General features: G+C 35.3%; 4 protein-coding genes across 28 annotated transcripts; 3 read left to right on the top strand and 1 right to left on the bottom strand.

Moving 5' to 3' along the window:
* The first annotated feature begins 2,043 nt into the window (after positions 1-2,043).
* LOC125497405 (probable plastidic glucose transporter 3) lies at positions 2,044-9,789 on the top strand. Of its 22 annotated transcripts, XM_057395230.1 has the most exons (10): positions 2,052-2,477; positions 2,610-2,664; positions 2,832-2,954; positions 3,015-3,038; positions 4,183-4,233; positions 4,694-4,790; positions 4,877-4,989; positions 5,099-5,192; positions 6,962-7,035; positions 7,841-8,708. In XM_057395230.1, exons 2-10 carry the CDS (start codon positions 2,624-2,626, stop codon positions 7,971-7,973), a joined length of 750 nt encoding a protein of 249 aa, XP_057251213.1. In that variant the 5' UTR covers positions 2,052-2,477; positions 2,610-2,623; the 3' UTR covers positions 7,974-8,708. The 22 variants fall into 22 exon arrangements, 21 of the variants coding, with proteins under 21 accessions (XP_048500135.1, XP_057251214.1, XP_057251221.1 ...); XM_048644175.2 differs by having other exon boundaries at positions 2,051-2,477; positions 2,618-2,664; positions 2,832-3,038; XM_048644174.2 differs by having other exon boundaries at positions 2,051-2,477; positions 2,832-3,038.
* Positions 9,790-18,612: 8,823 nt separating this feature from the next.
* On the top strand, positions 18,613-26,894 carry LOC104894183 (ABC transporter C family member 3). 4 transcript variants are annotated; one of them, XR_008969624.1, is made up of 12 exons: positions 18,624-18,840; positions 20,714-22,548; positions 22,681-22,767; positions 22,847-23,497; positions 23,584-23,748; positions 24,080-24,371; positions 24,461-24,981; positions 25,080-25,143; positions 25,237-25,476; positions 25,568-25,741; positions 26,004-26,048; positions 26,709-26,894. XR_008969624.1 is itself a non-coding variant. In XM_048644170.2 (10 exons), the coding sequence occupies exons 1-10, from the start codon at positions 18,822-18,824 to the stop codon at positions 25,681-25,683; spliced, it is 3,990 nt and encodes a 1,329-aa protein (XP_048500127.1). In that variant the 5' UTR covers positions 18,624-18,821; the 3' UTR covers positions 25,684-25,891. The 4 variants fall into 4 exon arrangements, 2 of the variants coding, with proteins under 2 accessions (XP_057251211.1, XP_048500127.1); XM_048644170.2 differs by lacking the exons at positions 26,004-26,048; positions 26,709-26,894 and having other exon boundaries at positions 25,568-25,891; XM_057395228.1 differs by lacking the exons at positions 25,080-25,143; positions 25,568-25,741; positions 26,004-26,048; positions 26,709-26,894 and having other exon boundaries at positions 18,620-18,840; positions 25,237-25,430.
* Positions 26,895-36,209: 9,315 nt separating this feature from the next.
* On the top strand, positions 36,210-38,437 carry LOC104894182 (protein EDS1L). Its single transcript, XM_010680358.4, has 3 exons — positions 36,210-36,530; positions 36,631-37,419; positions 37,510-38,437. The coding sequence occupies exons 1-3, from the start codon at positions 36,210-36,212 to the stop codon at positions 38,224-38,226; spliced, it is 1,827 nt and encodes a 608-aa protein (XP_010678660.2). The 3' UTR covers positions 38,227-38,437.
* Positions 38,438-43,476: 5,039 nt separating this feature from the next.
* Positions 43,477-45,320, bottom strand: LOC104894181 (uncharacterized). The gene is made up of 3 exons (XM_010680357.4): positions 45,047-45,320; positions 44,854-44,920; positions 43,477-44,732 (listed from the first exon to the last, which is right to left on the bottom strand). The coding sequence occupies exons 1-3, from the start codon at positions 45,113-45,115 to the stop codon at positions 43,765-43,767; spliced, it is 1,104 nt and encodes a 367-aa protein (XP_010678659.1). The 5' UTR covers positions 45,116-45,320; the 3' UTR covers positions 43,477-43,764.
* Between the last annotated feature and the right edge of the window lie 15,628 nt (positions 45,321-60,948).

The following is a 60,948-nucleotide window of genomic DNA, read 5'->3' as shown; positions in this document are numbered from 1 at the left end:
GTCCCTCATCAGCTAGACACAGTTATATCTCTCTAATCAGGTTCTCTTTCCCTAATCGAAAGTATGCAGGTCTAATGTGGATCATATATCTATTTATATCTATTCCCAACTGTTTGTATAATTGTGTAAGAAAATGTGAATAAGATTTGAAACTGTTGGTAAGATCTTCGGAATGGTAATAAGAAACATTTTCTTTATTTAGAAAGACTCGGGTTTTATGTTCCTATTTCTTTTGTGATAAGTGGAGCTTGTGTACCGGCCTTGCTGATTGAGTATATTGTGGAATGTTTTGTTATGGTTGGGGGACAGAGTCCCCTAATTTGCAGGAATAGGAAGAAAAGGTGTGAAGGACTACTTACTTGGGTATGCATGTGATTCAAGTAGTTAAAAAATGGAGCATGGAAGCTGGACTTTTGAGTTATTTTGTTACTTACAAATAGTTTGCTTATTTTGGGTTATATAATTTCTTAAATTGGATTTAGTTATCTCTCATATTAGGATGTAATAGTTGGTAGTTATTTTCATTTGCTAATTATCAAGTAGGTTAATTATGATATCATTTGGCTACCCCCTTGTTATTAGGAGGTAGTTTCAGTAACACCACTCTGGTTAGATGTTTAACTCATGATCGACTAAGGGTTTATGAGCGGAATCATGAATGGGTTAAGCAACTAATCGAGTGGGCTGTTACAACAGGGGTTCAAAGATGATTCTGAAAGAGGTTAAACGGGTGACATTGTATGTGTTACAAGGGTCTACGTTATCTGAGTCTGGGGTTGCTACATTGGCTGTTTGTGATAGTGTTAAGAAACAGGTGGAGCACAGAGGCACTCTAGGTTGGAGTGGTAGTTCACGTCAGGGAGAAATCTGTCAACACTTACAATCTGAATCTGAAATTCCGTGTTCTTTGTCATCAAATGGTCAGTCAAACTTGGCTCCTGGTCAGCATGAAATCTTTGGGAACTCTCCCCAAAGGGACGATTGTGAAGACATGGTGGGTTTTGCACTGTATGTCGGAGAGGTGAATATTTTTGGGCCGTCCAAGGAAGGTGTTATTTGTGCTAGGAAAGAGTATAAGGAACACATCTGTTCGAATCTGATTCCACAGGGTAAGTTCCAAGGTTGCTTGGACTTACAAGCTGATCGTGATTGTTAATTGCCCTCTTGGGGCAATTCTGGGGTCCTTAGGGACTAATCTGGTCTGGTTGTCTTTTGGGACAAATCTGATGTTGGGAGATTTTGGGCGTTGTGATCAATGCATCTGGTTTTCTGGTTTAGTGTGAGAGGATTCAAGTCAAGGTGGAGATTTGTAAGAATAGTGACTTGAATGGTGCCTTGAAGTGAAGAAGGAATGACATAAGGCTGACTTTGAATGCACATATCTCTCAATCTACAAAAGATTTTGAGGTGATTTAAAGTGGAGGTGATAGCTTGTTCCAAGATCTTTCCAACGATAGGTCATATGCCCAATTCCGCTGAGAAACGAGAAAGTTATGTCGGTTTTACGAAGAACTGACAAAGCTGTTTTCGGCCTCGCCCGGTCGGGCGGATCTCGCCCGGTCGGGCGGATCTCGCCCGGTCGGGCGCGTAAGCTGTTCTGGGAAAGCTGGGGACCGCCCGGGCCTCCCGGGCGGGTCGGCGGATAACGCGGAAACGCGTTTTTGAGCGCTAAGTATAAATAGGTTATTTGTACCTAGGTTTTAAACGGCGAATTAGTCTCTTTTCTCTCTGTAATCTGGTTTTCCTCACATAATAAAATATTCTCCCTCTCTCTGCCGTGGATGTAGCCAAATTGGTGAACCACGTAAATCTGGTGTCTGTTTTTATCGCTTTTTGCATTCATAATTTGTTTCTCTCTCACGTCCGTTATAACAGCTCCTCTTTAGTAGTATGTCATTAAAATTCACGCTTTTAAAATGAGGTATTAAATATCATGGTAAAAGATCATAAAAGGAAGGATTTTTAATGGTAATTATTTATCCTAACTTCAATTCGTCACTTACTTGAGCACTTCTTACACCCTTAAAAAGTTGGAAGTTCAACACTATTCAAATGAATAGTGTTCTGAGTCTCAAAACCTTAAAATTCACTATTCATAAGGCTTGTGAAATCTCAACCCTCCATCTCTCCTCCCATCTGAACCACACGTTTCCTTTCTTTCCCTCCTCTTCTCCACGTCTCTCAATCTCTCTCCTACCATCCATCCCCTTTCCTCTTCGAAATTGAAACCCTAGACCTGCACTTCCGCTTCCACCAATGGCGATTCCTCTTCTTCGCCATCTTCTTTGGTCGCTTTGATCCCTCTCAGGCAAAGACGATGAAGAATACGGCGACATCTCCGGCTATAAAACCCGGCGATAGCTTAGGGTTTGACTACCTTCCTATCAATCCATCATCCATCAACTCTCGAAAATGATGGAACCATCATTTTCTTACAATTGTTCGCGCCCAAATGAAAATCACGTCGTCCACACCAGGTTAGATACTTAGATTTATTTCATATAATTGGGTTTTTGGCATCTCAAATCATATGTTCTTTTTGTATTTTTCAGATCCTTTTTTTTCCTCTTAACTTTGCTTTTTCTAATTTGTGTGTTGCTTTGGGTTAGCCGTTTAGGGTAATATGAATCTCATCGCACCGCTCTCTCTCCTCGTAGGATTTGTGTATGTTGGTTTCATCGATTCTTCTATGGTTTTGAATTGCTTTGTTGTTTGATTTTTAATTTAGAGTTAGGTCTGATTTAGTATTTTTTCTATTTTGCAATTGGTCAAGAAATTCCCTTTTCTCTGCTTTAATATTCAACATCAAGAAATTTTTATCTTTTTTCCAGTTCATACGGTCTTCTTTTTTTTAATAAGGAAAACTGTGATGAGGAACACAGGAGGAAGAAGAAGAGAAGTTGGGTGATGGTTCCAGGAAGGAGACCGAAGGAAGCAGGAAGAAGGAAGAAGAAGAGAAGTTGGGTGATGGTTCCAGGAAGGAGACCGAAGGAAGCAGGAAGAAGGAAGAAGAATGGAGGAGGACAGGGAGAACTATTGTAAGTTATTCTTCATTTCGACAATTTTTTTTGCTATTTTCAGATGCTTTTTATTGCTAAATTATTGAAAATGTGACAAAAAAATTGGAGTACATATTTGAAAATTAAGAAAAAGGTGCAATCTTTAGGCTTTTTCCTGTGATGTAAAGAGAAATATATGAAGATCTACCTTTTGTTGAAAACTACTCCCTAAGAAATTAATGAGGCTACAAAGTGCATATTAGGTTAGTTATCTTTATCATGTGAAAGTGAGAAATTTAGCACTCTTGTGAGTTTACGAAACACAAGTCTTTATGTAAATCTTGTCAGATTTGTGGCTGGAAAGTGCTATCAACGAGAATACATTTCCTGCTCACTTTGCTTAACACCAACAAAAATAAATTTAAAGATTATTTTTCATTTCGTTGGCATTTAAACCAGATATAAAAGATACCGTGGAAGTTATAAAGGAAATGATTAGTTCCATGGTGAAATGGGTGTATAATGAGATGTATATCTTATTGTAATACACTGCACTTGCTTTAATTCTAGAATGTTTGCTAGGAGATTTGAAAAGTATGATGTTTTTGTTTCACACAATATTTGTATATGATTCTCTAGCATAATGTGGGGTTTTACTTCGATTGAATATTCCGTGCTCTGGAAGTGAGGGTTGAATAGTTTGCAAAGGGTAGAAACGGGAAAGTAAGAAGTTATAAAGGAAATGATTAGTTCCATGGTGAAATGGGTGTAGAATGAGATGTATATCTTATTGTAGTACTACCTGGTTTAATTCTAGAATTTTTGCTAGGGGGTTAGAAATTTTGTACTGTAGCAATCAATTGTGTTTTGGGTGATAAAAGCATGAATTTTACTGTTCATAAGATTTTGGTGAATATCAGCCGTCCGTTTGAGCCCTTCATCTCAGCCGCACAATCGCTTCTTTCTCTCCCCTCTCTCTCTTCCTCCCTCTTCCTCTGTCTCTATCTTCTCTCACCTCTTTCTCTGTCTTCTTCGTCTCTCTCTAAAAGCATCAGCAAGAGGAAGTGAAAAACCTTGAAACATCAGCAATCATCTGATCTTGTTGGTAAATTTCATTTTTTTTTTCTCTGATCGATTTACAAGGTTTGATTTCACCAATTTCCTTTGTATTTGTTTGTTTAAGGGTTAAAAGAAAGGAACTCTTTACGCCATCTGTGGGGTTCGAATTCGAAAAGTATGTCCTTAACTCCACTCATTCGTATAGATATGGCAGATGTGTTGGTAATTTCCGTTCTTTTTCTTCAATGATTTATATGCACTTTTTAGTCTTTTTCCAAAGTCATTGTTTTGTTTTGGATGGCTACGAATTGCAGTTTCCAAAGGCTTTTATTTCATTGTATTATTTTAGGGTTTTGATCTTGAATTACATATTTGTAAATGTTAATTCTATATAAATTTTGATGTTTTGGTGAGGTTTCAAAGAGGAAGAAGCCCTTATAAGATATATTTTTCGATTAACCAGAAAAAATGGTCAGACAGACACTTTGCGTGTGACTGAAGTGATTAGTTCTGTTTTAGGTGAACTGTCCCATTTTTATTACCGATATGTGTTTCTTGTATGGTAGGTCACAATGGCTAAGTTTTTATCTTTAGTTGACATCTAAATAACCATCATCTGGCTCTTAAATGTGCAGTGCAACAAGTAGCTTGATGGGCATGCTTACTGGAAGATTTCTTGTTGGAATTGGCATGGGACTTGGCCCAGCTGTTGCAGCTCTATATGGGGCTGAGGTGCATGAGATATACCACTTTAGCGATTTTATGTATGCTGTCCATAAATTTTTAAGCAGTTTTCATTAAGTTTGAGTAAATATTAGGTTGCACCAACATATGTTAGGGGTACATTTGGAAGTTTCACTCAAATTGCGACGTGCCTGGGACTTATGGCTTCCTTTTTAATCGGCGTTCCTGCAAAAGAAACTAAAGATTGGTAAGAAGAGCTATATTTGAGCTATGCTCACTTTGGTTTTCAGCTTTACTGTGTCCTGTGATTTTTTTCAAACAAATTATTATATAGTCAGAGTTTGCATTATTGTCAGGTGGCGTGTTTGTTTCTGCGTACCTGTGGTTCCTGCTGCATTACTTGCTATCTCAATAGAACTTTGTGCAGAGAGTCCTCACTGGCTCTTCAAGGTTTTAGCTTTTTTCTGACCTCTGGCTTTAAGGATTTTTTTTCCCTGGTTGCATTTACAACTTATGATTGTGCTTGGTTTTAGAATGTCTTGCGTAACTTTGGTTTGTATTGATAGTTGCAAGTTTTGGGGTAAAAATAATTCTCCATTATGTATATTGGGACTTGGGAGTACATTGCAGCTTCTGAAGGCGTATTGAACTATTAATCTATTAGTTATGGTTCATTATTACGTATTAAGTCTCTCTCTCTCTTTTTCCCTGTCATTGTGGACCCGAGGCACTGATTTGGTTAGCTTTATACAGTAACCTTGTCCGTTCTTCTAATTTCTTCCCGTGCCTTTGAAATTTTAGTCTTTTGATTCACTGTTGATGGTGGAACCCTGTGAAGTTTATTTGTAGTCTGTGATTAACTTCTTATCTTACTAATATGTGCATCGCCCTTCTGTTGGTACCGACTACTCAGGGTGTGATGATATATTTTGTTTACTTTTGAGTAGTCTCAGGCGCTCGAGAAACCAGGACGAGAGGTTTTTGGCATTGGCTTGGCAGCACTAAACTAAGAGAATGAGGTAAATGTAGTTGAAACGAAATTAGGTCACAATAGATATCTTTAGAGATGTTAGAGCTTTAAAAAGGTTACTCTATCTTGTGTCCATTGTTCATAGGATGGGCCTTGTTGGCCAAGCAGTTCAAAAAGACTTTTTTTATTAATTTAAAAATGCATTTCTTCTATTATGAATTTTGCTTTGTCGAACTTATGTAAGCTCTCTCTCTTTCTACTTTTGTTGATGTTTGAGATGTTATTTAAGTGATAGTTGCCAATGCATTGTACAGAATGATAGACTTCTCTTTTTTATATATTTGAGTTTGTAGCAATTTCTTTGTAGTTTGGATAATTATGACATAAAGAAAGATCGATTTGTTACTTACCTCAACCCTACATGTGTTTGTTTTTCAATCATTTTGTAATGTTGGATAAATTATTAGAGCTTGTAATGATGGGTTGATTGTCATGGAAAAGATATGACGATTCGTAAGCCTATGTCTATGTTTGATCTCTGATATATGTGATTGAATTTGAAACAGGGTTTCGGGTTTCAATTATATAAAAGGAAAGCTAGGATATAAAAGTCATATACTAGCTTTCCTTTTGGTATATGTGATTGAATTTGAAACAACTTTGATTATTATAGCATATTAGTCATATACTTCTCAACCTTCAGTCGTAGCACCCTGCTCTAGCACTAAGGCTTCCTAATTTGTGATTCATGGTATTTTCTAATTCTTTAAGGTTGCATGTAAGACTATTCTTCTCTCTTTAATATGCGTCTGATGCTCCAATTCTCTCTTATCCTCAGTTAGTTTGCAACGAAAGAGCGAACACATAATAGGGCATAATGTCATATGAGATTTGGTTGATTGAAAGCTTACTATTTTAAGCCAGAATCAGCAGTAGTGGGAAAATAGGATAGCTCTAGAGAGAGAGATATGGCAGTAAATAAATAGAGGAGCGTAGGAATTGGGTGATTCATTCAGAAATCGAGAGTAATCTTATTTTATGGGAGAGTTCCGGGCTTCGAGGCTCTTTAAAGTTGCGAAAACTATTTGGTTACCATTTTAACCAATATTATAATCTACGTTCTTATCTAATATACTTCTGTTCTTCCTATTATCCTTTCTCTTTTGTTTGCTTGTTGAAAGGTGCTAATTTTAACATGTTCTTGAATATTGACCATTGTTGTGTAAAGCTGTTGTGTTTGTCTTCCCAGTTCATAACATCTTCAATGTCAAGGTACAAATTTCAAGAGGGGCATTTCGTGTCACCCACAAACACGATGTCAAGGTACAAACCTTAGGTTGCAGCATTGTTGTGGTTCATTTCGTGTATCGGTAGTTTGTGCAATTTCGTCGCCTTTATCTATTTTAGTGAATGTTTTTATTCATCTTTGCATGTAGTATCATTTGCATGGTTCAGTTTTTGTGAGTTGATGTATTTGCTAATATCGATATTATGAGTTTCAATTGTGTCCACAGTTCTCCTCCTTGAAACTCAGAGATAAATTATCAAGCTGTATCTTGGAGTGTTGGAGGGTAGTATGCTTATTATGTGATAATTGTGATTCAAACATCACTCCATCTGAGTTTCATCTAATGATCTAAGCTATGTTGCATGTTTGTAACTCTCTCACTTATCTTTTCTTGATACTTGACAGGAAGATTAAAAAAATATGAACCTCAAGGTCTACTTATTGTAATATCTTTTTATCATGGCTTTTTGTGTGGCAAGAAGCTGGAAACTTTGATGGACAGTGCCAAAGTTGGCTAAGAAAAATACAATTTTGGCTACGTTAAACTAGGTGACATAGGATGCTATATTTCATATGTTTAACATTATGCATCAAAATAATTGGTTATTGCTGCCAAAAAAAAAAATGATTTGTTATTATTAGGTATTATCATGTCACTAGCAAACTTTTTTGATTAGAAAAGGCTAGTGTATTTTGCAATAATTCAATGCATTTGTGCTGGAAATTTAACTGTCTTTTGTAGTAGAATTGTGTCTTCAGCAAAGACAGCAAGTCCTGGAATGATTTTTTGGACTTATTTTATTCTTTGGGTGTGTCTTGATTCACTTGTACTTCTTATAGGTCAGGCAGGGGCCCAATATATGGAATGCGTGGCCTGGCTGTTTTACCTTTTGAAGATAATCCACTTTCCAAAATTGGTGTCATATTTGATGAAATAGTTCATGGCGGTGTTTTCCTCGCTTTTAGTCCATGATATGCGTCTGGAGAACCCTGCCAGGCTGGCACGGGTGACCTGGACAAATTACTGATTAACACACTGTTTGAGGTACTATCTATCTCCCTGTTGCCCATCCATATATTTCTGCCTTACTGTAATTTAGTTTCCTCGGATGCTAATGAGTTATCTGAGGAGTCTCTCTCTCCCTCTCCTTTTCTTGTTTTCTTTCTTTTATCCTAATGTTGCAGACTATATATATCATCTGAAAGTCTAGACTCTTTTATCCGAGAAGCATAAGAAACTTCATCTGAGATATAAAGAATTTACAAAATAGTGGACAAGCTTTTTTGGCGAAGGTGGAAAGATATCTAGAAACTTATTTCTTGCTCTGATAATCTCTCTTGAACCAGGACTTGTCACAAGAGATACCTCTGTCTAGCTTCTGGTTCAAGTTCAATCTTTTTTGAAATCATTGGGTCTAATTTTCTATGATAAGAGAAAACTTATGGATGTTTTCTGCTGACTTTCACCAACCTTTTGTACCCTGGTGAAGTTTTGTATATAATGCTTTGTAAGTGAGTAAATGAGATGTAACTAAGATGACAGAACTATAGTTGATGTTAGTTGGCTGTAGTAATTGAAAAGTTAGGCTTGTATTATTTAATTAGCAATTATTGCAAGTTGATGAAATTCTTAGTTATCTGCTTGTGCATGCTGAAAGCATTTGTTTACTGGTCAGATCCTATAAAACTCGGTGAACTGCATTGCTCAGTTGAATGTTGAATTACTACAATGGTCAAGGTGCATTTGCGTGTACTGTTGGCTTTGGAACCTTAATGCCTTAATTAATTAGCAGTTTAGCATTATACTCTATATTACTCTTGCTCGGGTATTAGTGTCCAACATGGATATGTGTTCATGTGTCAGACTTGGCTATCTTATGAAAACTTGTATGCTTTTGGTCCAAAATTGAGTGCCCATCCTCATTTTGGAGTGACGAATATTTGACATGGGCATGCGAGTCGAATCAAAGAGCCTAAGCAACATACTTTATACTTGCTAGCGACTCAAATGATTGGTTTTACTTTATAATTGCATCCAATGAGGTGGTCTCATAAGCCTATTCTATAGACAATTGAGAGGAGAGTAAGAGAAAGAGAGATGATGTTAGAGGGTAGATAGGGAACAATATTAGGAGACCATTAAGTATAAGTATAATATAAAGGAAAAAAAACATTTAAGACCTGATTTTAGGGTGAAATTTATTAATTGAAAAAATAAAAACACAAACAAGGAGAAGACTTACACTTTCACAAAACCATAAAAGAGGTACCAACTCTTCCTTTGCAAGGTTGATACCTTGATTGTGTAAGCCAATCTATTACACTATTAGTTCCTATATGGCTAACTTGAATCATTTGAGATTTAAAGTGCAATTATTTGGATTTTGGATCAATTTTCAAAATGAAATCCTGCCATCAAATATATCTTCACACTTTTGCATCAGTGGCCTTTACTACTATGCTTCTTTCAGGTGGAAAAATTGTCTTTTATTATTAGTTTATTATGTTGTCTAACACAAGTATATATGATTGCAGAACAAATACAAGACTTAAGATTGCAAGCTGGTTGTCGGTTGGTGTAGCGTCTAAATTGGTCGAGTAGGGACGAAGGGAACTTTTGGTTTACTCTGCTTTGGTCACGAACAAAAGTATTGTAGCACATATCTTGTGTGATTAAGTGATATATTGAAAGTATATTATCAATGATTTGCTATTTTTTCTTTTAATATCAAATTCTTTGTTCATGCTCTTCCTCATTTAGTTGAATAAAGAATGATTATTCATGCAAAGTTCAAATTAAATAAACTTTCTCCATTTTGAGGGAAATATAATATTTCTGGAAAGTACATGTCTTTAAATTTCTAATTGAACATTAGGTAATTCTAATTTGTTAACATCTAATTTTCATTTTTATGTTAACAAAACAAGCAGTTAGATTTCTATAGGAAAAATTAGTAATGCATATAGTGTTGATCATATCAACCTTCGTTTCTTAGCAATTGTAACATATTTTTGGATGTCTCACAATACATGTGTTATGTTTTTCTTAGGTGAGGTTTATCTAAAGAAAGTCTTATTCTATTATAACTATATTTTATTTTATTTTATTTTTTTTTTAGCCAGAAAGAAAGAAACTAGGGAGGAACCCAATTAACAGGCCACCCTAAAGCATCCTTACGGATGGTTTTGGAAAAAACAATATCAGGAGATTCAAACCAATAACAGAGATTAGTAGTGGAGTGGCCATAATGTGCCATCCAGTCGGCAGCAAAATTAGATTCTCTAAAAACATGCTGAATATTATAATTATCAAATTTTCTCAAATCTTCCGTTGCATCATTAATGAGAGCATTAATAGACCAGGGAATTTTCCAGATTCTTTTGATAGCTTGAATAACCGAGAGATTATCACCCTCAATTGTAATATTATTAGCCCCCAGATAGAGAGTTCCCCTTATACCTTCTCTTAGACCCCAGGCCTCGGCAACTAAAATAGAATTATTATCTGCTATGGCGTTAGCACCACTAAGCAAAAGATTCCCCACGGAATCTCTAATAACAAAGCCATAAGCTGTACTTCCATTCAGTAACTTGGAACCATCAAAATTAAGTTTAACAAAATCAAGAGGAGGGGGGGACCAAATAATATTAGGCCTAGGCTTTTTAGCTGCTTTAACAACCTGCTGACTATAATCTAAATTGGAACAATTAAACAAGGAACAATCTAGATTATGCATATAAGCTTTAATCATTGCCCCTAGTTTGGCTGGAAAAAAGCTTTCCTGACTTCTATTATAACTATACTAGCCTTTTGTGCACGCGATGCGTGCGATAACATTTTTAGGCATAATACTAAGTAGTAAACAAATTGAAAATGCAAGTTAGTATTTAAGTTCACCTCCATTTTGTAAATAAGATTCTTTCATGCTCTTTTTATGTTGTTATTCATTTTTGTGATTTTGAATATTTTTTTGTTTCTCAAGTCTTATATGCGCATGTTTTTTTATAATCAGTATGATGTTCTTTACTAAATATCGTCATTTTCTTTTTTTGGTTTTATTCATTTTTGTAATTTATAATAGTTTTTGATATGGATTTCAGTAATTTCTCTATGATCCCAAAATTGTAACTGAAAAGTATAAGACAATTTCAGTTTTTTTTCCTTGTCTAACTTCTAAATTATGGTTTCACAAATTGATATTTAAAAATTTTCATCATTTTAATTTTTTTTCCTTTTCTACCATGTTCACACTTTGAGTTTCATTATATTTGAAATGAAATTTTAAGTTTTTCATATACAATATGATTTCGCATGAAATGGTCATTTTTTATTTTTCTCCTTTTCTAAATTTTAACACTTTGAGTTTCAATTATAGGTGAAATGAAATTTAAACTTTTTCATACACAATCTGATTTCGCAAATTAATGTAAATTTTTTTTTCTAGAAAATGGTTTTTTGCAAAAGTTGTTCGCAAAAAGGTTTGATATTGTTTTTTTTTTCAAAATTTATTTCTGAACATGGATATTTTGCAAAAGTTTTGGGCAAAAATTTATATAGGAATTTTAAAAAAAGAATTAAATTTGTAACCTTTTCATCAGTGTCATAAATGAATCAAATTTCATACACATTTTTTTTTTCAGATTTTATATGAAAATGAATCAAATTTAAGTCTAATTATATAAAAGCCCTTTTCAACTAATTCCTATTATCTCCATTTTTTCAACTACATAACAGTCGACTAATGTGAAATAACTCTGAAGATTAAAAGAATTATGTACATGTTTCAAAGTTTGCAAATCGCCGATGGACGAATGTGTGATGTCACTGTCAAAATTTTATGTTTTTCTCAGATTTGTGTTTATAGGTAATTTTTGTGAGTATGTAATTGTGAATGGTTATTGAGAACAATGATTTCTAAGTGAATTTTGTGAATGTTTTTATATGTATTGACGTCCTAGTATATTTATTTTAGTTGGTAAGTTAATTTTTAGTTTTTGTAAAGTTTCCTGATCATTCGAGTAATTTGCGTGATTTTTACAACGTGATTTTCTCAATTCTATGAGTGATTGGTAAAGTTTCTTTTTCTGAGTGATTGTTGAAATTAATTTCTGGTGGCTTTGTTGGACACCTATTTTGGTATTGAGATTCCTTTTGTAATTTAGAATGGGAAGGGGGACAAAATAGTCAGTTCAAAAGAGGACACCGTTGCTCCCCCCCTTCCCTTATGTAATAGAGATGAGTATAGTTCACATTCTCCCAATGATTTGTGCGTCATATTCATAAGTTCCAATATTATAGAACGAAGGTGATATACTTCGTGATGTATTTTTAGTTTGTGGATTCTTCAGCTTTCGTTGGCCATGGGCGATTCTTGTTCAGGAATCATTCAAAGATCTTGGCCAAATTTCCTTTAGTTGATACTATTATGGGTAGGATTAATTTATTTTTCTGCACTGGATTCTATTTCATTTTCGATCTTTTTTTAGTTTACTAGAAAAAAACAAGTGAAAGATGGAGAAAGGACGAGTGGGGAGGAAGTAAGAAGGCGGACGAGTAGGAGTTGACTTTCAAAAAATTGACAAATCATAGAGATGAGTAAGGGAGAGGGAAAGAGAAGAGAATACATTTTTCCTTTTATCGTAGAATTATTAATATTAACCTAATTACGAAAAAGGTAAAAATACGTTAAAAAAAAGGAGATGTTTTTGTAGAGCGAACTTTGGCTTATATTACTCAAAATTTATGTTTTCGTATTTAACCATTTGGGAAAACTATGTTTTTTTTTGTGTTTGATTTTGGAAAAACAATTTAACCTTTGCCATTACGATATTTTGGGGTAGCGTGTGCGCGGTACAACAACTAGTTACAATAAATTTAGCAAATTACTTAGAGAAGCCGATTAGCTGACTTTTGATAAATAACTGCAGCAAGAACAAGGGTCAAAATATGAGTTTGTCTAGGCAACCAACCGTTTGAGTCTCTTAGGAGACTCAAACAGGGGCAATTTGGTCATTTTAAGCCTTGGAAATTTCACGCGCGTGTTGTTTAGTACCAATGCTAGGTTAGATTGGTACCATTGTCCGAAAATTTTGATACCAAAGTAAGGTTGCTTGGTACCAATCCTGATAACAATGTGATACCAATACCAGGTTATAATGGTACCAATGTGTAACTTTTTGAGTGTTTGAGTCTTTTTTGGACTCAAACAGTTGGTTACCAAGGCTTTCTCGTCAAAATATGCATTAAGAATTCATAAAAAAAAAGGTGGAAAAGGGAGAGAATGTGAACTGAATGTAACATTTTAAAAAGGACATTACAACATTTTTTATGTTATTAGATGGTCCTATATCCAGAGGACATTTAAAATTTACAATAAAAACTAACACTAGCATATAATTAAGGAAAATTAAACATTAATTATTCCAACTATTGATGGTCTTCTCAAAATAATCTCAACTCTACTATGAAACTCTTCCCAAAACAGTCTCCCGTAACCTGTAGCCTGAATTGCCAATTAAAAAAAATCTATCTCCTTTGGCCTTCCCCCTTTCTCTCACCATTGAAGCTACTATTCTTCTTCACATCAGGTAAGTTTTCACTTTTCAGTTTTCACCATTAAAGGGAAAGGTGGGTGGTCTTCTTGGTACATATTAAATCCAGAAGAGGGCAAGGAAGTAGGAAGGATCGGGTATCAAACGGAAAATGGGAAGAGATGTTGGTTGGACAATAAGTTTGGGTCAGGCTCTTGAGGAAGGAGGTGGAGATAGAGAAATTGGCTTAGGGTCTGTTCTCCCCAACTTATTTTCAATTCAGTTCAGTTCAATTTAATTCAATTCAATTCAGTTCAGTTTAATTCAGTTCATTTAAATTCAGTTCAGATCAATCCAGTTCAGTTCAGTTGTGGACAACACTTTTACTCTCACATATCACTATTCAATTCAGTTCAATTCAGTTTAGTTCAGTTCAATTCAATTCAGTGCAGTTCAGCTGTTTTATGCCAGGAAAACAGGCCCTTAATTAGAATTTAACACGTTATCTTTGTAATGGGTTCAACTCGTTCACCTATTATTTAGACTGTTTTGAGACAAGTCTCATAAGAATAAGTAGTAAGGATTATACATACTTAAATTGATTAATTTAAGAAGACCATCCATACTTGGTTTTTATTTGTGCTTATTTTTCTTATAAGTAATCCATATTTAAGATTATTTTGGAATAATTAGACATAGGTTAGATTATTCCTATAATGAAAAATTGAACGGGCATTAAATGAGTCAAAAATAGCTCAAGTAGATGAGAAATTAACTTTTGTCCATGCTCTACCTGTGATGGTGATATCACTGCTGTATTGGATAATATTTTTTGCTTCTCTCGATGTGCCTTTATGAGCTACATTTTTAATGGAAAGAGTTTATTTGCAAATTAGTAGGTGCACACGTTTGTATGGTGAGGAAGGTGTGCATGATGACCATCGAACACTAGGTTATGAACATAAATACCAATGCCAATGAACATATACAAAAAGATATGTACATATGTTCATTTGACATGTTAGTCATTTACATGTGCACATCTTCCTCATCATACGAACGTGTACACTATCTATGAATTAGAGTTTATTTACTGAAGTAGTTAGGAAATTAATAAGTGGCAAGAACTCTTATCTATCCTTAATAAGCACTTAAGTGGACTATAGTTGAACTCGGGTATGGATAAAATTGACATTTCACCCTATGTTCGTGTTAGCCTATTAGGTTTCTGACTGTTAGATTATCAGCTGTACTTTTTTGATGTGATACTCTAGTTTAAGGTCTTTAATCATCTCAAAGCAAACTATCATAAACACCCTTTTCTGACTTAACACTGAAAGCTCAAATCTTAAGCAACACCTTTAACAAGTTCACTGTGCTGTAAGTATATCAGACGCTTGGAGGGAGAAGCAAAGGATTATATAGTAAAGCCTGTGAAACTGTCATATATGAAGCGCATAAAAGATTTTATGAGGAGAACAAAGTATACTGGAGTCTGGAGAAATGACGCGGTCAGAATCTATGGAAAAAAGCAAGCTCTAATCTCGAATCAAGAACAACAGATTTACAAGCGATAAATCTGTAAAACTCCGGAATCCACCAGAAAAAAGTATAAACTCTGTGATATTATTAAAAGTCAAAAACTGCCTCCAAACATTGACCTAATAATATTTAAATACGTAAAACAAAACCCTAATACGTAATTAAGGAAATAACAAAATTCAAAAATAATTAAAATGCCTATTTCGGGCCTTAAACGAACTCGGATGGCTTAAAAAGCCTATACGTCACGGCATAGCGGTGTGTTTGACTCGTTGGGCCGTTCCGCTTCCGAAAAGGTATCACAATAAGAAATCGGACTCCGTCGGCCCAATTAGCGCAAATCATTTCAGGCTTTTCGTCGCGCTTCCTTATCGAACTTATCTGCCAACCGTCCTACGTCAAGAAAGATCTCTCGTCACCAAAATCACTTCTATCATCATCTTCTCCATCACGCTTTTTGTGTCCTACAGGAAAGTGTGTCTGTATTTCGAGCATTTCAAGTCTCGTAACAGACACTCACCATATCCTTTGGAGTTGTCAATTGTCACGACACTGACCACTCACTCTAAACTTTGGTTCTCCTGAAGGAATATGTCCTTAGACATCCTGACAATTACTAAATATTAATAGGAGTTATATTGTGAAGATAATAATGTTAATTATTTTAGTAATCGTATTTTCTTGTAAGAAAGTATATATATTATTTATAGGACAATATGGACTGGGCCTATAACTAAAATAGATTAATCCTATGAGGTCACACATTGTAGCACAAGTTGGACAAAACAATCCAAATTCATCTAGGATTAGGGTCGGGTCGGTCCAAATTAAAGGGAATAGGAGGAGAATTAGTTCTTCTAACTAGCCTATTACTCTTTTATTATATATAGGATATAATATTAGTATTTAGGTGATCAATTGATAGATTAGTTTTTACATGGTGATTTGGAGGAAGAAGTGTATATGAGAATTCCTCTTGGTTTTGTAGGAGGAAATACTAATCTGGTGTGCAAGATGAAAAAGTTGTTGTATGGTTCGAAGCAGGCACCTCAGTGTTGGTTTGCAAAATTGGCTACTGCTGTGATTATTGCAGGGAATGATCAAGAAGCTCTAGTGAACTTCAAAACTTACCTTGGCAAATGTTTTAAAATGAAAGATTTAGGTGCTTTTTAATAATTCATAGGCCTTGAAATTGCAAGGGGGTCGCAGGAAATTTTTATGAGTCAACAAAAATATGCCTTGGATATCAAATCTGAGGCCGACTTATTGGGTGCCAAGCAGTCGAGTTTCCTATGAAGCAGCACCATCAGCTTGCATTGGTTGATGGTCCTTTATTTGATGATGTAGAGAAATATCGCAGATTGATGGGTAGGTTGGCTTACCTTGTTGTTACTAGACCTGATTTGGCATATTCTATTCATATTTTTTCACAGTTTATGCAGGCTCCTAAAGTTGTTCATTGGGAGGCCGCTCTGAGAGTGGTTCCATTTTTGAAGAAATATCCAGGACATGGAGCATTAAATCGTTCTGATTGTGATCTCCTGGAAGGGTGGTGATTTTGATTGGGCTAGTAATCCTATTATTAGAAGATCCCTTAGTGGGTGGTCTGTATTGTTGGGATATTGTCCTGTTTTCTGGAAAACTAAGAAGCAGCCTACAGTGTCTCAATCGTCTGCAGAGGCAGAATATGGTTCTATGGCTGCTATAGTGTGTGAATTAAAGTGGTTAAATCAGTTACTAGGTGATCTTGGAGTTCAGCATCTTGCAGGGATGAGATTATATTGTGATAGTCAATCTGAGTTATATATTGCCAAGAATCCAATGTTACATGAATGTACTAAACATATTGAGGTTGACTATCATTTTGTCCGTGATGCTGTGACTGAAGGATTAGTGAGTCTGTCATATGTTCCTACTAAGTTTTAGTTGACATATATTTTTACTAAAGCACTTGGTAGAACTCAATTGAATTTTTGTTGTCCAAGTTGGGTGTTCGCAATTTGCACGCTCCAACTTGAGGGAAGGTGTTAGGACTCTATATATGATATGTATTAGGAATAGGATTGTTATTCCTAATTTGTGTTGAAATAGGACTCTCTACTTAGGATGTATATATATATAATCTGATGATTAATGAGAAAGACGATTGAAATTAAATCTAACTTAACAACGAGTAGCTAAGAAATGAAAGAAAATATTACATTTAGCGAAATTACTATTACCCTTAGTTATATTGAGACAAATTAAATAATATCGCATTTTTGATATGACTATATTGTCTTAATCATAATTGACGGTCGATGCAACGATGACGAACATCTAAAATTAAAAATATGTTGGGTATTAGACGTGACGTCCAGAAAAGATGATGAACTAATCAAAATAAAAAATAGGATGGATTCATCATACACCCGGGTGTATTATGTGCATGGTACACCTAGGAGTGTTAATGAGCCTGACCTATTCACAAACAGGTGGGGATCGACTCGGTCAAAGCCCGGTCAAAGCTCGTCTCATGGTGACTTGACTCGATCTCGGATTTGGCTCAAAACTTTAACGAGCCGAGTTGAGCTAGGCAAAGCTTGGCTCGAAAGCTCGTGTACATGCTTGATTATACTTTTATATAGAAAAATAATATATATATATATATATATATATATATATATATATATATATATATACATTAATTTATTAACCTAGATATCACGCAATAATAAGTATAGTTTCATTGTCTAAAAGAAAACCTATATATCTCAAATATTAAAAAAGGAAAAACAAAGAAAAGATGTAAAAACTAGGGGGAATAAAGAGCCAAGCATGTTCGTAAACAATTCGAACTAGACTCGTTTAAATATGGTTAAAGCTCGTTCGAACAAAGTTGGAGTCATTGAGCTTCAAGCTCTGCTCGAGCTCGGTTAAACTTAAACGAACACAAGTCATGATTTTAAAAGTTTAACATCTAAATTAAAACGAAGAAAGTATTTACAAAATGTATCTGAAAAAGAGTTATATTCTCTATCACGACCGAGGAAGTAATTGGTAATTAGTAATTACTCCTTCCGTTCCAAAATGTAGTTTCCATTTCCCATTTTTCACGATAATTTATGCAAGTAGAATCTAGGAGAGATAGTAAAAAAAATTGTTTATTTAAATAAATGTTGTATGAAAAAAGAAGATTTTAGGGGAGAGAATTGAAAATAATTGGTGAAAGAGCATTAATTATAACATTTTGATTGAATAAACAAAGGAAAAAACAAAATTCAAAAAGTAAATAAATGATAGACACGATTTTTCTAGACATATTATGAAAAAAATATGAAACTAATTATAAAAATGAAAACTATATTTTAGAATATCTAAAATAAAAATAAAAACTGTATTTTAGGACGGAGGGAGTAGTAATTGCACTCCTCCGCTCCTCGTTCCAATTTGGCAACTTAAGGAGCAATTCGTCAAAGGCAAGTAAGACCAAATATCCTAACAAGGTAAGAACACTATTTTTACGTGTGGACTGTTCTGTGGACTATTATTATATCTACAATCTATCTTGTGGACTTTTCTAACATCTGTTAACGAGTGTAATTTGACCAAGATCACTCTCACTCTTCGTCCAACTCCATTACTCCACCGTACGTACTCCCTCTCTTCAGTCTTCACCACCACCACCACCACCATCAGCAGCAGCACTACACTCTTCTCCTCCACCGCCCGCCACGCCAATGATATCAAACCTGACGTCCGACGTTGAATGAGTACAATGGCTGAAGGTATATAAATATAATATATATCCCTCTTTCTTTACAAGTTAGAATCCACTATGTTTGTTCATCACTCTGTTTTGCTAGAAGAAGAAAAATAAGCAAAATTTGGTTATTCAACCCGGAATCAACTAATCATCACTAATTCAGGAGTATTTTATGTGTTAGAAATCTTAGAATCATTATGATATCGTAATATCTTGATATTATTACGATATTATAATGATTCTAACATTATGCTAATAAATTATCGTTAATTCTATTCTTTCTTCCCCCAAAATCCAGTTTTCCTGTTCAATCTTATTCTATTATGGGAATGGCAACCAAAATAATCAAGATTGTGTTTAAACTAATAATATACTTCCTCCATCCCTAAATAGAGTGTCCAATTTTTTGTGATAGAGTATTAAACTATTCTTGGGATTCCGACCATCGGCTTAAGCTTTTGGTTGAGTTGTTCCTTTGACATGGTATCAAGAGCCAGCGTGAGAAAAAGATCACGGGTTCAAATCTCACCCACCCCCTCATTTCTAGGTGTTATATTTAGCGCTAGGTATGAGGAAGGCCTTTGTTGCATCCACACTTCAAGAATGGGCTCTCGTGTGAGGGGGAGTGATAGAGTATTAAATTATTCTTGGGACTCCAACCATCAGCTTAAACTTTTGGTTGGGTTGATAGAGTATTAAACTATTTTTGGGACTGCAACCATAAGTATTAAGATGAGATTAGGAGTAGCCGAGGTAGGTCCTATGAATTATTTATTAAGGAGAGAGAATAAGGGTCATATGAAAAGGTAGGTGATGTTATAAAAGTTAAAAGCAAGATAATATTTTAATTAGTGGACTCATACCAAATAAAGAAATGGAAAATTTATTTGACACAATTATAAATGGAAAAATAGGCACTCTATTTAAGGGCGGAGGAAGTATGTTAGAAATTAATGTTGTATGATACATACTTTAAGCTACATTCTAGTGTTTGCTACGTAGCAGATTAGCATTATCCTTTGCAGATTTTTTAGGATGGCTTTGCAATTGATTAGTTAGAGAGACATATAACTTGTTTATGTTTTACCATACATATGCATTTTACAATATGCCTGTTTGTATCTATCTATCCAATTTATGTTATAATTTTAATCAATTGTCATATTTGAGTTTTATCATTTTTATATGAGTTTGTCACTCGTGAAATTGGTAAACGTGAAAAAAATTACTTATAGTTTTAAACTATACTTCTACTACTTTACCTGTAAACTTCTATGTGCCTTTTTTTTTTTAGTATTTAAACTATTTGATTTGTGCTGTATAAGATATTGCCTAAAATCAATCATGCCGAAGTTTAAAAAAACATATTTTGTCCGGTCTAAAATAGATGAAACATTTACTATTTTAGGCCATTTCAAAATAAAAGAAACGTTACTTTATCTTGTATTCACTTCTTTCTGTTTCTCTCCTCATCATATGGGTCCATCTTTTTCTTTCTCTAGAACCTCTTTAGTTAAAGTCGGAAATTTGATATCTTGGCTCTTAAAAGTAACTTGGTAAGACCCTTAAAAGTCAAAGTCGGAAAGAAAAGCAAAACACATGGAGTAACTTTTCATGTGATCGCAATGGTGTGTATGCTAGAACAGCTCAACAAGGATTAATGCTTGCAAATGCATATCTTTGGTGTGAGATATGTATTTTGTATGGACAATAAGAAATCAGCTTTTTCATAGTTCCAATTGATTTTATATTTCCAGTGTTATTCACCTTCAACAAATTAACTTTGTACTTCATGTGTTACTCCTAATATTATGTTGAAGTTGTTATAATCATAATAATAGTTTATTAGATTCAAGATTCAAATGCCATATTTAATTTATAATTACGTTTTGCAGAATCCTTCAATACTGAAAACCAAGAAGTCTCAAATCTTGTAGAACCTCTTTTAGATCATGTTGATTTAAGTTCAAATAGTAAGGCTAAGGTCAGAGGGTGTGATAATGTGACTCCTTATGATAATGCTGGTATTTTCCATACCCTCACCTTCTCTTGGCTAAATACTTTGTTTGCTCTGGGTGCTGCCAAAACCACTTTAGACCTCGACGATATCCCTCAACTTGGCAAAGCTAACACTGTATTTGGAGCATTTCCAGAATTTCAAACTAGGTTTCTCGAGTCATCGTCACCTGTTGATGATCATGATAATGTTTGTACTACTAATTTTGGGATTGCAAAAGCATATTTCTTGTTGGTTTGGAAGGAAATTCTTTGGACAGCTTTGATGGCGTTAATATATACATTATGTCGCTATGTTGCTCCATATCTTATTGATAGCTTTGTTCAATGCCTTAATGGAAGAGAGAAATTCAAAAATGAAGGCTATATTCTGGCATTTATCTTTTGTGCCGCAACTTTTCTTGAGAATTTCATACGAAGGCATTGGATCTTTAAGATGCAACAAATTGGGATTAGGCTTCGTGCAGTGACAACTGTAATGATCTACAATAAGAGTTTAAGACTTCCCTCTCGATCCTCTCTGCAAGGTGGCGAAGAGGGTAGTGGTGGTGGAGAACTTATCAATGCAGTGGCTGTTGATGTCGAGACAATCCAAGGTTTCGTTGTGTACTTGCATGATACATGGTTAATCTTTTTGCAAATCGGTTTAGCCTTGCTAATACTGTACAAGAACTTGGGACTTCTTGCCTCGGTTGCTGCTTTCATTGTGACAATGATTTTTATGCTATTGAACTCTGTATTTATCAGATGGCAAGAGAAGTTTCAGAAAAAATTAATGGAATCTAAGGATAACAGAATGAAGGTCACTATTGAGACTTTGAAGAATATGAGAGTTCTTAAGTTCCAAGGATGGGAGATGAGTTTTTTGTCCAAGATTCTTCAGGTCAGGAAAGTTGAGATGCAATGGTTGAAGAAATATATGTTTAGTTCAGCAGTGATGAGCTTTTTCTATGGGATAGGTCCAACTTTTGTGGCTTTGGTTACTTTTGGCTCTTGTATTTATATGGGAATTCCCCTTGAAACGGGGCAGATTTTATCGGCACTTGCAACTTTTCGGGTTCTTGGAGAGCCAATCTTCCTCCTACCGGATACAATATCGATGCTAATCCAAGCCAAAGTTTCACTTGGGAGAATTGTCTTTTTTCTTAACCTTGATGAACTTGAAGATGATGTTATAGAAAAACTACCATTAGATGGTTGTGATACATCAATTGAGATTGTTGACGGGAACTTTACTTGGGATAATATTTCTTCACCCTCTAGTTCAACACTAAAAGACATAAATTTGAAAGTGTCTCATGGTATGAAGGTGGGCATATGTGGTAGTGTTGGTTCTGGTAAGTCAAGCTTACTTTCTTGCATACTAGGTGAAATACCTAGAATCTCTGGACGGGTCAAGTTGTGTGGAGCAAAGGCATATGTCGCACAATCACCTTGGATACAAAGTGGTACGGTTCAAAACAACATTTTGTTTGGGAAGGAGATGGATAAAGAAAGATATGATCAAGTACTTGAAGCTTGTTGTCTAAAGAAAGACTTGGAGATCCTCTCATTTGGTGATCAAACAATCATTGGTGAGAGAGGTATTAACTTAAGCGGAGGCCAAAAGCAAAGAATACAAATTGCTCGTGCCCTCTACCATGATGTAGATATCTATCTCTTCGACGATCCTTTTAGTGCTGTAGACGCTCATACAGGCTCACATTTATACAAGGTGAAATAATTTTATATATACCAATTACCAAGACTTCGACATTTTGTTCATATTTTGTTTCAGGTGAAGAGAAAGATTGTTTTATGTATTGGAAATACTTATCAGTTACCACTTTCTGAATTTGGATGACAGGAAGTTTTGCTCGGTCTTCTGAAGGGGAAAACTGTTATTTATGTGACTCATCAAGTTGAGTTCTTAACCGCTGCTGATCTTATTGTGGTGAGTGCTATAATAATAAACTCTGCTTTCCTCATTCTTCTTTGAAATGTTTCTGATAACCTTTCATTTTTCTTGTTAGGTTATGAAAAATGGAAGAATAGCACAAGTTGGAAAGTATGATGACCTGCTTGTTCCCGGGTCCGATTTTATAGAACTTGTAGGCGCACAAAATGCAGCTATGTCTTCTACAGTTAATTCCAACATGGTGTCAGCAATTAGTACAGATGATAAAAGTATCATCAGTAACGAAATGAAGCAGCAGGATGAAGCAAACAGAGCAACACGAAATGGTGAAGCAGATAACGGAGGAGCTGATGGTTTGGTACCACCTTCATCACAGCTCATAAAAGAAGAAGAAAGAGAGAAAGGGCGTGTCGGGTTTTCAGTCTATTGGAAATACATCACAACTGCATATGGGGGAAGTCTAGTACTTCTTATAATTCTGGCCAGCGGTATCTTACAAATTCTCGAAATAGGCAGCAACTATTGGTTGGCATGGGCAGCTCCTTCGTCAAAGAATGTTGAACCTGTTGTTAGTGGATCAACACTGATGCTTGTGTATGTAACTTTGGCTTTTGGTATATGCATCTGCAAAATTGGTGTAGATTTGCTTCTTGCAACAACAGGCTATAAAACTGCCACCATGCTCTTCACAAAAATGCTTCAGACTGTTTTCCATGCTCCGATGTCGTTTTTTGATGCTACACCAAGTGGAAGAATTCTCAACAGAGTAAGATCATTTATGTAGCATTTTTTTGTTGTTGTTGTTGTTGCTCAATATTGACTTCTGCTGCTAATGACTTCCTTCGATATTAGTGTTCAACAGACCAAACTGCTGTGGAGACTCGAATTCCGAACATACTTGATGGTCTTATTTCCTTTACTATCCAACTTTTGGGAGTCATTGCTGTGATGTCTGCGGTAGCATGGCAAGTTTTGATCTTCTTCATCCCCTTGATATTCGCTTCCATCTGGTATCAGGTAATGCCTGAATGCATGTGATCCGACAATTATATACTTTTATTTATCACAAAGACCCCTTTTCTCTGTGCATAATAGATGGTGATAATGTATGAGTCAGGCTGTTATCCAAATTTTAGTGATCTTAATGGGATTGTTTCTTTACATTTCTAACCAACTTTAAAGGTGCACGAGTAATTTTACTTCTAATGTATTTAGTTAGTCTTTACATATCAGTATCACTTGCAGACTAATGTATTTAGTTAGTCTTAGCATAAGAAGTGTCAAAGTTTCCTGCACATAATTTGCAACACTAACATATTTGCTGGATTTGGTTTGCAATCACAAATAGCAATACTACATGCCTTCATCAAGAGAACTATCACGATTGAGTCGAGTATGTGAAGCTCCGGTTGTTCAATATTTTGCTGAAACCATTTCGGGAATAACAACTATTAGGAGCTTTGATCAACAGTCAAGATTCCAGCCAACCTACATGAAAATAGTGGACGATTATTCTCGCCCTGAATTCCATCTTGCTGCTGCAATGAAATGGCTATTGCTGCGACTTGATACACTCTCTTGTATTACTTATGCTTTCCTGTTGGTGCTCTCGCTATACTTTGCTGATAGAATAGATCCTGGTATGTACTAACTTCCATTTGATAACTTGCTTGACCTTTACTTTTCTCTATTGGTAATCTAAAATTACAACTTATATGTTCATGTACAGCAATTACGGGCTTAGCTGTGACATATGGTCTCACCCTAAGTGGTCAACTAGCTGGGTTTATATGGTGTTTATGCCATTGGGAGAACAAAATGATATCAGTGGAGAGAATTCTTCAGTACATGTCCATTCCTAGTGAGGCTCCTCCTACAATACAAGAAAACAGGCCAGATTGTTCTTGGCCATCACAAGGGCAAATTGATATTCAGAATTTACAGGTCCGATATGCTCCTCATTTGCCATTCGTGCTGCACGGAGTAACATGCAGTTTTCCAGGAGGGATGAAAACGGGTATTGTTGGAAGAACAGGAAGTGGTAAATCAACTCTGATACAAGCACTTTTCCGGATAGTTGAACCTACAGCTGGTCGGATTGTGATTGATGGTATTGATATCTCATCCATTGGACTCAAAGACTTGAGGTCAAGACTGAGCATCATCCCTCAGGATCCAACCATGTTCCAGGGAACAATCCGAAGCAATTTGGACCCACTTGAGCAATACACCGATGAACAAATATGGGATGTGAGTGTCTTATCTTCTTTTTTCTTCCTTTTGCTAAATGATTAAGTGTACTGAGAAGTCGAAGTGCATGCTAATTCAAGTGATTTATCTACTTCTAGACTCTGGATAAATGTCAACTTGGAGATGAAGTCAGAAAGATGGAAAAGAAGTTGGATTCTAGTGGTTCGTCTTAATTTCTCTGTAATCACAAATCTAACCTTATTTATTAACCATGATTACGCCAATAACGGTGTGTATTTTCGACACTGCATACAGTTCATGAAAATGGAGAGAATTGGAGCATGGGTCAGAGACAACTAGTTTGTCTAGGACGCGTATTACTTAAGAAAAGCAAGGTGTTGGTCCTTGATGAAGCAACTGCATCAGTTGACACAGCTACTGACAATCTTATTCAACTAACTCTTAAGCACCACTTTCCTGAATGTACGCTTATCATCATTGCACATCGCATTACTTCTGTTCTTGACAGCGATATGGTCTTGCTGCTTAGTCATGGTAAATTCAAGCACTCTTATATATCTCAGATGAAGTTGATGCATGATGTTTGATTTCTGACTGAATTTTATTGTTTCTACCACTTCTACAGGGCTCGTCGAGGAATTTGATTCTCCTACGAGATTATTACAAAGCGATTCATCTTCATTCTTAAAACTTGTCACAGAGTATACAGCAAGGTCCTCTAATTCAATCATCCACCTCTGACTCGCGACAAGCAGAATTCAGAGTTGGCGTTGCCAACTATACTAGTAGCATATACTTCCTCTGTTTTTTTTTTATTTTTCTCACTTAGAATCTTGGCACTATTCATACTTAGAGAGAATCTTCTAATTATTTCACAATTTATAAGAAAAAACATAGTCATGTGGGGTCTTGTTTGATTCGTCTCAATTAGTACATTATTAATATTTAATCGTTATAATTTTTACTAATATATAATGAAAGATATTTAAGCTCAAAGAAGTGCATTGGGAGACGCGCATAGAAAAGTGAGAATGATAAAAAAAAAACAGAGGGAGTACTTCTTTAGTGTCTACTTTGAGATTTCATGCATCTTTGTAACAATTTAGGAATTTTTTCCTTGAATAATGCAAAAGTGGGTTTTAATTTCCAAAATGTGCCCAAAAAAATTAAAATTCCCTGCGTACCATCCACGTAGGACGGCACGTGAGAAAATTGTTTTTTTTTTGTTTTAACCCATGGAAACCGCTACTCAAAGTAGCGGTTTAATTTTAAAATAAACCGCTACTCGGAGTAGCGGTTTATAAATATAAACCGCTACTAGGAGTAGCGGTTTATAAGTATAAACCGCTACTAGGAGTAGCGGTTTATAAGTATAAACCGCTACTCGGAGTAGCGGTTTATAAATATAAACCGCTACTCGGAGTAGCGGTTTACCTGCACAAAATATGGTGAGCAGATATCAGTTTTCATAATAAACCGCTATTCCGAGTAGCGGTTTACCAAAAAAAAAAAAAAAAAAAATTTTTTTTTTTTTTTTTTTTTTTTTTGTAAACCGCTACTGCGAGTAGCGGTTTTACCTAAGTTAAAAATAAAAAAAATTCTCGGCGCTTGTAAACCGCTACTGCAAGTAGCGGTTTTACTAAAAAAAAAAATTCTCGCGTGCCGTCCTACGTGGACGGTATGCAGGGAATTTAAATTTTTTTGGGCATATTTTGGGAATTAAAACCCATTTTTGCATTATCCAAGGAAAAAATTCAACAATTTAGTGTGTATAGTTTGTGATAATTACATACATCTTTGTAACAAGGCCCCTAATACAGGTTGAGATTTCATATACAATTATACATAGTATATGACTCACACAAAAAAAAATTCGGTTACTGATTAACTTAATTTACAACCTTATGCTCCTTTTTAGTAGTATGTCAATAATATTCACGCTTTTAAGATGGGGTATTTGTTAGAAAAGGATTGAGGGTGACAAAGATGATTACAAGTTGAACAATGAATCTTCTAGGCGTGTTGGGACACTTTCTCAAAAGCAATATTCCTACCCTACACTGAGCACGGGTTACAAGGAATTCACTTCCGAGATACAAAGAAGAACAACGAAGATCACGCTCGTTATGAAATTCGTCAAAATGAGAGTAAGAATTTAATGCAATGAAGGAAACTTGTGCTTATGGAACTTTGAGAGAGTTTCTCTGGTTTCTTTTCATTCACATATGAAGCATATGACTTATTAGAGCCTTTGCAACGTTTGAAAGAAGCAAAACATAGCGATAACCATCACTCGAGGAACCGCAAAAAAGCAAGAAAAAGAACGAGGGAACATGGGAGCTAGCGCTCCTCAAAGGAGCGAGCGCTCCAAGGAGGAGCACGCGCTCCTTCTCCCTATTCTTCCCTTTGCGGTTTTTCTCGAATCCCTGCCGATTTCGTGTGAGCACTCTTTCACTAATGTATTACGTACATTAATAACTCTAATCACACGTTACTTCAAGTCACGACACCTTATCCTATGTGATTTAACGTAACGAAACATGAAAACCAACACTCCGATACTCTAAATATCCAACAGTATTAGAGCATGGTAAAAGATAATAAGGATTTTTTTTCTAACTTTACTTTGTCACTTATTTGAGCACTTCACAATAAATTTAGTAAATTACTTGAAGAAGCTGAGTAGTTGGCCTTTGATACCTTAATACAGCAAGAACAGGTAGGAATAAACAAAAAATAAAAATAAAGGGGGAAATGGAAGAGAATGTGAATTGAATGTAACATTTTAAAATGGACATTAAAGCATTTTTTATGTTCTCAAATGGTCCTATATCCAGAGGACTTTTACCTATATCTAACACTAGCATATAACTAAGGAAAATTTAACATTCTCTTCAAAAAAAAAAAAGGAAAATTTAAAATTAATCATCTCAACTATGGATGGTTTTCTTAAAGAAATCTCAACTAGTGATTAATTCAATATATTCCAAATTACAATCAAGGCCAGAGCTAGCATATTGGAGGCCTTGTGCGAATTCTTGAAAAAGAGCCCTTAATTCCTTTTTTTTTTACAAAAAGATTATTTTATTAACTCAAAATAATTCACTTATGGTAGAGTGTGTAATTATTAACAGCATATTGTACTTAAAAAGTATTAATAGCATATTTTTTTCATAGCTTTTAATATTACAATTATTAATAGCATATTGTACTTCCTCCGTTCTTTTGAGTTCTTTACGCTTTCCGTAAAGGGTGTTCCCTTTTGTTCTTTACACTTAGAATCTTTCCCTAAATAACTCAAATTATTGACTAAATTGCCCTTAAGATTAAAGTTGTTTCAGAAAAAAAAATTAAAATTTACTGAATTGCCCCTATTTTTTCTCGGATTCCATTCCATGAATCTGATGACCTTTGCCCTACTTAATTATACAGTAAAGAAGAAAGTGTTCTTTGTGTTGTTTGCATTTCCCATCCGTGTACTTTGTTCCTATTGGTTTAAAAAAAAACAATAAAGGTTTCCTATTGGTCAATATGGTTTTGCAAGGATTGAAGCCCTATTCTCCAAAACATTTAGTTTACTGTTTTCTGCATTTAATGCAGTTTGCTTTTCCTAAGTTCATGATAATTTACTGATTTAGTTAACCAACATTAATCGTTTAAGAGAATCTTATTCCACTACCTACACTCCTTAATTCACGTGCATGATACCAAACATAAAGAACTCAAGGAAACGGAGGGAGTACTTTATATGAAAATTTGAAGGTGAAGTATTAATGACTGTGTGGGAATTGTTGAGTGAAGATGATGTTGGAACATTTATAGGGTAATGGGTTTGAAACTCATAAGGGTATGTACTAGAAGAGGAGGAGGTCTAGTATGCAAAAGGCTAGAGTGCATCAAGTGGCAAAACGCATTGATAAACCAAGGGAGACAGAAGACTGGCCGCGAGTCGCGACAACCGTCGCGAGTCGCGACCAGTGGCCCGTCGCGAGTCGCGACAGGCGTCGCGGGTCGCGACCAGCGCCTCGCGACTCGCGAGCTTTCTCGCGAGTCGCGACGTGTCTTCTGCCTTGGAATGCGAAAAGATGCCTTGACGGTTTTATGTCCGTTGTGATGTTATGGCCTCATTTTAATGACCTTTAAGGTCCTTAAATCAGCTGATTAAAGGCCTTTGATGGGTGATTAAAATGGGGGTTATGGATTACTACTCTAGTCAATGAAAGGTTTGATTCCTATATAAACCTTGGGATTCCTATGAGTGAAGGGTTAGAAGAAAATCAGAATTTTCTATTCTATACTCTCTCAAATACTTCTTGCTTAGCTTAAGAGAAAACTTGCAATCTTCTCTTGAGTGTTCTTCAAAACACAAAACACAAGTTCTTGTTGATTCACTTAGAAGATCATCTAAGTGGATTGTTTCTCTCCATTGTATCTCATTAGTTATTTCGTGTTAACCCGGTGATCCTAGAGGGGCGAAATTAAACTAATAGGAAAGCGTAGTTTCCGTGCCTTGGAGTGGATATCCGGTTCTCTCATTGATCACAATATAACAATCTATTAGTTTAATTTTCTTTCTTTTCGGATATGGCTCAATCACTCAAGGACATGACTATGAACTTCCAAAAGTTGGATAAGTTTGAGGGGGTGGGCTATCGGAGGTGGCAAAAGAAGATGCATTTTTTGTTGACCGCCTTGAATGTGGTGTATGTGTTATCAACTCCTATGCCACCACTCCCGGAAGATGGAGAGGAAGAGCCTCTTGAGACTACTAGGAAGAGGATCAAGTGGGAGAATGATGACTACATTTGTCGTGTCATATTCTCAACTCTCTCACCGACCCGTTGTTTGATCTCTACCAAAATGTGGAGAGTGCAAAGGAACTTTGGGACGCTCTTGAGGCCAAGTACATTTCGGAAGATGCTTCAAGTAAGAAATTCCTTGTTAGTAATTTTAATTCTTTTAAAATGACTAATGATCGGCCTATTATGGAGCAATTCCATGAGGTTCATCATATTTTGAACCAAATAAGATCACATGGTATGGTGATGGATGAGGCAATTGCGGTTGCCTCAATCATTGACAAATTACCAAATTCTTGGAAAGATACAAAACATCTTTTAAAACATAAAAAGGAAGACATGTCCATGGAGCAATTAGGAACTCATCTTCGTATTGAAGAGGGGATCCGGGCTCAAGATGGGGTTAAGGATACTACTCCTAGTATTCCTAAATCTACCGTTAATTTGGTAGAGGTTGGTGGGTCTAGTAAGACCAAGAAATCCAACAACAACAACAACAACATAACAAAACCAATGTTGCAAACAAGAAGAGGAAGACCCTCTCTTGTTGGATATGCAATGGTCCTCATCTTAAGAGGGATTGTCCTTCTAACAACAAGAAGAAGACAAAGAACACACAACCTAGTGTTGTTCAAAACACAAGGTAACAATGCACATGTTAATGTAATTGAAGAAATGCATTTTGTTGCTATGATTTCTGAAATTATGTGTGTGCAGGTTGATGATTCTTGGTGGATAGATTCGGGAGCCTCTAGACATGTGTGCAATAACAAGGATTTCTTCAAGTCTTTGAAAGATTTGGATGATGGTCCAATCTTGTATATGGGGAATGATTCTACGGTAAAGGCTAGAGGCATAGGCCAAGTAGAATTGTTGTTAACCTCGGGAAAGACTTTAACTCTCCGGGATGTTGTGTATGTACCGGAAGTTAGGAAGAATCTGTGTCAGGAGGTCTCTTGAATAAGTATGGTTTTAAAGTTGTTTTTGAGTCGGATAAATTTGTACTTTCCAAGGGTGGTATTTTTGTTGGACAAGGTTTCTTTTGTAATGGAATGTTTAAATTTAGTATTGATAATAAAATTGGTACTAGTTCTATTTACATGCTTGATGTTTCTTCTCTATGGCACAATCGTTTATGTCATGTGAATTATCGTAGATTATATGACATGTCTAAAATGGGGTTGATACCTCCTTTCGATTTAAAGTTAGAGAAGTGTCACACTTGCGTGCTAAATAAAATTACAAAAAATCCTTATCCTAGTGTGACTAGACAAACGGTATTGCTTGAATTGGTGCATAGTGACTTGTGTGACTTTCATAGTTCACCTTCTTTAGGAAATAAAAAATATATTGTAACTTTTATTGATGATTTTTCAAGGTTTTGTTACATATATTTTATTATTACTAAAGATGAAGCACTAGAAAAGTTTAAGACCTTTAAAATCGAAGTGGAACTCCAACTTAATCAAAAGATTAAAAGACTTCGAACGGATAGGGGTGGTGAATATTATAATCCAAGTTATTTTAGTTCCATTGGTGTAATTCATGAAACAACCGCCCCATACTCACCTCAAAGTAATGGTATAGCGGAAAGGAAAAAATAGGGTCCTAAAAGAAATGGTTAATACCATGCTTTCTAATTCGGGTCTTAATGACGGTTTTTGGGGTGATGCAATTTTAACTGCATGTTACATTCTTAAATCGAGTTCCTAATAAAAGGAATAAGAAACCCCTTATGAACTTTGGTGTAATAAAAAGCCTAATCTCAATTACCTTAAGGTATGGGGTTGTAGGGCAATTGTCAAATTGACGGAACCTAAAAGGAAAACTTTAGGTGAAAAAGGAATTGATTGCATTTTTATAGGCTATGCGGTACATAGCAAAGCCTATAGGTTTTATGTCATTGAGCCCAATGACTTTGTCTCTATTCACTCCGTGATAGAGTCAAGGGATGCAATATTTGATGAGACTAGATTCTCATCGATTCCAAGACCAAAGGACATGATACCTAGTACTAGTTCCAATGTTGTAGATGACTTTCTAATGATCATGATACTACAACACCGGAAATTAGGAAAAGTAAAGAATTAGAAAAGAGAAATCTTTTGGACCGGATTTTCAACTATATTTAGTTGAAGGGTCAAGGGAGTCAATTTCGACTCAAATTTCATATTGTTACAATATGGAGGAGGATCCTAGGTCCTTTGATGAGGCTATGAAGTCTCATGATTCTGCTTTCTGGAAAGAGGCAGTGAATGATGAAATGGATTCTCTATAATGGGTAATCACACTTGGATTTTAGCTAATTTACCTCCCGGTTGCAAACCCCTAGGTTGTAAATGGATTTTTGTTAAGGAAAAAGAAAATCGATGGAGACATATACTAAAACATAAGGCCCGGTTAGTGGTCCAAGGTTTTAGGCAAAGATATGGTATCGATTACTTTGATACTTATGCTCCAGTAGCTAGAATAGCTACTATTAGACTATTGATAGCATTAGCTGCGATTCATGGTCTAGTAATTCACCAAATGGATGTAAAAAACTATTTTCCTTAATGGTGAATTGGAGGAGGAAGTGTACATGAATCAACTTGAAGGATTTGTGGTCAAAGGTCAATAAACTAAAGTTTGAAATATTAGATCTTTGTATGGTCTTAAACAAGCACCTAAGCAATGGCATCAAAAATTTGATGAAGTTGTGTTGTCTAGTGGGTTCAAAAATAAATCAGTCCGATAAGTGTGTATATAGCAAATTTGATAATAACGGTAAAGGAGTTATAATTTGCTTATATGTTGATGATATGCTTATTTTTGGGACTGATTTGGAACAAGTGGAAAAGACCAAAGTCTTCCTTTCCTCTAGCTTCTCCATGAAAGATTTGGGTGAAGCGGATGTTATTCTAGGTATTAGAATAATAAGAGGGAAAGGGTCGTTTTCTTTATCACAATCTCATTATATTGAGAAAGTGGTCAAGAGGTATAATGAGTCAAATTCGACTCATTTTGCTACTCCTATGGATCCTAGTATTCACTTGGTTCCGAGTAGTGGTACTCCAATTTCACAATTGGAGTATGCAAGCTTAATTGGAAGCTTGATGTATGCTATGACTAGCACTCGGCCGGATATAGCCTTTGCTATTGGCAAGCTCAGTAGGTATACTAGTAATCCTAGTATGTTGCATTGGCAAGCATTGAGAAGAGTGTTAAGGTACTTGAATAAGACCTTGGATTATGTCATAACATACAATAGAGAACCTTCTATCTTAGAAGGTTACTCGGATGCTAGTTGGATTTCGAATAAGGAAGATTATTCATCCACTAGTGGTTGGGTGTTTCTTCTTGGAGGAGGTGCCATTTCATGGGCTTCCAAGAAGCAAACATGTATAACGGATTCCACTATGGCATCGGAATTCATTGCTTTGGCTTCTTGTTGCCAAGAAGCGGAATGGCTAAGGAATGTGTTGAGTGAGGTGGACTTATGGGTGAAACCAATGTCACCTCTTGCTATCCATTGTGATAGTGCATCAACCATAGCTAAAGCATATAGTGAAGTCTACAATGGCAAGTCAAGGCACATTGGAGTTAGACATAGCTATGTGCGGGAAATGATAAGGAATAGTTGTATAACTATTAATTTTGTTCGGTCTAGTTTGAACTTGGCGGATACGTTTACAAAACCGTTGTCAAGGGAACTAGTGAACAAAATGAACAAAGGGATGGGTCTTAAGCCTATTGATCAACCTATGGTGAAGGAAAACTCTATTTGATGTCTAATACAACGTTAGATCTCAAATTCAAGGAGGATAGTACTTCTCTAAGAGGTTGGGAGCACTTGTTTAATACATCCCGAGGTTAGTGCTTGTTGCTACAATGATAAAGAGGTTGAATTTTATTCTTAATAAATCTTTGATAAGGTGCTCAATTGTAGGAGCATGTCCGGAAAGATTTACCTATGTAAGCTAGAAGTTTGGCCGCTTCATCAAGTCTAAGGCTTGACTTGGAATGCTTATGAATGGATATGGACACCAAGGCTTCATAGGTGTCGGAGGTTTTAAGAACCTAGTTTATGTTTGTGTGTATTAGTAACTTCAATAATTTGTAATGGTTATATGATTCAAAGCTTTGTCTATCATTATGATCTAAATTATTGTAAAGATTACTTTTACTAAATGGAAATTCAATCGTTAGATATTTCCATGATGCATGAACATGTGTGTTTGCGATTTATAGCAAGTTGAAAAACTTTTCAACATTACCCTATAAATGGGAGGAGGATTGTTGGAACATTTATAGGGTAATGGGTTTGAAACTCATAAGGGTATGTACTAGAAGAGGAGGAGGTCTAGTATGCAAAAGACTAGAGTGCATCAGTGGCAAAACGCATTGATAAACCAAGGGGACAGAAGACTGGCCGCGAGTCGCGACAAGAGTCGCGAGTCACGACCAGTGGCCCGTCGCGAGTCGCGACAGGCGTCGCGGGTCGCGACCAGCGCCTCGCGACTCGCGAGCTTCTTCGCGAGTCGCGACATGTCTTCTGCCTTGGAATGCGAAAAGATGCCTTGACGGTTTTATGTCCGTTGTGATGTTATGGCCTCATTTTAATGACCTTTAAGGTCCTTAAATCAGCTGATTAAAGGCCTTTGATGGGTGATTAAAATGGGGGTTATGGATTGTCTACTCTAGTCAATGAAAGGTTTATGATTCCTATATAAACCTTGGGATTCCTATGAGTGAAGGGTTAGAAGAAAATCAGAATTTTCTATTCTATACTCTCTCTCTAATACTTCTTGCTTAGCTTAAGAGAAAACTTGCAATCTTCTCTTGAGTGTTCTTAACAAACACAAAACACAAGTTCTTGTTGATTCACTTAGAAGATCATCTAAGTGGATTGTTTCTCTTCATTGTATCTCATTAGTTATTTCGTGTTAACCCGGTGATCCTAGAGGGGCGAAATTAAACTAATAGGAAAGCGTAGTTTCCGTGCCTTGGAGTAGATATCCGGTTCTCTCATTGATCACATATATAACAGATGAAAGGATGAAGGGAAGAGAAACATGAGATAGATGTGAAATTTGTCAATTATAACACTTCCAAAAAAAATCAAAACACACCTTATTATTTACTAAAATCCTCGAACCCTTCACTTCAGTGACCTAGGGCCATGGGCGGCTTTTAGCATGTTCAACATGTTCCATGGAACAGGGCCCCTTAATTGTGAGAGCCCCAAAATAGAGAAAGTTCAAGTAGTAAAATGAAAAAGTTTATCTACTTATTTGGACTACTTTTTTTTTATAATAGGATTATGTGAAGTATGGATGAGCTATTACATTATTGAATTCTTCAAATACGAGATCGCACAGGGCTCTATATAGTTCGAGACGGGCCTGCCTAGGGCCCTTTCATTAACTAGTTACTCACCACTGATCCAACACACCCTACTTTTGGAGGGTCCTGTGCGGTGACTAAAGCAAGGGAGGAATACGTGAGGTGTTGGTTGGACAGTAAGTTTGGGTTAGGGAAAGGGGTGGAGAGTGAAAAAATTGGCTTAATTAGAATTTGACACGTTATCTTTGCAATGGGTTCAACACATTCACAAATTATTTGGACTGTTTTGAGACAAGTCTCATAGAAATAAATAAGTAATAGTTAAGATTATTCAGAGTTAAATTGATTAATTTGAGAAGAGCATTCATAGTTATGATTATTTGTGCTAATTTTTTTTATACTTAATCCATATTTATGATTATTTTGGAATAACTAGTCATAGATTAGATTATTCATGTAAACAAAAATTGAACGGGCATTAAATGAGTTAAAGATAGCTCATTTATATTCAAATTCTATTCAAGTAATTCTCTCGCAATGATGCAAACTCTTGAAATTATACAAATAAAACTATCTACGCAGTGGGTAATCCATCCATTAGAGGTAGACATTCATAAATAGTAAAATATAACTTAATATATTTAATTATATTTTAATTGTCTATTTCTAATGGATAGTCTACCCAGTGAATAGATTTATTTAATCTCCGAAATTATAGGCCTCAAAAATGCAAGACTTCCAAGTCCAAGTCAAGCCCTTTAATCTTGATGGACCACATTTCAATTCACCAGACAATCATAAGTTTCAAACTCACATACGCAACTGGAAAGTGGGATGTGGGTAACCAATGAATTTTCCACGAAAAATAACCATTCATCAAATCATTTTATGGCCATAGAATTTAGAGAGACAAATGTACCTTTCAAGTCAACGCAATTAGAATGACAAAATTGCCCATGTAAGCATCTTTGCTGGTCTATTCCAGTCTTATAACAAGACATTTCAATAATCAACATCCTGCCTACCTTAACACTACTAAACAACCATTTCCAGCATAAAAAACATAACAGCTTTCTCTGCTTCTTCATGTAAGATAAAAAAAACACCAAAAAAGAAAGAAGAACAAAAGCAACAATCATAGATATGGCAGCAGAGAAAATAGGATTACGCGAAGAGATAATCGGTAAAGCATGCACAGTAGCCATAAAAGCTCACAAGTCATCTTCTAACAAGCCTTACATATGCGAGAAATCTAAGAGCTCGTCATCAGAGGTGATCTTTGGGTTTACAGGAACCTGGGATTTTGGTGATTGGTTTACACATAAGCCTTTCGGAACGACAAAGATCAACCTCAATCTCTTCCCTTCTCTCAAAACCATTGGCAGCAATGAAGCTGCAACAGTAAACCAAGCATTTCTACAAAGATTTGAAGCAATATTGGCAAAAACATCGTTCAAAAATGAGGTATGAGATTATATAATTAGCTTGTATAATCAAGAAGAAAAAACAGTTTTATAAACCTGTAAATATAGGAGAACGTTCAACTGAGAGTATTGATTCTCAGGTGGAAAAAGCTGCAACAGAGAAGCCGATAGTGTTTGCAGGACATTCTGCAGGTGCAGCAACAGCTATCTTTGCAACTCTTTGGTTCTTGGATTCCCAAAATCAGAGACACATCAACCAAATTCCACCCCGTTGTATCACCTTCGGGTCACCTCTTGTGGGTGACAATATTCTATCCCATGCCTTGAAACGAGAGCATTGGAGTCAATATTTCACACACTTCATCATGAGATATGACATTGTCCCTCGAATTTCCCTCACACCTCTTTCCGCCATAGAGCGCGAATTCCAGCCGGTTCTACATTATTACAACCCGAAATCTCCATTTTTTGCGAGTGATTCTGTTGGAAGAACAACAGAAGCTTCAATGTTTATTCTCACAGTAATTAGAAACGCCTCATTAGTGACTAGCCGTGTGGCCCGCAAATTCATGGGTTGTACAAACTTGTTACTGGAAAATGCAACCAATTTCATTGAGCTTAGCCCTTACAGACCTTTTGGAACCTATGTTTTCTGTACCGGCAATGGAAAATTTGTCACCATAAAAAATCCAGATGCCATTTTCCAAATTTTATATTACTGCCTTCAGCTAGGCTCAGAATCAGAGTGGGATGAGGTAGTCCAGAGAAGCCTGAAAGAACATGTAATTTATGAGCATGAATTACTTGAGAACTTGGAAATGCCAAGCGTGGCGGACTTAGAGCATCTGGTAGATCTGCCTTTATCTGCAGAAAATATGGGAAACAGCGAAAATTTTGCCATATGTAGTGCTTTGGATGATCTAGGCTTGGTGAGTTTAGAATTGCTCTCTATTGTCACTTTCTAATTGTTTCTTTTTATCATTTAACAAGTTGCTAATTAAAGCTAGTTGAAATTCCAGAGTGCAAGAGCTAGACTATGTCTTCGAGCTGCAGGACAACTAGAAAAACAAAAGGCTAGAAACCAAATTAAGATCAACAGCAACAAGAACAAGATCAGAGATGTGCTTAATATGCTTGAAAGATATCGAGAACTTTGTGAAGTTCGAAAAGTAGGCTACTATGATGCCTTTAAGATGCAAAATCACACAGAGGATTTCAACAACAATATAAGGAGATTGGAACTAGCAGGCATATGGGATGAGATAATTGAGATGCTGAAAAGAAATGAGTTACCTGACGAGTTTGAGGGGCAGAAAGAGTGGATTGAAATTGGTACCAGGTACAGGCGCCTTGTTGAGCCCCTGGATATTGCCAACTACTACCGCCACTTGAAGAACGAGGACACTGGATCATACATGGGCAAAGGCAGACCATCACGTTATAGATATGTACAGCAATGGCGTGAGCATGTGGAGAAAATGGAGGCTGAAACCGTGCCAGACTCCTGCTTCTGGGCCGAAGTTGAGGAGCTTTGCATTAGTACCCGAAACATAGAATTCCCCGAAGACATCAAGAAGAGAATTCTCCACCTTGAGAGAAATGTATCAATATGGGCCCAGAATGAGTTGCTGGGCAAAGATGTGTTCTTGAACGAATCCACTTTTGTCCAGTGGTGGAAGAAGCTCCCCATCCAGCATAGATCAGTATCTTGCATCAGAGATCTATTTCATGAGTAAATAAGTATTCCGATCTCCAGAATCTACAATTTTCAAGAATACAAAACACACATAATGATTGGGAAACAGATTCCATTTTTTATTCTCAGTACGAATGACAGCTTTGGTGCTAGAGAGATGCATGGCAGATGGCACTCTGTACCAATAACTCAGTCTCACAATTGTGACTTCAAGATTCTGATATGGAATCAATTTTTACACTGATACATAACACTATACCAATAACTAGATAGATACGAGTTCAGATTCTAAAGAAAATAAATCAGTAGTCAGTACCCTGTAGTCTATCAATAACTAGAGAACTGCGATTTCAGAATGTGAAAAATAGCGAATGGCATATAAAGATACACAAACACAGTAGCTGCCAACCCCGTCTTTTGGGAATAGGATTTGGCATTATTGTATAAACACAGTGGCTCAGGCTATACATACTAACTGAAACCTCAGCAAAGTTTCATCTTGGTTGATGCTTGTTTACAGAAAAGCAACAAGCCAACAACTAAGATTTGGCATATGTTATGTTGGCACGGTGTTGATGGGAGCTAAAGGCAGCAATAACTCCCTTACCCTAGCCATGAGCATGGAATAGAACCCTATGCGGAAAATAATATGTGGAGTCGCAACTTCCCATGTTTTTCACGTCCCCACATTCACCATAGTATCGCAAGGCCAAAGCTATTGGGCTTCCTTACCCAAGTTAAGAGAACTATATAGCTTTCCTTCAAAAGCTATTGGACAACATAAAAAATAGCAGATATTGTGTTCCAAACTTCCAATACCCACTTAAAGGTTCTCAAAAAAAAAAAAAAAAAAAAAAAAAAAAAAAAACTAAGCATCACATTATCACCAGCAAGCAGTATATCACCACATCGAAAACATTATCCAACAACAAAACCTAACCAAACTCAAGCAAGCATGATTTGGTGGTGATCATTGCTGAAAAAAGTACATCCTTCTGCGCATTATGAAACAAAAGGGTGGATAAAAGGTGTGCTTTCAGATTCCAGAAGATTGGTAGAACAACAAATAGCCCAAGGTTAAGTAATACGGGAATACACTATGATTATCTCCAAGTTGCTAACCTCATTTATTTGCTTTCAGTTTGTAGAAAAAGGTTGACTTGTCTCTGCTTTTATTTACTTGGCCTGTTTTATGGCCATAATAAACCCATTAATAAAAGCTGGCATCCAAAACAAGGTAGTAGCACAACCCAAACCGATACTCTCTCCTCTCTAAGCAATATGACTACATCTTCATAAGCCATTCCAACATAACACATGAACTATAAAAACTATTTTCTGGAGTACCTGGATCACTATCAGCTACAAGTAATCAGGCCTGATTCTAAGAAGATCTCATAACATAACACATTCTAAATAAACCACTCCCACAGAGAATATGACATAAAAACCAGGTTACTTGTTCATGTATCCTGTTGAAAGAAGCAGTTTGCCTCATTCACAAGATTTCAAACAGCTTGTCATATACACAGCATTCCAAATCTAATCAGCTAAATGTTCACAAGGAGAGCCAAGATGAATAAATGATGAAGGCATATCACTTGTACAAGCACTAACATTTGCAAATTTATCCAAGATCACATATTTAAAGCACAAATGCAAACAAGAGATGAAAAGGACCATATACTGCAGGAGAGTAGTTTTGTCAATAAAAGTGGTCAGAAGTTCTAATCTTTGTAACTCAGAGCCTCAGATGTAAAAGGCGTATCTTCAGACCAAGGTCAGAAGACAGGAAAAGCGCACAGCCAGGAGCACCAAGATATCCAAACTAAGCTCAGCAATGGGTAGGAAAGCTGATATATTCGGTATGTTACTAGGAACTGTATTTCACCTATAAGGCGCAAATCCAAAAGACACTATAACATATGCATAGGCAGTTGACACTTCATTTTAAACCTCACTTAATCATACATGCAAATTTTCAAAAAATGAAAACAGACAGTCTGACACTTCCATGTGGTACCATGCCAACAGTTAAGCTTTAGTCTGAGTGATATAGGATAAATTACATTGGAAATTCCATATACACATTACACACACTATGTCAAAATAGAAGTGGCATCAGTATTTAGCATGTGAGTACAGAAACCTTCCATTCTTGAACTTGAAAATGGTCAATACTTTGACACAGATAGGAGGAGAAATATAGAATGTCAGAAAGCTTCAAAATCAAGAGAGCAAGCAAACTTAGGAACTCAAAGAATAAAGGTTTAGAACCATAGTCCATACTTCATACCCCTTCATTTAACTAACAAATGATCAGTAGATTAGAAGATCAGCTCTTCATCACTCTCCAAAGAAAAAACACTGGTCAAAAGTATCCTCTACTTTCAGACATCTCAGGAAATTTTCTGGCAGAGAATCCAACCTTTTTCCCACTGATAATGTTAATCTCGCATATCATGAAACCATACCTAAATCAAGTAACATAATTGTATGTCATACCTCCCAGATTATATATTGATTGCCCCCACAAGTGTTCAAGCTTCATGTCATTTCAATATGGCAGGAACATCAAAACAAAAGTAAAGAAATGTCAGCATACAGAGACCCTTTGGCGCTAGTCATTTGTCATTCCAAACATGAACACTGAAAATAGGATCATTCTGGAAGCTTTTTGCTGCACTATCTACCATAAAGTTTCATTAACATGGCAATGACACGAAAAAAGCAACAAAGTCGAAAACAAATATCAGCATAGATATGACTTTATGGTAAATCATGCATAATTGTATAACGAGAAAGAAATAGTGAATCCAGGAAAGCTTGACCAGGAAAATAATCATCAAGATTCAAGAACTAATTAACAATTAAACCACTCAGGATATGTAAGGAGAATGAAAAGCTAATTCAGTACACCAAAAAGCTCCAGAACATGAGAAGATATGCAATAATAGCACTAGGCAAGACGTTCATGAATAAAAAGTAAGCATGACGATTGACGACTATAATAACAGCCTATCAGCTGAGATAATAAACTGCTCTAGAAATACATTATACTAATCATTTCTTAACTAATATTTCAGTAAATCTCCCATAATGGAGTTTCCTGCACAATATCATCTATGATTTTCTGACTCAAGCTTGTCCACCTTATCCTATTTTCTTACTGATCGTATTTTTGTTGTGCAGCAAATCATAGAAGACACATACTCTTCTACTCCACATTGAAAAAAAATCTCCACATCCGACACCATCAGACAGTCAGGCCGCAATCGACCAGAGCATCAAAGACTTTTTAAAGACACCTACTAGATGCTTTAGAAAAAGTTCATCAGCATGAGATAATCAGCCATTCGGCATTACCTGTCAGGCTGTCAAGGCTACCATACAACATAAGGAAAATCTCAATAAGACAATAAAAACTGATATTGATACTCCTCAAAGACAATAATCAATCTCCATACCAAGCCAGTCAAACCATAAGACAAAGTTCAGACTGATCCCCACTGGCCAGGTTAAAACAGAACTTGAAGAATGTCATTATAGTTTATATTAATATTTTCAACAATAACAACATTAATAGTAGTGATGATAGATATTTAATCGTGATAAAAAAAGCAACAATAATGATAATACTAATAATAATAATTATAAAATAATGACAATAATAGCAATTATGATACACAAACAACCAGAATAAATAATAATCAGAACAATCCTTCTGTAACTTATATAGATAAAAGTCAGACCAATCCTTCTGTAACTTATACGAGCCAACTCAGATGAATGGCCCAATGATTCGTAATTCACCCTGTCTAAATGCTCCTAGATGATTCAAAATTTTATGATCAAGCCGCCAAAATTTTCTCGTTCTCACTCGGTCGTGACCAGCCTAATGGACCTTGCATCTTATTCATAAAGCACATTCCTGACAATTGACAACAAAGACAAACCAGGGGACTAATGGACAGCTGTTAATGCCACCTAACGTATTATATAAGGTATATATACAAAATCATCCTCTAAATCAAAAGCTTTAACATATGACATTGAATTCACCTTGCACAAGAAGACTTGGGTAGCACTGATCCCTTAATAGCTCACAGGTAAAAAGACAGAACTGCTCCTTAATTTTTAATACAACATACTAAACAGAGATACGAACTGAACCACACAACAGCAGAACAGCAGTCTAACTTCCCTAATCACACACTCACAGTCAAAGGTGACGAGAAGCCACTTTCAATGACAATACAGAGAAGTGGACGATCCTGAATGTCACACAATCGCCACTAAAGTTTCAGAATACCATACCGATCTTGTAAATTAGCAGTGATACACATTACATGCATATATAACCATTCTCACAATGGCGTAGGACATCTTTTCCACATTTCTTTTTCTTGTTCCTGATTTGTGAGCAAGAGGGTAGACCATCTGGATAAGGCTTCTTACTTTTTCCAAAAAGATACAACACTCTTCGAACTGAACAAACATAAATAGCCAGCTCTACTTAATTTCCTCTAAAAAAGCATCCAGCTGATTAATTATTTAACTTTTAAAATGAGCTCAAAGCTATTAAATAATGAGCATACTTCGAGTCGGGTCTCATGTCAACTTTGGATTGCCAATTTCAGGTTTAATTCGGGTAGTTTGGGCCGGGACAGTTTTGCCTAGCCTAGTCAAGATCCCCCGAGCAAATCTCAATATAAGGCTAAACATTGATTGTGGAATATTCTTGGTCTTATCTTAACCATTCACAGTTAAACCACTACATAATAAATTTTTTTTTGTTTGGGTGCTAACATCATAGTAGTACTATTGAATTTTCTTTTTGAATGAGAAGAGTTGGAATTTACAAAGTGAAGAGCATCGATAGCTGTCAATTTAAATAGCACACAGCTTCTAAGTGCTCCTTAGGCATCAATTTGGAAAAAAGCTGAAGGTTCCTGGGAAAAGATCTTCAGTCATGTTCATGTATATACACCATTTACATAATCCACTACATAGAAAGAACCTTAACAAAAAAATTTAAATAGTCAAAAGAAATGTAGTCAAAAAGGATTCCAGATAGACAAAATTTATAAACCACAGAAGGAAATCAGCAAATTGAGAAAAAAACATAGGCAATAGAAAAGGAGTCAACCTTCCTGCTGCAATGAAACGAACATCAAGCATCCACCAGACCACCAGGTTTTAAGCAAATCATTATAGCTAGTATCAAATCCATGGGTCAAATAGTAAGCTGCAAATATAAAAGGCGAAAAGAAATAGAGAATACACAAGATTGTAATGAACTTTAATGTATTCAATTTCTGTACCACTTATCTATTCACATACTAGCATCAATTCCTCTACAATCAGCGAAAGCACCACACAGTTCAGGACCAAACTCTCTATATTCAAGCCAGCTCAATAACTCAGGTGCTCAAACCACAAGCTTTTATACCCACATCTATGAACTAGAATCAGGCTAGATGAACAAAACACTGATAGACACCACAAAGTAAAATCTGAGAGTTCCACCATACATAAGATGAGCCCAAAAAGGAAAGAAAAAAGATGATTGTATCTCCTAAACCCTTGAACATGACATGCTACAAGAACGAGCCAAACGAATTGTTAGACTACCTCCGGACACACTCGCCTCCTTCTCTGATGACTCTGAAGCATATAACTTCCTGCATCCAGGACACCGGCCATCCTCCTCAAGAATCCGCTTGTGACAAAAGAGGCACAGATGGAACCCACACGGGCAAGGGAGAAAACTTGAATCCGTCAAGTCCAAATCCTCACAGCATATAGGGCACGACGTAGGCACACGAGGTATCGTATTGTTACGAACCCAAGGGTTTGTAAACCCATGAAGCCTCTCTGCACCAGTCGGGAAACTCCGCTGTTTTGCCAAATTGGGCAAACTCTGAGGCCTGAAAGCATCATCCGCCCTCCAAGCTCTGCAATTCTCGCTCCCCCTACCCAAAATCCCAACCCCATCATCCCTCTTCGAACTCTCCACTTGGGCATCCACATTCTCACAGCTTGGCAATTGAGCTCCAGAATTCAACCCAACTGTGGTTTCTCTCTCAGGACAAACATCAGCATTTGGGTTATGACCCTGATTAGCATCCGCAGCACCCACCAAAGCATCTGCAACTGCCTCCCAATCGTCCAAACATCCGTCATCACCACCACCATCACCACCACCTTCACCTTCCTCTTCTTCTGTTATGCTCCCTGAGCAGCATCCGCCACTACTGCCGAAGCTCGAACTAGTGCTGCTGCTGCTACTACTTCCAGTATAAGTATTCCCTGAATCATTCCCCCCAGATATACTACTACTCATTGGACTATTCGATGGGGACGACTCTGAATCACTATAATGGTGATTGATCTCCTCCACTCTCGGACTTTGCACATCTAAATCCTTACAACATTGCAACGACGCTTTCTTCCGAGTCTCAATAGCCGGCCCGACAAATTGACCACCACCAGATGAAACAACAGCAGGACCATTCACTTCCTCCTTACCATTCTTGTTCTTAACTATTAAAAAACATCACATAATAATAATAATCCATCAAAATCAATCAATACCAAATAAACACGAAACAGTGATCAAGAACTAAACCAGAGGAGAGAGAAAATCAAAGGTCAACCAACTAACCTTGAGAAAGCCACTGTTCTCGCCTAGCATCAAGCTTACACTGCTTCAATCTCGCCGACCTATTCGCCTATTAATTTAAAAAAACTCCAATTTCAGATTAAAAACAAACGAATTTCATGCATATAAACAAAATAAACCAAAATCAACGAACTGAAAAAAATTAACAGAAAGAAAGAGATAATAAGAAAATTACCCTTTTTTTCTTGCTGAACTCCTTCGAAGCATTGGGAATCGAGGCATTGATGATTGAATCAGACACCATGATTGAAGATAAACCTCGAATTTGATTGAAATCAAAAACCCTAATTTCGATTTTTTTCTGACGACGAAGAGAAAGAAGGGAGAAAAAAAAGAAATATCTGACAGAATTTTTAATTTTAATTTTTTTTTTGTTGGTGAAGAAAGAGAATGGATAACGGAAACTCCTCTGCTCCTCTCGCTCAACTTTTCGCAGTCATTAAAATCATAGCATTTGCGTCCATATATATAATCTTCTTGTTCCGGCTTTACCCTTCTATTTTTGTGGTATTTACTGATGTATTTAAGCCGGTTTATTGTGGGTTAGAGTTCTTGCAAAGAGTAAATTATGACTTTTTCACTAATTGTGAAGGTAATTGGTAGTAAACGGCGTCGTTATTGTCAGGGTTTGACATTTGTGAGATATTTTAACTCGTGCTTGGGCTCCAAGGTAACTCTTGGGGTTAAGAGTGGTGTTTTTGGTAGTTCACAATTTTGGAAGTTTTTTTTAAAATTGGGAGGTAATAAAGTGAATTAAATGGAGGAAAATGTGGACATTAAATATTTATCTGTTTGGATTTCTTAATGAAATCTATGTTATTTGTATTTTTGCAAGGTAGAACTAATTCGCCATTTAATACCTACATAGAAAAGTTGTTACTAGGTCAATTAATTTTTCCGATCTCAAAAATACTCTCTTTATTCTAGTTTATCTATTTTTTTAATTGGGTGTAAACAGTTTTTCTATCGTAATTGTTTACTTTATGGTAAAAAGAGATACAATTAGGGCTATGAGTTAGCTTGAGTGGGTAGAGCGCTCCCCCCTTGGCCCTTGAGGTAAGGGATTCGATCCTTACCCCCAGCTATGCTGGGGTATTTCCTTAGCATGCTATGCATGCTTTACTAGCCAATGTGTTGGTGTTTCCTACAGGCTAGTAGCCTTGTAGGGGTTAGCCCTTGGGCTGACTTAATTTCCTAATCAAAAAATATTAATACAATTAAAGTATGAAAATAATGTAAATAACCTCAGTACGAAGTCCGAAGTATAACCTAAATTAAAGTCAATTAATATAATAATTATCAAAAAAAAGTCAACTAATAAAATAACTTATTTAGTTTTAATTATTTGTGTTAAACTATTACATGTGATTGATATGTGGTATTAGATTATGTTGGAGTATGTACATTTGTTGAGGTAAGAATGTAAGAAGATTGAGAAACGAAGTGTGCATGCAGCATGACTTTAGAGGAATAAAGGTAATTAGTTTTGATTTCACGTGACTTCAGGCGAATTCCTTTGAATATTGAAAAATAAAAAATCTTTAAATGGCAAAAATAATAAAAGGAAAATAGGATATAAAGTATAATGTATAATAATCAAAGTGAGCTCGGCCCAACTTAAAAAATATCCGAGTTTGAGCAGATTTTTTTGGCTCAAATTCGTGCCCGATTAGAATTTTTTTTGTTTGGAACGGATTTTGGACAGCCTAATAATGACTTTTAGGCCCGTTATTTTTTTGCCTGAAAAAAATGAGCCTTGGACACAAAATTGTGGCCTAAACTTTGGCCCGACCCGACCCAACTATTGGGCACATTTGTTTTAGGCACAGCCAAGGCCTGAACTCGATCCCCACCATTTGATCACCTCTAATATAAAGTTATGAACAATCAAGAAATCTTGTCAATGATGATTGAACAAGTTTCACTTTATGACAAAATTATATGAGTTTAATGCAGGTTTGTATAAGTTCAAGACATATTTTTCTCCATTATTTTAGTTATATAATACCATTTTGACTTTTGACTATTCACAAATTTTACTTTCACGATCTTGTATTACTTATACATAAGCAAAAATATAGTTACGTACGATCTTTTTGAATCTGTGTCGATATAAATTATCAACTTTTTATAACTTTTGCTTATACCTAATTAAATTGGAGTAAATAGTTATTTAAAATTGTGCGTTGACAAACATGCAAAGAGCAAATGGTAGAACTTAAAAAAACGCACGAAGTATATCAGTCAATTTATGCATATATCTCATTAATTTATGTATTTTTGTGATAACCAAGCTGCTGCACACATTGCTCAGAATCCAGTGTTTCACGAGCGCACTAAACATTTGAAGAGGGACTGTCATTATGTCAGAGAGCAGATTGAAGCAGGCTTCCTCCAAACAGCTCATGTTTCTACACATCATCAGTTAGCCGATTTGCTCACCAAAGCTCTTTCTAAACCACAGCATCAGTATCTTGCTTCCAAGCTTGGACTTGTGGATTTGTCACATGTCCAGCTTGAAGGGGGGATATGAAAAATAACTCTTGTAAATACTAGTTAGTTATTACTTCCTAAAGTTAGTTTTATACTGTAGTAAAAATAACAAACTTAGTTAGTTGTTATAACTAACTTTCTTTGCTGTTTTGTTGTCTGTAAGCTACTATAAGTAGCATTCTTTTCCTTCTCTTCTGGTCAAGACAATACAATCTAAAATAAAAATTTTCTCTCTCTACATTGCTTCTCTCCTTCATTACTTCATCTCTGTAATAATTCTCATCTTTAATTTGTTGGTGCCTTGGTGGTGGCGAGTATGGATCACCGTGGTTTTCTCTCTAACCAATTAATATGATCGTAACGCAATTCTAATTTGCCAGTGGCGATTGTCGTCTCAGTTATTTACTAGAATAACACAGCTTAATCAAGTCTTCTATCCATATTAGTATAAACTTCCACTCATACTCCCTCCGTTTCCTAAAGATTTTCTTTGTTACTGTTACTACTTACTACAGATACCAATGAGAATCAATTTGTGTGTGATGTGGGGGTGGGTAAAGTAGGAGAGAGAAAAGGGTTAAGATAAATAAACAAATAAAAAGGGGCTAAAGTAGGAGAGAGAAAGGGAGTAAAATAGAAATAGTAATGGTAGACCATATAATAGGAACATGAGAGGGTAAAAAGGGGGGAAAAATTCCAAATAAGTAATAAAGTAAAATGGAGAAGATCTCTTGGAAACGCACTCAAACGGAAAGATGGAAGATCTTTAGAAAACGGAGGGAGTATATGTGAATACAAACTATATTATTTGATCACATAAAAGAAAAAACTAAACTATATTTTTGCATGAACAATACGTACTTTACTCTTAACTTAACTCTTTCATCATCATCTCTTAATTAGTTGATAAGGAAAATGATAACATCGATCAATGCATGATTTGTCATTAATTCGAAAATAGATACCGATTTAGAATATGTTTGATGCTTATTGTTAGGGTATGTTCTTCTCAACTTATTTTCAGTTTAGTTCAGTTCTAGACAATACTTTTACTCTCATGTATGCACATATCACTATTCAGTTCAGTTCTAGTTCAACTATTTTACGTCGAATATAACAAACCCTTAGTCTTTAAAGTTGCATTTGCATATATTAAAACAATCTATATATATTAAAACATGTGACCAATATTTACTTCCTGCCATATTTCATACATATTCCCTAAATCTTTGACATGAGGATATGTCATTTGTAACGTGGCATATGAAAAGCTTTGTAAGAGTTTTATACTTGTGATCACTTACTTTGCAACTTGCAAATCATTGTCACATTAGAAGATGTCAAGCGTCAACGACACCATCTCATCTTCAAAGTGATATTTTATTAGAAAATGATCGAAATGTTTGTAAGAGATCTTGAACCCCTTGCTACCCACTTTAAAAGTCATATTTATATCATTCTTTCCTTTTCAAATTATAAGGCATGTAAACTACTTTTATACATATTAAAAATTTAGTTAGTTTTAGTTAGATTTGTATAGATAATAAAAATTTAAATTAAATATTATATTGATAATAGAAAATAACCTATAATCTTATCTTGATAGTTAAAGTTGCATTTAATTTTACATTGGTGATGTAAAATGTCTTATATTGAAATAATTTTTTTTAGCTAAAATGCTTTATAATTTGAAACAGAGGGAGTACCAATTACCATGCTACATTTTTTTCTCATTGTAATTGCATCTCAATGCCAACTACTTTGAAAGATTGAACTCCATGACATATTAGATTTTCTGGGAACTCGAACTCAATATTTAATGTAGTTAACTAAGCTAAGAAATATAATTAGATAATATACATTTTAAAATGTTGCAAAAAGTATTGAAAATTAATAGGATACTAAACTAATTAAGAACTATAGTTAGATAATACATATTTTTTAATGTTGCTAAAAGTACAAGCTAATGAACCATTGGGAGACTCTTCTCTTGAAGAAACTTTTGAGAAGTCAGTATACCATTATTTTCTAGATTATAAATATATGGAAAAAAAACTTTTGTAGGGGCAAAGTAAAAAAAACAATGCAGTAAGCACTCTATGTACATAGAAATTAACCATTGACAAGGCCAAAACAAATGAGATTTGTTATCTTGAATATCCAAATCATTCTCGTACTTTAAAAAAGCAAATCAAACATTGTCAATGTGAAATTTCGGACCTATACCCAGATTAAGCATGGAAGCAAGTTATTCAAGCACTACTCCACTACAGTATTATTACTATTTTTATATCAAGATCAGTGATGAATATAGATTTTTAATGGAAAGGATAGGAGTTAGCTCAAGTGGGTAGAGCGCTCCCCCTTAGCCCTTGAGGTCAGGGGTTCAATTCTTACCCCCAACATTATGCTGGGGTATTTCCTTAGCATGCTATGCATGCCTTACCAGCCAATGTGTACAATGTTTAAACACATATTATGAATAAATGACTTATTTCTTTCTTTATATAGACATATTTCCACACTAAATAACATTTGTTGTCTTAATTGTTAGTGATTCATAATACACAAAGATACCCGGGGAATCTCCCGAGTCATACAAAATAAACCTAATTTTTCTTTTTAATCGCTCATTTAACTTTTAATATTATCATTTATTATTTGCATAAGTCATAATTGTTGCCACTAAAGCATTACTTTATTCTTTAATGTCACTTTATCGATCACATTCTCCAAAAAAGATTCAGTCATAAAATACATGCTTCAAAGAATTTTAAAAATACAATATATCGAAAAATAAAAGTTTATTCTACACCTCATATACTCGTTTTTTAAACGAGTCAAAATAGTAGTTGAAATTTTTATTATTTGCTCTCTATTTCACGTAATAAAGATTGTCAATATATTTAGTCACAACTATTTTCCTAAATGAAAACAACAGATTAAGTGAAAAGCAAAAAGTGAAATTTGTCCAATTATTGAGTTTGGTATGCCGTCTTCCTCCATCTCAATCTTGCGAGATAGGTTATCATGTGCATATGATCAAGAAAATAGAGACATTAATTAGCATTTAAAACTATAACAAACAAGTCAGTTGGACAACCCAAATGACTCAACCTTGTAGGCAAATCGTGCAAGGCAAAAAAAATTGTTCACTAACAAAATTTTTCAAAGTTTTTTAGTCATTATTAATAAGGCAAATTTGTTGCAAACATGATGCAATTTTTAAAAACGTAAGGACAACTCGTGAATTCCCAAAACACGAAAATAACTGATGAATTTAAAAACGTAAGGACAACTCGTGAATTTTCAAAACACGAAAATAACTCGTGAATTTTAATTTAAAAACACAAGGACAACTTGTGGATTTCTTTTAATTGCGGCAACATGAGAAAGAAAGAAGTGAAGTGTGGGGCCTGTTTTCCCCAGCTTATTTTCAGTTTACTTCAGTTCAGCTCAGTTCAGTTCAGTTCAATTCAATTCAACTCCATTCTTTTATAACCATTTTGTTAAATATTATTATTATGTTGGTCTAATTTATTTTACTAATTACTCTTATTATTATTATTATTATTATTATTATTATTATTATTATTATTATTATTATTTATTTTCATATCATTATAATTAAGTATTATTATTATTATCATTATTTCTATATATTATTTTATTCATTATAGCTTTACTCATTATTATTACTATTATTATTATTCTAAGGAGCTTGGTTTAGGTCAAAAGCACAAATAAACCCACATTTTTAGCCCATAAACCAATCAAATCGCGTCAAAACGGTTTATGATGCAATTTTGTGCGGTCCAATCCAATCATTATTTTTATTACCAAATATTATTATATTATTAAATCTAATTATTAAAATAGTAATATTAATTTACTTCTTATATATTATTGTTATTATATAATCATCATCAAGTATTAATATATTAATACAAATGATATAAAATAATTATTATTAATTATCATTATTATCATAAATTATTATTATTATTACTATTATTATTATTAATTTATGATTATAAAAATATTATTTATTCATAACTATCATTAAAAATTATCCAAAATACTATTATTATTTGATATTTATATTATTATTGTTTAAATATTATTTATATATTTATTACATTCAGTTCGATTCATTCAATTTGTGAATTCAACCTACTGAGGTTGAATTAATGCGGAATTTAGGAAAAGTATTCAGAGAGAAATGAAGAGAAGATAGAGAGATTATTATTTCCGTGTATTATATCTCTAAAACTAAGAGAGATATATGTATTTATACAGCTCAAACTAAAACTTCTCTTACAAGTTTCTAACAAACTCTAAACTTCTATAACAAGTTTCTAACAAACTTTATATTCATAACTTATAGTTACAACTGATTTACACCCCCTCCTCAAGCTGGAATGTGAGGAGTTAATCAGAAAGAATCATTCCAAGCTTGACAGTGAGAAACTTGTATGTGTTGAACAGCTCCAAGAGCTTTGGTCATTATATCAGCAATCTACATATGAGTAATACTAAGGGTGCGTTCTGTTCAACTTAAAAAATTAAGTTTCAGGTCCAATAAGTTCAGATAAGTTCAGATAAGTTCAGATAAGTTCAGATAAGTTGCAATAAGGTCTAATAAGTGCAATAAGTTCCAATAAGTTCCAATCAGGTGCAATAAGTTCCAATCAGGTGCAATAAGTTCCAATCAGGTCTAATAAGGTCCAATAAGTTCCAATAAGGTCTAATAAGGTCCAAATAGTCAATGTTTAATAAACATTTGTATTATTGTCCACTATTTTGTTATTCATAATTTTATATCACTATTAGCGGATTATGTTATTATTAGAATTTCAATTAAAGTACCACAATGATCATATAGTATTATACTTGTATTAGTGTCTATTATTTTATTATTTATTTGTATTATGTCTATTATTTTATTATTTATTTGTATTATGTCTATTATATTATAATTTATTTGTATTATGTCTATTATTTTATTATTCATATTACTATTAGCTGATTATGTTATTATTAGAATTTTTTATTAAAGTACACAATGTATAGTATTATACTTGTATTATTGTCTATTATTTATTATTCATATTGCTATTGAATAATATTATAATCATGGTCAAATAATTAAGGTTAACAATAATAATAATAATAATAATAATAATAATTAATTAATTTTTTGATTTTCTACTAGTGTTTTATAAAATTAAAACAACACTATTAGATATATTAGTGATGAAAGTTATGTATAGGCAAATATATAAATAGTAATTTTTTGTTAAATTAATTATCATAAGAGATAATTAATAATCATTATTTTTTAAAGGACGAATTATAATAATAATTATTCCATAAAAAATTTTGAGGGGTAGTATTTACATTAGTGGTAATATTTATGTTATTCATGGTCAATGTTTTTGTCTAATAAGGTCAAATAAATTTCAATCAGGTCCAATATGGTCTAATAAGTTTCAATCAGGTCCAATAAGGTCTAATAAGTTTCAATCAGGGTCAATAAGTTTCAATAAGGTCTAATAAGGTCAATCAGGTTCAACCAGGTCTAATAAGTTCCAATCAGGTCCAATCAGGTTTAATAAGTTCCAATAAGTTCAGTTCAGGTTCAATAAGTTCAGTTCAGATAAGTTCCAATAAGTTCAGGTCCAATAAGTTGAATAGAACGCACCCTAACATGGGTAGTAGCAATGAAGCCAGATTGCACATTTTCCCTAACATAATGACAATCAATCTTGAGGTGTTTCGTTTAATCATGAAAAACTGGATTTGCTGCAATGTGTTCTGCTGCAATGTTATCACAAAATAAAGAAATAGGAAGAGTAGGATTAATGTGTAAATCATTGAGAACTCCAGCTAACCAAACAAGTTCACTGGTTGTGTGGCTCATACTTCTGTACTCTGCCTCAGTAGAACTCTTGGAAACAACCTTTTGTTTCTTGGTTTTCCAAGAGATGAGAGAAGAGCCAAGAAAAATGCAATATCCAGTTAATGATCTTCCTGAATAGTGACAACTACCCCAATCAGCATCACAATATGCTGTTAACTGAAGATCATTTTGTGCAGAATAGAACAGCCCATGATGTAATGTACCTTTGAGATACTTAAGGACATGTTGTGCTGCTTGGAAGTGAGGCACTCTAGGATCAGATAAAAATTGGCTAAGTTGCTGAACAGCATAGCTGATATCTGGCCTAGTCATGTTCAAATATAGAAGTTTACCTATAATCCTTCTATAAACTTCTGGATCAGGAAGCTTATCTCCATCATAAATGCTTAGTTTAAGACCTTTAGGAAGAGGAAAGGCAGCAGAACAACAGTTTGTCATAGAACAATCTTTAAGTAAATCAAGGATATATTTCCCTTGATTTAATAAAATCCCAGAAGAATCCCTTTTTACCTCAATACCTAAAAAGTATCTCAGAGGTCCAAGGTCCTTGATAGTGAAGGCTTTATGGAGTTGAGCTTTAAGAGTGTGAATAAGAGAAATGTTGTTGCCAGCAACTAATAGATCATCAACATATGCCACAACCACTGTAAAATCAGACCCATGTGCCCTGATGAACATAGAATAGTCTAATTTAGACTGAACAAAACCATGAGAGATCAAAAATTTGGTTAGTTCCAGGTTCCATTGTCTTGAGGCTTGCCTCAGACCATAAAGAGATCTTTTCAGTTTGCATACAAGCCCTGTAGATGCTTTGTGATAACCAGGAGGAGGGGTCATATATAATTCTTCTTCAATATAACCATGAAGAAAAGCATTGTTGATGTCTAATTGGTGTAATTCAAGATTAGAAGCAGCAGCCAAAGCCATAAGAATTCTTACAGTGCTGAATTTGGCAACAGGACTGAATGTGTGTTTGAAGTCTTTCCCTTCAATTTGTCTATCCCCTCGAGCTACAAGGCGAGATTTACATCTCTCAACTGTGCCATCAGGATTAAACTTGGTCTTATAGACCCATTTACATCCTATAGCTTTCTTTCCATGTGGAAGAGTAACAAGATCCCAAGTGTGGTTTTGTTCTAAGGCAATAATTTCCTTATTCATAGCCTCAATCCATCTGGCATCTTGGTTTGCTTGATTATAGTTGGCAGGTTCAATAAAGAACATTAGCAAGACTAGCTAAGTGTTCTTTACTATATGTAGAAAATAAGGGAAAAGAAGAAGTATTAAAACTGAAAGAAGTAGAATCAGAAGGAGAAGAAGGATGCATATCAGGAATATCAACAATGAAATCAGCTAATTTTGCAGGAGGTTGATGAGTTCTTGTTGATTTTCTAAGAACAGGAGGTTGAGCAGTAGGCATAGGAGAAGAAGAGTTAATAGATTGATGAGTAGAAGAAGAATGATTGTCAGGGGGAGAAACAGGAGCAGTAGGAGTAACAAGAGAAGGAGAAGAAATTTGTGGAAAAGAAGGAATAGCACTAGTAGAGGAAGGAGAAGAAATATTTGGAGTATCATTGAATTAAGGGTCAATAGGAGCTGGATTGACAAGTTTGACAGTAGGAGGAGAACTGGAATCATCAGGTGATGAACAAGCAAAAGGAAATACATCTTCTTGAAATGTAACATGTCTGCTAAGAAGGATCTTATGTGTTTGAAGATCATAACATTTATATCCTTTTTGAGCATAAGGATATCCAAGAAAGATGCATTTGGCAGCTCTAGGTGAAAATTTATCAGAAGGTTTTTGTGCAACATAGCATAGACATCCAATAGTTTTCAAATGATCATAGCTAGGTGGTTGTTGCATCAAAACTTCAAATGGAGTTTTCCAGCCAAGTATTTTAGTAGGCATAAGATTAATTAAGTAGGTAGCTGCTAATAAGCAATCTCCCCAAAATTTAATAGGTAGATGATCATGGAATTTAATTGCTCTAGCTGTGTCCAATAGATGCCTATGTTTCCTTTCCACTCTCCCATTTTGTTGGGGAGTGTAAGGAAGGCTCTTTTGATGTATAATGCCCTTTTGAGCAAATAACTAAGTACAGTAACTCTGAATTATTTCAGTCCCATTATCACTCCTTAAAATCTTCAAATGTGTGTGAAATTGTGTTTCAATGTAAGCTAGAAATTGAGAGATTATAATTGGAACTTGAGTTTTTGAATGAACTAAATGAGTCCAAGTGACTCTACTGTGATCATCAAGTAAAGTAAGGAAATAATGAGCACCAGTCAAGGAAGGATGTTTATATGGACCCCATAAATCGACATGTAATAACTCAAAAGAAGTAGAAGCATGAGACATAGAATTAGGAAAAGGAACTTTATGCATTTTAGCAATTAGACAAGGTTCACAATCTAACACAGGAGATGTATTGTTTTTGAACAAATGAGACAATTTATTCATCTTATTTACAGAAGGATGACCAAGTCTAGAGTGAAAAATTGCAAATGAAGGTAACTTGCTAACATTGAAAGCTTTGTTTAAAGAAGAAACATCAGAAGAAACTGACTGAAACTTGTAAAGCTCAGCATGTCTCACAGCTCTTGCCTTGATATGGCTAGTTATAGGGTCCTGAAAAATGCATGAGGTAGATGTAAATGTTGCAATTAGATGATGTTCATCAAGAATTCTACCAACAGACAACAGATTGTGTTTAAAATCAGGAAGATACAACACATTTGAGATAATAATATCAGGAGTAAGAGAGACTGATCCAGTCAGAGTAACCAGTTTTATCTTACCATCAGGTAAGCCAACCTTTATTGGTTGATTTAAAAGTTTAGATTGAATGAACAATGATTTATCACAAACCATGTGATCTGTGGCACCCGTGTCCCCAATCCAATCTAAGGGCATATAACATGTATAGATTGAGTTTTGTGAAGCATTATAAGTACATGTACCTGCAAAATTGATGGATGCTGCTGATTGAGAACAATCTTCAGTAGAATGAGTTTTACTCTTCATTAATTTCACTATCTCCTTGTATACATCATTCACAAAGGAGGAATCTACTGTGATTTCTTTGTGAGAGGAACAGCCAGCATCATAATCCAGGGGATGATCAGCAACAAACTCACCAGTATGCACATCAGACACATTAGCAGCCAATCTAAGAGTAGAACCTCCACCATTTGACTGCTTGTTTTTGAGATTAGTGAACCATTCAGGAATATTACCACTAAGCTTGAAACATTGATCTCTTATATGCCCAATCTTCTTACAATAATCACACTTCCTATCACTTTTATCAACCTTAAGTTTCTTGTAATCCCTCTTTGCACCAGAATTATAAGGAGTTGGATGATAATATTGTTCATGGTATTGAAAGCACTAATCTGAGAGGAAGTTTCTTGCTGTTTATTTAGTTTGTTTTGCTTTTCTACTTGGAGTAAAATATAATATGCTCTATTAACAGTAGGTAATGGATCCATACTAAGTATGTTTGTCTTAGATGATGCATAGTCCAGATTTAATCCAGCTAAAAACTGAATGAGTTTTTGCTTTTGATCAGCATCCAACACTTTTTTAAGTAAACCACAAGAGCAGTTGGCCAACGCACCACAGTTACAATCAGGAAATCCTTCAATTAATTGTACTTCATCCCAAACTCTTTTCAATTGAGAGTAATATTCAACAATAGAAGAGTTATCTTGTTGAATAGATGTCATTTTTTGATGCAATTCAAATAATTGAGGTGCATTGGACTGACCATACCTCTCAAGGATTTCCTCATACAGTTGATGTGCAGATGTTTGCAGAAGAAAACCTTCAGAAATTGTTTTCTCCATAGAATTGATAATCCAAGATTGCACCATATAATCATTACGGATCCATTTTTGTATGTTTACATCATCAACGGCAGGTCTTGTGTTTGATCCATCAATGAAACACAGCTTGTTTTTGGCCCCAAGTGCCATACGAATTACTCTATTCCAGCTCAAGAAATTGTCGCCATTAAACTTGTGTGCAGCAAGTTGTTGTTCTGGATGATCACCAGAACCTAAGTAGTAGAAAGGATCACTATATCCAATATTTGAGGTTTTATCAGTTACCTCAGGTGTATTAGGAATCAAATTTCTCGCAGCTTCTTCCATTTTTAAAGAAAAACTTCAAGAATTTCAAGAAGAAAATGATCAGAAATGATCAAATGTAATCTCTGAATGTATTTAGAACTTGAAGAATCAAGCATAATTTGGTCTTAAGAACCTTTGCAGCTCTGATATCATGTGAATTCAACCTACTGAGGTTGAATTAATGCGGAATTTAGGAAAAGTATTCAGAGAGAAATGAAGAGAAGATAGAGAGATTATTATTTCTGTGTATCATATCTCTAAAACTAAGAGAGATATATGTATTTATACATCTCAAACTAAAAACTCTATAACAAGTTTCTAACAAACTTTATATTCATAACTTATAGTTACAACTGATTTACACAATTCAATTCAATTCAATTCAGCTCAACTCAGTTCAGCTATTTTATGTTGAAGAAAACATGCCCTTAGTAGCCTCATCATCATAGCGTCAAAAAACTGATCGAGCATAAATAGTGATCATGAAAAGCTGATGATGGATCATGGAACTACAAAGTACAAAAGTACAAACTGATGTGAAAGTCAGCGTTTAGCCAAAAGACGAGCTTCATTTGTTTGCAAACAATAATGTATATTTCTCTTCCCTCTTCATTCTCACTGATTATCTATTCTTTCTAAATCAGAAAAAGTTGGAATCTTTAACTTCATTTCTTTCAAATATACATGCGATTTCTTCTGATTCACTAATTGCTAAATGTTATATGTTATATTTATATTGTCTTCTTCAATCTTTAGTGGGTTGGTTTAATCCCATCAATTTTTGTTATTGATTTTCATTTCATTGGTAATCTATAAAAGAATGTATTGCATGTCAAGATTATTACTACTTATCTATTTGTGTTTCCAAATTAACAGAGCAAGAAGATTGTTCTGTAATTTGTATTGTTAAGTTTGAGTTATTATGCAATTAGGGCAATATTTTCTTTTTTTGACAATGAATAGGGCAATATTGAGGGTGGTGGGTTTATATTTCTTGTTTGCTGATTTGAATTTATCAGTAGGATAACACTAGGGTACAATTGCACACAAGTAAAGGAAAAAAATTATGAGAATATTTTATGTAATCCTGTAATTGGGTACTTAAATAGTTTTTGGATGGCAGGTTTAGTCCTAACTCTGTGAAATTGTTAGAAAGGATTAGCACTTTGGATGATGATGGTTAGGCTAATTGGGGAGTTTTTATTATCTTCATTTCAAGGACTGTTTTGTTTTGTTTTAGCAAGGTTTTTATGTGTATCTGGTTTGCTGAATTTGTGGACAAAGCAAACCTAATTGTAGTTGTATCTATGTGCAATTGGGTATTTCTAGAGCGTGAACGTTGGTGGTGGCGAGTTCAAATCTATGGCCAGGAGAAAAGGGAAAGAAATCATGAGAGTAATTAGCTTTGTGCTAAATACTTTTTCTTTGTTATGTATTAGGTATTGACATTAGAAATTTCGAATGGTTTGTAGGATCGTTCTGGCAATTATAGAAGTTCTAAGAAAAAATTTAGCTTTGTGCAAAAGATGCAAATTTGTTCTGTTAGATAAGGTTAGCACTTTGAGTGATGATGGTAAGCTTGGAGGGGAGTATTTTAGGCTAAGTGTGTGTATTGTGGAGAAGTTTTGGTGCTTAAAATTTTTAAGCGACTGTATTTTAGGCTCCGTTTGGTAGGGTGTAAAACGTTTTCTCGGAAAACTGTTTTCCTTTATTTTCAGTTTTACATTGTTTGGTTGGCAAAAGAGTGTAAAACCGTTTTCCCTTGGGGTAAAATTACTCTCCCAATGATGGAAAACCATTTTCCTTTCAAAATGAAGGGAAAACTGTTTTCCTTATCTCTCTTGTACACTTTTCTCACTACCTCCTTACTTTCTCTTTCATTTTCCTTTCATTTCATCATTTTCCTTACATGAAACCAAACAACGGAAAACTAATTTTGGAATTGTGTTTTCAATTGTAAATTGTTTTCCATGAAAATCATTTTACACTGAAAACGTTTTACGCCCTCCCAAACGGAGCCTTAGACATGTTGTTAGAGGGGTAACATTCTTCAAAAAGGTCTAATGTAGTGCTTGGGCAGTAGTAGTGTAGTACTGTTCCTCAAAAAGTTTGAAGTGTTTGTATTATAGACATATTTCTAATTGTGATTATGGTTTCTAGAAGAGGAGAGAAGGAAGAAGAGAGATTGTGTTTGTGTGTTCTTGACTGAACAGAAGGCACTGATTGTATAGGAAAAAATCAGGCCAAAACGTTGCAGAATTCCAACAGCCACACACGCATAGCGTGTGGGTCCAAAACTTTAGTTAAGTTTATTCCCCAAAGCCCAAAGCCCATGGCCCGGTCCGGGCGGGCGGCGCGCGCGTGTGTGATAGCAAGCCCAAACCAATCATATCATCCAACCACAAAAGCATCTCTAGAACCAACTCAATAGATGGAAGGAGGGAGGAAATATATAAACATGATGAAATTCCCTCCCACAAGCAATGTGGGACAAACAAGAAAATGAGCCAAGGCTTTTCCAAGCCTTTACTCCAACAATCCCCCACAAAGGCTCAGAAAAGCAAAAGAAATTCCTGGGTAAGGAAAGGAAAGTACTTAAGCACCAATATCTTTCGATTTGAATTGATGCATAGTGAAATGAGGCAACAACTTACTATAGTGAGTGAATTACTCTTGAACTCACCAGAGTTCCGTTGAGACCCCCACAACACATACCTACCTTAAGATCGTGCAATCTCCGCGATACATCACAAGCGCTTTATAGACATGCGCATACCTTGGGTCTAATAAGTGCTCTAGAAAGACAGCCCAGTCTTTCATAGAAGGCGGCTTAACCTCCACACTTACGTAGGTAGTCCATCAAGTGTTTCTCAATAACACCACCCCGGAGGGATATGGAACTATTAAGAGCAAAATGCTCAACCTCTCAATGTATATCCATCAAGTGCGTCTCAGAAGCACCACCAATAGGCTATGGATAAAAGCACTACCATGTGTCATAGGGATGGGAAATGTAGTACAAGTTAAGATTTCATGGCTTCGTTTGACCACAAACGGGTATCCACCATAAGATCTCAACTAATGGGCTTTAGTCCCATCCCCCTCGACGACTCTAGGACAACTCTCCTAGATAACCCCTTAGTAAAGGGGTCTGCAAGATTTCTTTCGGACCTCACATAGTCCAAAGAAATCACCCCATTTTTCAGGAGTTGTTTGACGACTCCATGTCTGATCCGTATGTGTCTCTTCTTACCATTGTAGACACTGTTCTTAGCAACACCAATGGCTGCTTGAGAATCACAATGAAGAGAGATAGGTGAACCCTGTCCACCCCATAAAGGAACATCAGACAACAAGTTTCTCAACCATTCAGCTTCTTGCCCTGCCAACTCGAGGGCAATGAACTCAGATTCCATGGTGGAACGTGCTATACAAGTCTGCTTCGAAGACTTCCACGATATAGCACCACCACCAAGGGTAAACACATAGCCACTAGTTGAACTAATCTCATCATTACCAGATAC

This window comes from Beta vulgaris, chromosome 5 (genome assembly GCF_026745355.1).
Source record: "Beta vulgaris subsp. vulgaris cultivar EL10 chromosome 5, EL10.2, whole genome shotgun sequence".
In the NCBI taxonomy this organism is placed as follows: domain Eukaryota; kingdom Viridiplantae; phylum Streptophyta; class Magnoliopsida; order Caryophyllales; family Amaranthaceae; genus Beta; species Beta vulgaris.
This window is presented reverse-complemented; position numbering and strand designations above follow the sequence as displayed.

What these genes read in the sequence shown, in the direction of transcription:
- LOC104894181 (XM_010680357.4), bottom strand. Translation starts at nt 45,115, where the DNA reads ATGGTGTCTGATTCAATCATCAATGCCTCGATTCCCAATGCTTCGAAG. An exon ending in AGTTCAGCAAGAAAAAAAGG is followed by an intron (nt 44,921 to 45,046) that starts GTAATTTTCTTA and finishes TTAAATTAATAG; the next exon opens with GCGAATAGGTCGGCGAGATT. An exon ending in AGAACAGTGGCTTTCTCAAG is followed by an intron (nt 44,733 to 44,853) that starts GTTAGTTGGTTG and finishes GTTTTTTAATAG; the next exon opens with TTAAGAACAAGAATGGTAAG.
- LOC104894183 (XM_048644170.2), top strand. An exon ending in CCGCTGCTGATCTTATTGTG is followed by an intron (nt 22,768 to 22,846) that starts GTGAGTGCTATA and finishes TTTTCTTGTTAG; the next exon opens with GTTATGAAAAATGGAAGAAT. An exon ending in CCGATGAACAAATATGGGAT is followed by an intron (nt 24,982 to 25,079) that starts GTGAGTGTCTTA and finishes ATCTACTTCTAG; the next exon opens with ACTCTGGATAAATGTCAACT.
- LOC104894182 (XM_010680358.4), top strand. Translation starts at nt 36,210, where the DNA reads ATGGCAGCAGAGAAAATAGGATTACGCGAAGAGATAATCGGTAAAGCA. An exon ending in AAACATCGTTCAAAAATGAG is followed by an intron (nt 36,531 to 36,630) that starts GTATGAGATTAT and finishes ATTGATTCTCAG; the next exon opens with GTGGAAAAAGCTGCAACAGA. An exon ending in CTTTGGATGATCTAGGCTTG is followed by an intron (nt 37,420 to 37,509) that starts GTGAGTTTAGAA and finishes TTGAAATTCCAG; the next exon opens with AGTGCAAGAGCTAGACTATG.
- LOC125497405 (XM_048644173.2), top strand. Translation starts at nt 2,413, where the DNA reads ATGATGGAACCATCATTTTCTTACAATTGTTCGCGCCCAAATGAAAAT. An exon ending in AATCACGTCGTCCACACCAG is followed by an intron (nt 2,478 to 2,831) that starts GTTAGATACTTA and finishes TCTTTTTTCCAG; the next exon opens with TTCATACGGTCTTCTTTTTT. An exon ending in CAGCTCTATATGGGGCTGAG is followed by an intron (nt 4,791 to 4,876) that starts GTGCATGAGATA and finishes AGTAAATATTAG; the next exon opens with GTTGCACCAACATATGTTAG.